Source organism: Mytilus trossulus, chromosome 1 (assembly GCF_036588685.1).
Source record: "Mytilus trossulus isolate FHL-02 chromosome 1, PNRI_Mtr1.1.1.hap1, whole genome shotgun sequence".
Classification (NCBI taxonomy): Eukaryota; Metazoa; Mollusca; class Bivalvia; order Mytilida; family Mytilidae; genus Mytilus; species Mytilus trossulus.
The window spans coordinates 91,133,815-91,205,903 of NC_086373.1; the positions used below are offsets into that span (position 1 = coordinate 91,133,815).

The 72,089-nt window shown below is 32.8% G+C and overlaps 4 protein-coding genes across 8 annotated transcripts; 1 reads left to right on the top strand and 3 right to left on the bottom strand.

Moving 5' to 3' along the window:
• Positions 1-1,292: 1,292 nt before the first annotated feature.
• On the bottom strand, positions 1,293-29,414 carry LOC134690429 (uncharacterized). Of its 5 annotated transcripts, none has more exons than XM_063550400.1 (4): positions 24,314-24,409; positions 21,483-21,542; positions 15,456-15,514; positions 1,293-12,267 (listed from the first exon to the last, which is right to left on the bottom strand). In XM_063550400.1, the coding sequence occupies exon 4, from the start codon at positions 11,754-11,756 to the stop codon at positions 3,201-3,203; it is 8,556 nt and encodes a 2,851-aa protein (XP_063406470.1). In that variant the 5' UTR covers positions 11,757-12,267; positions 15,456-15,514; positions 21,483-21,542; positions 24,314-24,409; the 3' UTR covers positions 1,293-3,200. The 5 variants fall into 5 exon arrangements, with proteins under 5 accessions (XP_063406470.1, XP_063406485.1, XP_063406492.1 ...); XM_063550415.1 differs by having other exon boundaries at positions 24,236-24,389; XM_063550422.1 differs by lacking the exons at positions 15,456-15,514; positions 24,314-24,409 and adding an exon at positions 29,317-29,414.
• LOC134704633 (3-[(3aS,4S,7aS)-7a-methyl-1,5-dioxo-octahydro-1H-inden-4-yl]propanoyl:CoA ligase-like) lies at positions 25,825-27,549 on the bottom strand. Its single transcript, XM_063563573.1, has one exon. It carries the CDS (start codon positions 27,547-27,549, stop codon positions 25,825-25,827), a length of 1,725 nt encoding a protein of 574 aa, XP_063419643.1.
• A 10,845-nt stretch (positions 29,415-40,259) lies between the features above and the next one.
• LOC134690476 (formylglycine-generating enzyme-like) lies at positions 40,260-55,257 on the bottom strand. The gene is made up of 8 exons (XM_063550450.1): positions 54,830-55,257; positions 53,798-53,872; positions 50,584-50,666; positions 49,305-49,427; positions 45,365-45,479; positions 44,179-44,295; positions 41,742-41,801; positions 40,260-40,614 (listed from the first exon to the last, which is right to left on the bottom strand). The coding sequence occupies exons 1-8, from the start codon at positions 55,250-55,252 to the stop codon at positions 40,498-40,500; spliced, it is 1,113 nt and encodes a 370-aa protein (XP_063406520.1). The 5' UTR covers positions 55,253-55,257; the 3' UTR covers positions 40,260-40,497.
• Positions 55,258-63,217: 7,960 nt separating this feature from the next.
• On the top strand, positions 63,218-65,280 carry LOC134711124 (potassium voltage-gated channel protein Shaker-like). Its single transcript, XM_063571570.1, has one exon. It carries the CDS (start codon positions 63,445-63,447, stop codon positions 64,783-64,785), a length of 1,341 nt encoding a protein of 446 aa, XP_063427640.1. The 5' UTR covers positions 63,218-63,444; the 3' UTR covers positions 64,786-65,280.
• Positions 65,281-72,089: the final 6,809 nt, after the last annotated feature.

Consider the following 72,089-nt stretch of genomic DNA (forward strand, 5'->3'; position numbering starts at 1 on the left):
TTTATTTTTGGGCCAAAAAGGGGTCTTACTGAACCTACTCCTTTATGTCAAAAGACAAGAACTATCGTTCTCTATTGTAAAGTTTCCTCTTTTTTTTTTGGACCGTAGGATCATTTAAGCCCTTGTTATGGTGTATACATTTTCCAACTCGTCGTGTATATCTTTGTTTGGGACCGTAGGATAATTTTCGTCCTTCTTATGATGTATCATGAAATTTTCTAACTCACCTGAATATACAAATAAATATATGTTACGAATCCATAAGGTAAATTCGACCAAAAAATATCCATTCTTTTATTGTTGATAAAAAAGACTCAGGCTGTTTTCGAATTTCGGGTACGGTGCCGAATTTTATAGATCGTTAGCTTTTGAAAAGCAACAAGAGTCCACACACTGAAATGTCTCGCTTGCTTTACTGACCATTGTTTTTATGTTGAAAGTCTTGAAGAAAAAAAGCATTAAAAAGCATCATATAAACTCAGGTTAGACATATGCTGTCAGAAAGACATTTTATATTCCTTACAATTTGTTATGCACAAAATATATTTGACCTTTTGCTTATAATTGAAAAACAGACCAAAACCGAAAAATAATACAGTGACATATGAAACATAAAAATGAGATGAAGGTCAGATGATAAATGCTAGAAACATTACAACAATTAATTTTCATACATCAAATATAGTTTACCTACTGCTTATAGTACATGTACTTTAAAAACAGACCAAATACAAAAACTTGAACGACCAATGAACCATAAAAATGAGGTCAAGGTCAGCTGAATCCTGCCCGACTGACATATACCCTTTATAGTTATTCCCACACCACATATACTTCATTTGAAAAACGGACCTATAATCACGAACTTAATCCTTGATCACTGATCCATAAAATGAGGTTGAGGTCAAGTGAATCCTGTATGATGGACATGCAGACGTTTCAAGGATACTTTTATATGACTATTTTTTTATCTCACAATAAGAGAAAAATTCATAAGACAAAAAATTTTTTTTTTTCAAAAGTCGTTGAATCATACAAAAATGAGGTCAAGGACATCGTACTTATAACGACGGATTTTTCAGTAAACTTATATAGATATAAAACTGCACATTGCTTATTTGCTAGAAACAAAGAAATGTTGTTGTTAACGTTAAAACATTAATAATGTTAATATACACAACGGACATTAGTATTATATTGATCGTTTGTGTTCTATGGTTTGGTCTCTGTTTCTGAATGCGCTAGTCAACTTAATTAGTCAATATCTGGCGTTCATCAAACAAGACATGATGTGTTAGTTATTTTCATAATTTATTACAAAAAACAAAAGCAATTAATAACTGATCATAATTATGACACCCAGGCACTTATATGCTGAAATTCAAGGTTTATTTAAATCAACCCTCTTCTTATAAATCATTATAATACTCTTTTAATTTTTTATTTTATATTTGAAATCAACATATGTACGACAAACTATCAGATATTAAGCTTTTCTGATCGTTTGAAAATTGACCTAAATTAAATGTTTGATGTTTAGGTTCAAGTTAAACAAAATCTTTAATTGAAATTGGAATTTAAAAACAAAACACGTCGTCTCTAGGCCAAATGTTCTTGATTGTTTTTAAATGTTTTATCGACCTTTTAAGTAACAAATGCATTCCTTGCGTTTTATTAATCGTGGACACATATTTTTAAGATTGCTGTAACTTATTTCTTTCATTCAACTGTTCGTGGTACAATTATAAAAATGTTAAAATTGTCAAATACAAAATTCACAGGTAGGAACAACCAAATTTCCGCACAAAAACTCCTGAATAAAAAATATCTATTAGCTAACTACACTGAATTTTGTGATAACAATTTTATTGTTCATACGAATTTTCAATATTAGTTTATTTACCCTAGAACTCTTAAACATTCAATGTTTATCGTATTTTTCATTATATTATCCACGTGAGAAAAACATCAAATAAAATAGTAAACAATCATGGTATTATGTAGGAAATGTTTTGAACACAATTTAATCATACGAAAAGCATCAGACAGAAATCAAAATTAAGATGGAAAAAGCAATTCAAAACGATAGCGACAGACAAGAAGTCAAATAAAAAACAAAAAGGAAAAGTTTAAGACAAATATAAAATAGAAAAATCGGAAAAAATATTTAGGACAAAAAGCAAATTCGAACATGAAATAGAATCCACTCAATTACCCACTTCTTCAAAGTGATTTCAAGTAACCGGTGTTTTTAAAAAAACCCAGAAATTTCCCAATTACCAAATGTGGTAAAATTTAGTTGCATCAGACTCCTATCCGTAAAACCCTCAAAATGATTGAGCAAGTATATGGTGACATTCCCCATGAATTCGTTTCACAAAATAAAAAAAATCAAATAGTCTTTCAATATTTACTTAAATTGACAATATCGCAGCTTTATGTCTGTACTTTGCAGTTTTAAACAGCAGGGAGTATTTCCGAACAGTTTTGACTAAATCAGACAGGTGGGAAAAGACTGAAGTCAAAGTCACACAATGTACTTAAAAATAAATAATAATAATATAATAATATTTGGGTTTTTTTCCAAAATCGGAAGATCTGCTGCATGTGTTCTGTGTTGCAAATTCAATTTCAAATTCATTTTGGTTTATATTGTTGTCTTTGAAATGCCGAAATTTACGCAAAAGACATTCCCTTAAGATTTGCATATTTTGTTTCAAAATTGTCTTTAATATGATAAACTTGTTTAAAAAGACTTTGTAATTTATTTCGTCCAACGTTAGAATTCAAAATTCCAAAACGTTCAAGATACTTTTCGCTTTTAACCCGGCAGTTAGAGAAAAATGAATACAGGGGAAATTCGCCATGCCTCTTATGCAAACTTATACCTTCCCACGAATTTCGAAAATGACAATATAAAGCATTTTACCACACTGCGTAAATAGCAATTTTTCGGGATGAATATCTTTGCGCTAAAAACAAACCTCATAAAGACACAAAATCATGAATGTAAATTTCACAGAAGACACTTTCTACAACAGTGCCCAAAAAATACCAGATGTCACATTTTATATAGAACTCTGGTTACAATAATTATGTCATAACTCTCCTCTGCTGTTGAAATACGTTTACTGATTTTGATCTCTGAAAATACCACACAGACAGAGTTTGCACAATAACAGTTAATACACAAATTAGTATCATCCTCCATACCCACCATGTATATTACGAAGGTGAGCATAACAATCCCCACTAGAACTAAAATGTGCTAGACATACCCAGCAAAAATGTCTACGACACTTGGTACATTCCATATGGTCGCATCCAAATGACCTTTCAATTGGTAAACCGCAGCCGGGACAAAGTTTACGATTTTTGGGATCTTTTCTTAGCCATATTGCTATTCCAGAAGTATCCTCCTTTAATTCTTTCATATTGTCACATGATAGACCATCATGGGACTGGGCGTGGCAAGCTGTACAAATCCTCACCCCGCACTCACCACAACTGAATTCATTGATCATTTTTGTCACGCGATAAACACTAGGACATTCTGGCGAAGTACAATATTTATATTTCTTTGAATTTCTTGCAATATAAGAACTAGTGGCTCGATTGACTACGTTGTTAATTGTCATTCCTGATTGCAATGATAATTTTGTAATGTCTTTCCATGACCATAATTCACCACAACTCTCTTTGCAGCATTCCAAGGGAAAGTCACTGTTTCCAACTGCTGATTCAAGTTGTGGAACAATGCAAGTCTTACAGAAAGGGTGACCGCAAGATTCTAAACGGTACATTTCCCCATCTTCTATTTCCATGAAGCAGATAGCACATTGGTGTTCTTCGTTCTCAATGTGCTCACAGTTTTGCATTTCTCTCAAATGATCAATCACACCATTTATTTCGACCACTGTCTTTTCAACAGCTTCAGACGTGCCGTTTATATCTATACTATGATGACGTAAATTAATCTGTAAACGGTTAAGACCTCTGATATCACGTTTCATTTTTCCTAGATCTATACCAAATCGTAAAAACATTTCTTTTATAACACCGAATGGCTTACCTGCACCTTTCAGAGATAAATTTCGGTTAATGCCTTGACTCAATTTATACAAGTACTCTTTTAAAAATGTAAACGTGTCGTTTTGCTGCTCCTTTTCGCCGTAAATCGATATTTCAAGTATGCGATAATCGTCTATTATCAACGAGCTTGTCCGTGACATGATATTCCGTATTTCATTCTTCCCGGCTCTCGTGAAAAGTTCCTGTATATTTGGAAAGTCTTGTTTTGTCATTCTTTTGCCCTGAACAATTTTGTCAAGTTTTCGTCTGACCCTTCGTAATGTGTCAACATGATCGCAATTCATATCAAGTTTACAGTTTCCGTTTCTTAATATTTTATGGCGAATTTCGATCCCTTCTTGTTGATTCAAAGTAGTAATAGCTTTAAATAGTACGTCGTTACATTTTTCAAATATGGCTCTGTACACAAGAATTGAGGCTTGAAGCGTTATAGATGTATTTATAATTTCCTCATTTGGTCTAAAATTTTCCTGCACATACGCACTTGCATTTTGTCCTTCTTCTATCTTTGAAAAAGAGGCAAAGGCAAGAAAGGTGAAATCTTGATCTTTGGGTGGTTTTACAAAAAGATCATATTTTCCTTCCTTAACATGCATTTGTAGATGGGCACGGAGTCGTTGTTGGATTAAGTCTAGTTCTGCTCTTGACGTCTGGACTCTCTCGCGAATGAATGAAACTGCAACAATATGATCATCATCAATATCAAAGTTCGTAACAATGCTATGTCTCAATACCGCTTCATTCACAAATCTGTTTAAATTGTTGATAAATATCTGACTTCCTCCTCTTTTACTGTGATTAAGTTTTGCTTTGGTTCCTCCTATCATCAATGCTCTGCAGTCTTGGAGTATATGATAAGCAATTCTTTGTTCGCTGAATTCTACAAAGGCAGACCCTTTAGATTTACGACGACACCATTCGAATTTCACACGAAAACGATGTTCATTTTGGAGTCTTGCATTTCTAGTTGGTAGAGCACGAATCTCTTCTTCTTTTGTTTCTTCTACTGCATATTCAGCTTCTGCAGTAGTCGTAAAGGTAATTTTTCCCCAATTTCTCTTGTTCTTGGTAAAATAAAACTTCTCAATGTATTCAATGTGGCCATATAACTCAAACTCATTTCTTATATCTTCTTCAGTAAGCCACTGCGTGTTGAGAGGATCACCGACTATTATGACTGTTTTAAACTCGTCTGGCATGAGAACATCTGCTACATTACAACCGGCTGATATAACGATACGAGTTCCTTGATTTGAAGAACTCAAATACTGTTCACTTTTTTCATTCTGGAATTTTCTTCTCAATGCGTTCAATGCGTTGTCGACGTGCTGAATCAATACTGGCGTTACATATTTTGTAGAATACAGACAAATTTCGCCCGTTTTACCATCTGTATCAAGTATTACAAAACTTCCATCCGCAATCTCCTTAAGCTGTGTCTCGAAGTCCTTTAGTTTTGCATAGCGAGGTCCAACAAAATCTCTGAAAGTTTGTTCTCCCATTCCGTACGCACCAAGACACATTACCTTTTGTTTTTCAACTCGTTCCATATCAAACGGTTTCAGCCAACCTTCCTCTAATCCTTCCTCAATCCACTCAACTGGTACTGGTGTAGCATTGACACCATAGTCTCGATTTATATGTAAAACTTGTTCAATGACTAACCATTCTGGCTTCAGTCCCAGAGAAGGCAAGGATGAAGATGGAAATAGACAAACATCGTGTGCTTTATGTATGACATGATAACCAGCTCGCTCGTGTCCTAAATAGTGACATATATTGTGCTTGAAAGTTTTGAAAATCATTTTTTGTAACATGAGGTCGACTTTTTCTGGATCACTTAACTTAAATTCCAACTTGATTTGTAATTCCTTGCGAAGAATTGAAAGCACTTCGGTAGCAGTTTCTCTCACGGCTTTTATTGTTTTCCCATTTACATAGTTCTTTGCACACCATTTACCCTTAGAATTCTCCGGTTGGATATGCCATTCTCTATATGCATTTAACATTGTCATGACATCGCCACCTAAATGAGAAAATCTAATTTTCATTTTATCCGCATTTGTTTTCTCTTCTAGATTACCAGATCGGTAAAAGAGCGACCCTCCAGAGCCACAACAAGCCGTCAAGATTAGAGCTTCGATACCAACATGACATTCAATTGCATCGTGTATAAATGCTCCAAATATAGGATCAAAAGGTAACTTTGCAATCCATTTTCCAACGTCTGTCAGTATCCCATCTGCTACTGCACCAATTGACACAAGCGTTTCCATAGCATTTGTCAGTTGATCCCTTGGAGGTGATTCTACGAAATCAAATGAAATAGGATCAACACCCAATTCCATTAGCTTTAGAATTGCCTGTCCTAAATTAACACGTAATATTTCTGGAGTAGAACATACATTCATTTCTTTATATTCGCTCTCTGAATAAAGCCTAAAACATTTTCCAGGAGCGGTTCTTCCAGCTCTACCACTTCTTTGATTTGCAGAGCTTTGTGTCACCAATGTAACAACCAATGAACTTATGTTCTTTTTAGGATCAAATTGCATTTCCTTTATTCGACCGGAATCTACAACGTACTTGATTCCTGGTATCGTAATGGAAGTTTCAGCACTGTTAGTGGCAAATACAATTTTTCGTTTTCCATGTGGTGCAGGGGTAAACACTCGTTGTTGTTCGTTTGCTTGTAATTTTCCATGTAAAGGAAGGCATATAAAATCATGATAGTTTCGAAGTTTTTCTTCAAATTGTTTGCAACTTTTTTCTACTTCTAATGGAGACGTTAGGAAAACTAATATATCTCCTTTGTCTTCTCTTAGGTGGACATCGATAGCTTTCTCTAATGTCCTTTTTTCATAATTATCATCAAATGCTTCTTCTGACCACTCCACGTCGACAGGAAAAGTTCTACCGGAAACAGACAATACCGGACATTCACCGAAAAAACGAACAAAAACATCTGGGTCGATGGTAGCAGATGTTACTACAACACGCAAGTCTGGCCTAGACGGCAGACATTTCTTTATCATTCCTAGTAAAAGATCAGTGAATATGCTTCTTTCATGAGCTTCATCGATAATTATGCAAGAAAACAATGTTAGATTGGGATCTCTCAGGCATTCATTTAGAAGTACATGGTCTGTGACGTATAGGATTTTGGTATCTTTTGATTTTTTGGAGTTCATACCGACTTGATATCCTACCAAGTTACCTACGTTTGAAGACATCTCCTTTGCCACTCTAGTTGCCAGACTAATTGCAGCTACTTTTCTGGGTTGGGTGCAAATAATAATTCCTTCTGAATACAAGCCTGTTTGATAAAGATACTGAACGACTTGTGTACTTTTTCCTGATCCTGTCTCACCTAAAATAACGGATGTTTGATCTTTATTAATCGTTGTACAAATTCCTGTTCTGCATGCATATATGGGAAGTGCAGCGGCAAATCTGTTACACTCAGATTTAAAACAGGTTTCGAGCTCCAACAATTCCTGTTCATCAAAGGAAGAGTTTTGAAGTTTTTCTAACTTGCAGAGGAATGACTTTATAAAAAATAGAAATTCAGATTTTTGACTTTCCATTTCTTTCTTTTTTGAAGTTAATGTTTCCTTCTCTTTCTTCTTTTTATTAAAGTTGTCTATTGATTGAAATTTGGGTTTCTTATCCGTAAACTTGCCTAAACATTCTGTCAATTCTTTAAGTTGTGTATCGTGATTGTCAATATATTGTTTTGCAACGTCTGCGTGTTGGCTTGCCATATCCGATAGCCTTTTGTTTCGCAACTTTTGTTGAATCTCCTGTTTTCTTTTCTGATCGATATGACATTTAATGTTGGTTCCAGTCAGTGTGTTACTCTTCTCGAGTAAAACCATAGCTTTCCTTGAAGAATTTGTGCTGGGGAATTCCACAGACAGAAAAATAACATTTTGCAATTCTTCCGTACTCTTGATGCTAAATTCGAATTTCCTTTGAAGTCGAAAATTCAAAAAATGTTCTAAATTCGATTCTCTCTTTGAAAGGTTATAGATTTCGATTTCTATACATTGTGGTTTGCATTTGTTATTGCCTTGACCTAGGGCAATCACTTTCTTTTCTGCCACAGCATTAACCGAAGGGTATTGATTCTTAATTTTATTTTTGTCAGCGAGTTTAACAGTCAAGGGCGTGTTAAGTGTAGTTTCACTATGTGCCTCACTTATATCCATGTTTTGTTTAACTTTTATTTCATCAGATGGACATTTCGTGTGTAAGGTTGCTCCTGTGTCAACATGTCCGGATTTCGACTTTGCCTCAGTCAGGTTCATGGAATTTTTAATTCCAACATTATTTTCATTATCTGTTTTTTCTTTTAATTGTTTTCCTCTTTTGGTTGTGACAGTTTGATTAATGGATATACATTTTTGTTTTTGCACATTTGTTGTGCTTGACTTTTCGAAAATCTGAGTTTTGATTTTAGGTTCTATTTTGGTATTCTTTTGGACGCTTTGTTCGTCAACTAAATCGTAAAACATATCACACTTTCCACCATTAGATGTTTTTATGTTTGCATGATTACCGCTTGCTGCGCTTTCGAAATTGGTATCGGTTCTCTGTTTGTCAATTTTGATAGCAGTTGATTTTGTTGCTGACAAGGGTTTCGTTTGATTCCGACTCTGATCTGTTGGCTTTTTCTGCTTTTCTGGTGTTGTTCCCCTAGTGACATATTTTTCACAACTATTTTTGCGTGATGCTTCTGTTTTCACCTTTCTCTGCATTTTGTTTGTTGTACTTTTTTCTTCGTAAACATAACACATAACCATAGTCTTGCACTTACGGTTACTCAAATGCAATATTTCAGTGACTTTTCTGCTCGATGTTTTACTTGGAAATTTGACAATAAGATTTATACTATTTTGTTTCTTAATAATGTCTTCAATAGTAAATTCAACCGGAATTCCTATTCTATCTTCTAAAAACCTTTGATAGTCAAACTTATCACAATTGAAAATTTCAAGAATTAATTTTTGGGGCTTCCTAACATTTTCAGTAGTTGTTTCTTTCTTTATTGGTTCGTCCTTTTCAGAATTCTTTTTCTTTTCATTTTTTTTAACTATATTTACACTTTCTGAAGTGATAGTAACTGTAGATGCAGGCTCCTTCTGAACAGTCGATTCTGCTGTTGATGGCTTTGTTTTCAGTCTTTTATACTCCAGACAGCTACCTTTTGGTTTTTGTACAACAGACGTTTGTACAGTACTGTCATGATCACAAGACGCAATAACATTCTTCCGTTCATCGGTAGATATTTTAAATTCAGATACGTGTTTAGACACCTGACCACTTGACATGTTCGTTAAGTCCTCAACCCATAACTTCTGATTGGATACATCATATGGTTTCGAATTCGATAAACTATTGCATTCATGATTTTGATAGATTATACCATCAATGTTCACTCGAAAACCTTTTTCACTTATATTAGATGATCTTGATATCTCTTGACACCCGACAGAAGGTGTTTCAATACAACTGCTGGCATCATGTTTAGGTTTTGCGACGTTCTCAGTTGTCAAATAGCGATTTGTTTTATTCACCACTTCTTTACACGGTTGTAGTACAGTTCGGTGTATTTCATCTCTCATGGAAAATGGTTTTTGTCTAGTTTTACAGGAAATTTGATCCAGTGGGCTGATATTAGTTTGAGTGTCTTGAGCGGAAATATTCTTTTTAGGTTGTTGATCCTGTTTAGATTTATTTACGGATTCGTTTCGCAGATCAAATTTCTCCATTTGCTTTTTCATTTCTATGTCAACAGACATTGCATTCAAGTGTGGTTTTGTATAAGCTTTATTCAAGCTTGACTGTTCCTTGACACGAGGGCCAGCATGAACATCACTTTCCGCAGTCAAAACCTCTTCAATTGACTTTTGCTTTCTACATGCACTATTCAACATGCCAGATACATCGCTTTGTTGGTCATTGCCTTTAAATGGTGTTATTTCTTGCTTAACCTGTGAGCTTTTACTTTCACTTTCAGAACTGGCTACAATACTTAGATAGTTCGTTTTGGTAGTATTAGATTGTTGTGCCAACGTGTTTTGCTTTGGATTTTTAGAACTTTCTTCTTTAAAAATTTTGTGTTCTGGTTCTTTCATTTCAATGGTGCTGCTTATTTCGAAACCATTTTTGTATAATGCATTTTCAGTAGATATTTCCCTTTCTATTAAATTGTCTTTGACGCTTTTTACCATTTTATCCGCACCGCTTTTTATATTTCCTCTACCTAAAGTAACTGCACCATGTTCATTTAAATCTAATTCTTCTTTTAAAGTGCTATGACCAGTATCCCTCTCATGATCAAAATCAAGCTGTGAATGTTCAGTAGGCGGCTGAATGTTAGCATTAAGATCACTAGTAGCAACAACGTCCCTTATGGCGAGTTTAGAAAATTCTAAATCCATTACTTCATTACAAGTCTTGCCTAGTGACATTTGCGATCTTTTTTCAAGACGATCTGTGGTAGTAGAATCACGCATGTTTACTTTCGGTTTAACACAATATTCTTCCTTTTGAGATATTTTTCTGCCATTAATCATTCCAACTCCAACTTCTCTCGTGTTTACTCCTGACATATCAACAATTGTTTCTTGATACTGAACAGCATTGTTTTCGATACAACTATTAGCGTCACATGAAGTCTTTGTAACATCCTCTACTTCTGTCGTTTCAAAACGACAATCTAACTTTTTAAACATATCTACGCATGTGTTAAGTTTTATTTCAGTCTCCAATGAATGATCATCCTGTGAGCTGATACAACTATTGGTGTCTTGGGCGGAAATGTAATGACTTGAATGTTCAACATTGGTTGTAGTGAAATCGTCTTCTTCCGTTTTCAGTTGGCTGACGAGTTCATTTTGTGAATACATCTTCCTGACGTGTTTGTTCCTTTCTGTATTATCGGATTTTATATTCAAATCAGATATTTCATTAGCTTTCTTCACATTTGATTGCTTCCTTCCATAAGATAAATCCATGTCATTTTTCAACCTTCCAATGCCTGCAATAATTTCTTTCTCTTTGCATGTACTAGTCCGTTCATCAGATACATTCTGTTTTGAAGTGGAATACCAGAGTTGATCATAGAATGTGTTAGGTAAATTGTCATTGCTAGAGAACACTTCATGTTCTCCTCTGCAGTTCAACCTTGATTCTAATTCAACATTTTCCTTCGATCTAGAAGATTTTAAGTTCAAAGGATATTTCATTCCTGTTTCTTCAGTTTCTTTCAACAGCTTGACATTTGTTGAACTTGTAACTTTATCATTATTCACAAGTGGAACATTCTTTAAAGGGATTTCGTCACCACGATCTGTTTCTGTTGGTAAATGATACGTCACCTCATTCGGTCTTTCTGTCAATTTATGAGTTTTTCTTTCTGTCTGAAATGTCCAGTTGATGTCATTTGATATTCTACTACCAGTTGATATATATGACTTTGTTTCCCCTGGTATTTCGTCTATTTGGTTTTCTTGGGGAACTGATCTTTTGAAACGATCATGAAAACTTTCGACATTCGTTTTCGTAGACGTTGATGCATTTAACAGTTTAACAAATTTATCGCGCTCTTTGTTATCAACTGCATCTTTTATAGTTGTTAATTGTTTTTGGTGTGTCATTTTGGGACGAAGTAAGTATTGACTCTGAATGCCTAAGATCTTCTATGTTAGTTTTGTCATTTTCAAATGCTCCATATCCCATGTCATAACTATTATCCACATTACTTGAAACATAATTTGTGCGTCCAGATGCAGTGCTTTTACCATTTTTTAGTGTATCTTCATTGGAGTTTTCTTTAATGAGAATTTGAGACCAATCGAGATCATATAAATCAGACGTACCGGTACGGGATGTAGTTTTGGGTGAATCTGCAACTTTTAAAGTGTGATCTAGGGATATCCCATGAACATCATTATCACCCGGGACGCAAGACACCCTACGTGCATTAATTAAAGCCTCCTCTGAAGTATTTCTTGACCTCCTGTAGTACTGTGTTGTGATTGGAGGAGTACAAGGGTCGTTATATCGAGTGTCATCAATTTCTTGTGTTGCATTTTCCTCACCCTTTATGTGCTTCACGATTCTTCTGAAGAAATTCATGGAGTCGTCTTTTCAATCAATGTCTTCTTCCTAAAAAAATAATTATAATGTTTGTCATGTTATTTTTACTTTATACAGTTTCTATCTATCGATTAAAGTTTTTAAAATGTTGAGGCCCAAAATATATAGTAAATATTGTCTTTTAAGAACTAACTTCTTGACCAACGATTTCACTAATATCATTATTGACTTGCTATTTAAAGATTCTCTAGCCATTATCGTTAAAAAAGTAAGAAATTTTCATTCCTGGGCAACGACTCTTCTATTTTATTTTATTTTATTTTTTAATCGAGCGTCAATGAACGGTCTTTCGTAGGCGATGTGCGCGTCTGATGTACAAAATACCAATCCTCATATCTATGATATACTATAGCGATTTCGGCCAAGTTCACTTATTTTAAAGGCAGTAGTTGAGTTATAAAAAGGAAAAAACTCCTATAAGGGGTCAACTGATGATTTCAGCAATAGTCTTTTAAAAAGTAAAAGGTAAATCAAAGAGCTGAAAGCTCAGAGGAAAAATGACGCCTCTGTCTCTAATATTGGGATATTTTTTTATGTAAGTCTTGATTTTCACATACCATAATTAGTTTAACATGTCTCGTAAGCATATAATGTATATTCGCATATGTGTGTGTGTGAAGCGAAGATGACAACTGGCTGTTTTTTTTAAGACAAATGAATAGGTCAAGACTACATTTGAAGATATTTCTTGCTATTGCGCAATACTGTGCAATTAAAAATAGTTGCTATTGCACAATACTGTGCAATTGAAGATTTCTTGCTATTGCGCAATACTGTGCAATTGAGGATTTCTTGCTATTGTTGAATACTGTGCAATTAAAAATTTCTTGCTATTAATAATTTTGGATCCTGATTTGGACCAACTTGAAAACTGGGACCATAATAAAAAATCTAAGTACATTTTTAGATTCAGCATATCAAAGAAGCCTAATAAATCAATTTTTGTTAAAATCAAACTTAGTTTAATTTTGGACCCTTTGGACTTTAAGGTTGACCAATTTGAAAACGGGACCAAAAATTAAGTATCTGCATACACAGTTAGATTTGGCATATGATGAACCCCAATAATTCAATTTCGCCGCGATATACCATTTTTGTGCAAATGCGGCGTAAAGCAACCAAAAATAAATCAATCAATTATTCAATATTTGATGAAATCAAACAAAGTTTAATTTTGGACCCCGATTTGGACCAACTTGAAAACTGGGCCAATAATAAATAATCTAAGTACATTTTTAGATTCAGCATATCAAAGAACCCAAGGATTCTAGTTTTGTTAAAATCAACCTAAAGTTTAATTCTGGACCTTAATGTAGACCAATTTGGAAACTGGACAAAAAAATAAGAATCTACATACTAGTACTCAGTTAGATTCGGCATATCAAAGAATCCCAATTATACAACTTTTGATGAAATCAAACAAAGTTTAATTTTGGACCCTTTGGGCCCCTTTTTCCTAAACTGTTGGGATTAAAACTCCCAAAATCAATCCCAACCTTCCTTTTATGGTAATAATCCTTGTGTTTATATTTCATAGATTTCTATTTACTTAAACTAAAGTTAGAGTGCGAAAACCAAATGTCTTCGGACGACGACGACGACGACGACGCCAACGTGATACCAATATACGACTAAAGATTTTTCAATTTTTGCGGTCGTATAAAAAGAAGGAAGGAAGGGAATGTCCAAAAATATTAACTTTCACATTTTTGAGGGTTCATGTACATTTTTTATATATTTATTTTCCTCAACTAAATGTGTATTTTTAATCATATATATGAAGTATTGGACATTTTTTATGCATTTTTTTAACCAGTTCGGCATTTTACAGAATTGTTGGTTTAATGCTGTTTAAACTTTCCTAAAAAAAAACACTTAAATTTTCTAACTATTTGGCATGAAAGCTTGATTTATTGAAAGGGACTAATAGTTTTCCATTTTATTTCTAAGGGCTTCGTTGTTTACCTTTATACACAACAACATATAAACTATGTACTTGGTAAAAGTTATTAATTAATTGAATAGAAAATATTATAACAAATAAAATTGGAGTCCGCATTGACTTCAAATAGGTGCCGATTTAACCAGGTGCCGACTTGAATTGTACATTTCAAATCCTCTGCGATCGTTTGCGGTATTTTTTTTAGAAAACCTGTTTCCAATCATCAAACAGAAGTAGAAACTGCTTGAAAATGATTCTAGAACGCTTCATGATTTTTAAAATAAGTTTAGTTCACTTGAAAAAACAATTTTGAAACTTGCGATGTTTAAACAGGAAGTTTAAAAAGCACATGTCAAAGAAGAAATTAACCGGTGAGAGTCGAAATCCGTACATGAAAGATATCACAATAACACGACTTTGAAAGTAAACAGTTCCATCCTTAATGTTTGATGGGTCTTAAGCTTATACAAACCATATAAGTCGGTATGAAACACCAAAACGAAATGAACAATAACCGATTACGTTTTGTAGTTTACAAATTCTAAGCTGGTTTACGGTAGATACCAGTTTATTTTAATGCATTGAAAAGAAACGAGAAATTTGTAATAAAAGGTTTGGTTTTTATATTTATCAGTTTTAATTTGATATTAAATAGAAATAACTTATTTATATTGATGAGTTAAAATTATTAGTTTGAAAAATGATGAGAGCGCCCTCTACAATATCAATAACAAAGATGGCGGAATGTAAACAAACCACCTCGCCGCGATATTGAACTTGTTCTCTTATTTCTTGCTTATTGTACTCTATAGTCCGCACCTCCTCTGGAATTCCAATTTTGGAGAATAAAAAGCGAACTATACAAGCCTTTCTGTGGACAGGTCAACATTTGTGTTGTAAATAAAATAAAGTATGTAAACTGGTTACCGTCTGACTACAACACTTTGTTCGAGTGTAGCGGAATACAAGCAGATACCAGTTAGTTTGTAAAATAGGAAATATGAAACCGAGTGCGGTAGGCGGACGCAATAATCAACTCCCTGTTGGTCTGGTCAATGGTATTGGAACAATGCCGCTGACGCGTCATTTTCCAAAAACGCAAACGATTTGGGAAAATCTATTAATAGGACATTATCTTTAATAAGGAGTTGAATGACGATTATTTGCAAGTATGTGTTATCGATTTTTTAAACCACCTGACAGATCTTGTCTACCTGTAGTGGTGTGAAGATAAAAGACAAAACTTGAATTTTACCTCTATGTTCTGTTTTAGCCATATCAGCAATGATGGGTGAATCTTTTGGACCAGGTGAGCTAAAAAAAAAAGGATGAGGATGTTAAACCCAACCGCTTGTAATTCATTTTTTTCTGTGGGTCTACAGATTGAAGTTTCTCTCCGCTGTATGAAAAACATCTCTTAAAAGGGGAATTGCTAGTAGATAAACAAAATATATATGATTTATTTTGTCCAATCATTAATGGTAGTGAAAAGTGAAGTTCAAATTCGCTTTAAGCAATCAGTTTAGTTCAACTTGGTCAAACTAGGCAAAGAAACATTGCTGATGAATATTAATTAACTACAAGTAAACCGTTTGACTTCATGGTGATCTTCAATTTAGCCCCTGGGCTAAAGATGGGTTACGCATAAAACTATGCATGTTCAGCCATTAAGATGAAAGAATGTCAACATTGATAGTGAAACAAAGGTAAACCATTTGATTGACTCTGTCCAAAAAAAATCATGCTTATACAGGTAATCAAAGATCAGATTGCTCTGAGGGATACGATTGCCATCAAAAACCAATGGTGCATATATATATATTGTATATAAATGTAGTGATGGATATTATCGACATTGTTGTGGTGATGGATATTATTGACATTATTGTGATGACGGATTACTGTTGTCTGTAGATATTGAAGAAAGAAAATTCTACTCAATTGAGGTTGTACCAACGAGGACGGAAAAAGAATACAAGAAGAAGAAGGTTGCCATTGTTTTCATTGACACATGTATACATGTAGATTGATAACTTTATTTTCAAAACTAATTCAACTGCACGTGTAAAATTACGTAATCTGAAGTTGCAAAATACTCAATCCCGGATACAAGTGTATGAACAATGTACTCGTTGTGTTTTATTTTCGTACTATCAATTTCAAGTTTACTTTCCACAACAGTCACACCAGAGACTCAGAGTGAGAGAAGGTATTTCACTTCGTATCTTATTACCGATTTTCCTACAATTACTCTAGGAGGAACCCCATTCCTAACTCTTTTAAAAATACTTAATTTCCTTTGGGTCAGTGGTCATGACTCCTTTCGATATACACATTTCTCGGTTAAAATTGCGATCATATTTAATATAAAACAACGTTTATTTACAGAACGAGTTAATTTTTTGGGACATGTTTTGTTTTCAGAATTTACGGAAGTTAAACTCCACTTCAGTTCTTATATGACAGAAATAGATTTATCGGAATTCAGAGAACTCTCGCATGTTTATCAAAACTGGGGAATTCCCTCTGACGTGTTTCTGAAATTATAAAAACACTAAATATAAATTACTGCAGCGCCTAATTCTGATTTTCCGTGTTGTTAAAAACACGCATATAAGTCGAGAGAAATATCAAACATGAATATTATAAAAAGAAGATCATCTTACAGTTGTTTAAGTTCAATCCCTTTGTTTGTTTTGACCTTTTAAAGCAAGACAATCATAAGAATCTGAGATGTTCCTTAATGTTTAGAATAAAACGATTGACGTGAGGGCAATGCCCTGAGCCACTGGTATAAGTCTACAGATTGCTTGTAAGCAATCGTATCCCAAAAATTATGATTAACATTTGTTTACCTACAGTGTGAAATCAAACAAACCCGGAAAGATATAATTGCATGTGTTCCCCATCTACGGTCAAATTCACAGGTCACCTCGGTAATTAATCAAATGACGTCTAGACTAAATACAGAAGAAATACTGATACATATTATCGAGTCCATGCATCGTAAATTGCTTATCTTATAATTTGGACGTTTTAGTATATTTCAACTTTGTACTTGTTTTGCTTTCTAAATATTTCGATCTACTGACGAGTCTTGTGAAGACGAAACGCGCATCTGGCGTATTAAATTATAAGCCTGGTACCTTTAAAAACTAATTGAATTATGAGAATTTGAGTAAAATCGATGACAATGATTTTGACAGCCTTTTAACAAAACCAAAAACATATAATAGGAACTGGTATAGTAAACCTAAATATAGAAGATCTAAAAGGGAAATTATTGAAGGATTATTAGCATCATCAAACACTCTCTCAAAAAGAGATAATTTGTTGATATAAGAGAAAAAGAGGTATTCCCTTAACAGAGTGAACAAACACAATTCATATGTTGGTAATAATACTGAATCATTTACATTTTAAATAAATTGTTTTTCATCGACTATCGATAACAATGATTTGACGACCTCAGTCTATCAGAGGCCTTCTAGTGGGTATTAAAATAGAATACAAGAGTAAAGTTCATGCATGCCCATGAGAAGATAAAGAAAAATGTTCATTCATGTCCAGTGTTGAAAGTAGCACCGATATTGTCGACATCTCAAAGTAGACAATGTCGACACATTATTGTACAACTTTGTCGACATATTTTCAAACTCTTGTCTACATCGTTGACATTGACGATATCGTGAAGAAAATAATGTCGACACAATATTGTACAACTTTGTCGACATCGTTTCATACGCTTGTCTACATCGTTGACATTGACGATATCGCAAAGTAGACAATGACGACACAATATTGTACAACGATGTCGATATCTTTTCATACTGCTGCCTACATCGTTGACATTGACGATATCGTGAAGTAAACAATGACGACACAATATTGTACAACCTTGTCGATATCTTGTCATACTCCTGTCTACATCGTTGACATTGATGATATCGTGAAGTAGACAATGTCGAAACGATGTTGTACAAACTTGTCGATAACGTTTCATATTACTATCTACATCGTTGACATTGACGATATCGCAAAGTAGACAATGTCGAAACGATGTTGTACAAACTTGTCGATATCGTTTCATATTATTATCTACATCGTTGACATTGATAATATCGTGAAGTAGACAATGTCGAAACGATGTTGTATAAACTTGTCGATATCGTTTCATATTACTATCTACATCGTTGACATTGATGATATCGTGAAGTAGACAATGTCGACACGATGTTGTACAAACTTGTCGATATCGTTTCATATTACTATCTACATCATTGACATTGATGATATCGCAAAGTAGACAATGTCGACACGATGTTGTACAAACTTGTCGATATCGTTGCATATTCCTGTCTACATCGTTGACATTGACGACATCACGAAGTATACAATGTCAAACACGAAAGTGTACAACGTTGTCGATATCGTTTCATATTCTTGTTTACATTGTTAACATCGCCGATATTGCTACTCATTTCTCGTGTTTATGTTGTTAATTTTGAAAAAAAAGATTGGCATTGCCGACATTGAGAATAAGACAATGGTATAACAATATTTTACAACATAATCTAAAATGTAAACATCGCAAAGCTGACGATGAGGAGGAGGAATAAGATAAAGATTTGCAAACACTTAAAAACTGTAAAAAAAAATCTTCTTTATTGAGAACACTGTTACATGCGCAATATAAATACAGTATTGATAAACTAAAACCTTTTTGGTTTTAATACAAACAACTAAATGCTTTGACATATTATACATTTATTAGTTATGACATTATTCATGATGTGCTTTTATGAATAAATTACTTAAATCTGCAAAGGAAAAGGCACGAAAATGTCCGTACTCGGCCCCCCTATTTCCTCATTTTCTAAATTTTGTTTTGGAAAGCTACTTATCTCGTTAAAATAGTCCCTCAAGTTTGAAGTTTGTTTGATGAACTTCAAAACCATTAGTTTCTTAATATGGTTGAGGTGAGGGGGTAAAAGGGCACCAAAAACTTAAAAAGAAGGGAAAATTACGTTTTTTGGCCATTGTTTCTTAAAATTAAACAGCGTGCGCTTACGTTACCCGGATACAAAAAATACAAAAACAGTTCTCATGGCATTGAAATAAAAACAAATCCTGGGTCACGTTGGCGCAGGCACTAAAAAAAAATAAAAAATTGTTGTAAAATCACTTACAAAATGAATGATAATTACAATACTTGAATAACTACATAAAGTTAACCCCGTCAACTCATCCAGTTGTTAAAATTATTGGTTTTGAAATTAATATCGAAATAGTTTTGTATATAATAAGTTAATTTATCAATTCTATTAGGACGATGTGGACAGCAAGAAAACGATGAAAATAATGTCGTCACGATGTATGTTAACATCACGACGTTGGTGATGTGAACGATTCACACAGGAAAGGAGGACGATATAGACAATGTAGTCACAATGTTGTCAACATCACGTTGTCGGCGATGTAGACAATGTCGTAACGATGTTGTCAACATCGCAATGTCGGCGATATCAACGATGTAGACAGGGAGTAGGGACGATGAAGACGACGTCGTCACGATGTCGGCGATGTCAACGATGAAGACAGTAAAATGGGACGATGTAGAAGATGTCGTCATTATGTTGTCAACATCACGATATCGGCGATATTGACGATGAAGACAGGAAAGAGTGACGATGTAGACGATGTCGTCATGATGTTATCAACATCATGATGTCGTCGATATTAATGATGTGGACTGGAAAGGGGGACAGGGAAGAGGGATGATGTAGACGAGGTCGTCACGGTGTTGTCAACATCACGATGGCGGCAATGTCAACGATGAAGACAAGAAAGGGGGCCATGTAGACGATGGTGTTACGAAGTTGTCAACATCACGATGTCGGCGATATCAACGAATAAAACAGGAGAGGGTACAAGAAAGATGGACGATATCGTCACGATGTTGGCGATGTCAATGATGTAGTCAGGAAAGCGGGACGATGTAGACGATGTCGTCAAGATGTTATCAACATCACGATGTTGTCGATATCAATGATGAAGGCAGGAAAGGGGACAGGAAAGAGGGAGGTGTAGATGATATCGCCTCGATCTTGGCGATTTCAACGATATAGACAGTTAAGGGGTACGATGTAGACGATGTTGGCGATATAAACGATATAGATAGGAAAGAGGGACGATGTAGAAAATATTGTGAACATCACGATTTTGGCGATGCCAACGATGTAGACAAGAAAGGGGGACTATGTAGACAATGTCGTTACGATGTCATCGGTATAGACAGGAAAGGTGACGATATAGACAATGTTGATAGCAGGTATAAAATCATGGACGAAGTTGACAATATCGGCGATATCGTCACTACATCGTGCACTGGACATTCAAAATTAAAATACACACAAGGTTTAGTCCTCTGCTAGTGTTATTGTATTATTTGATTCAGGCGTTTATAATTTTAGGCGAGCACACAATTTAAATACCTCTATAACAAGTACGATATGATTATTGGGTGTTGCAAACGAACCTAGGCGCCCAGAGAAATGGTGCCGTCCGCACTGTAATGAAAATGATGATATGTGTTTAAGTTTTCAAAATTCCAAATTTTAAAAACTTACCCTTTAGTTAAGAAATGTGAGGTAATTAATAAGTTCCTCGAGCAATTGATTTTCTTTTATCAATAACACCAAGCAGAAATTAAGGCCTCCTCTTAAAGACTTTATAAAAAAAAGTCTTGTATGTACACCATAGTTTAGCTCGTTTTAAGTTTTGGTGAAAAATCTTCTTACATTAATGAATTTTTAGAAAATTATTATTTTAAACCTAGTAACTTCGGAAAAATTAATCATTGACGGCTATAAATTGTGTTCCTATCGAGTCATTTTTTTTATTAATTGGTTATACATCTATTCATGCTATAGCTATCAGTACGCGTATATTTGGATAATTACATTAGATGTGTGTTTCCTTGTAATACATTATTTTGATTGGCTAACAGCAATCTTACGTCATTTTGAAATTAACCTTCATTTGAAAATATATTGTAACGTCATTGATGATAACACACGTTTCCACAAAAAAGTGCCCTGGTTGATAAAATAAAAAACTTGATAGTAATCATGTTTCCATGATCATAGCGAAAAAATATTATTATTAGTATTGAATGCTTCTTTTATTAATTTCATAGGGTTGTAAAAGTGTTGACCGTGCACACAAAATTATTGGGTCAACGCTTTTACACCCTGTTGACAATTAAAACTACTATACATACCATAAATTCACATGTCTATACAAACTGTAGTGTCATTTAATAACACGCTTAAAGTTAAAGCTGAAACAAAAAATATATAAAATTTAAATGCATTTTAAGTTTCAGAATATCAAAAAAACTACTGGATTTTGCTATTCATTTTTTTTCCATATTCCTGAAGAAGGTGTTAAAATAAACTCTTGCCCTTATAATGGTGGGTTGAGGTCTCACAAAATATGTAAACCCCGCCGCATATTTGTGCCTGTCCAAAGTCAGGAGCCGCTGGCCTTTGTTAGTCTTGTATGTTTTTTAACTTTAGTTTATTTATAAATATGATTTGGAGTTTAGTATGACGTCCATTTTCACTAAACTAGTACACATTTTTATCTAGGGACCAGCTAAGGATCACCCACGGGTTCGGGATTTTCTCGCTGCGTTGAAGACCCATTGGTGCAGGGTCCCCGGTTATAATCTGCTCTTTGGTCGAGTTGTTGTCTCGTTGACATATTCCTCATTTCCATTCTCAATTAATTCTCAATTAATAAGTTGGGAGAGATTTTTTAGAAGACCCCCTTTACTTGTAAAATAATAGACACCTGCAAACAGTAGGTGATTAAACTGTGTAACTGAGTGGACCGTATACCAAATGAAAATCGGGTGTTAGTTTATTTTCCTGTCCTCTGCAAAATGGAAAGAAAAACACAGCAAAACTCAGGTAAGTTTTTGATTTGTGGAACATAAAACTACCTACAACTTTTAATTATTTAGGCCCTGCCATGCCTTCAAACTTTCCTAGATGCACCAGTTTGACTGAACTCAGAGAAGAGTTTGTGGCAATATTTTTCAATTCATTTTGGCGAACCTTAGTATAAAAGATAAAACTATTAAAAGGTATTCCTCCTCGTGCAACTGGCTTTGTCTCTTCGGACAGTCAAGGTTATTGACATGAGGGTCTGGAAATGGGTTTTCTATTTCATTTTAGGCAATTTTCTTCATTCCAGTTTTTGTCACTTATTCTCTAGTATTTATATCATAGCACGGCACATTATTTATTCTGTTAGAGCAAATCTGACATGGGGTAAAATTATTCAATTGATAGATATCTATCAGACCATAAATTTTCAGACGAATGGAACAACCCATTGTTGGGTTGCTGCCACTAAATTGGTAGTTTTCAGGAAATTTTGCATTTTTTTGTTATTATTTTGAATATTATTATAGGTAGATATAAACTGTAATTAGCAATAATGTTCAGCAAAGGAAGATCTACAAAAAAAGTTACATTACCAAAATTGTCAATTGACCCCTTTATGATTTTTTGCCATGTAAAGACAATTTTACACAAATTCATTTGATCAACAAAGTTTGCTTACATTTAAAAATCTCCTCTGAAAGACGGGTGAGCCATTCATATGGCAAGCCGTTTTGCTATTTATTCTTACTTCAACATATCTCATAAACTTTATAAGATATCTTATATAGTTTATAAGATATCTTATATAGTTTATAAGATATCTCATATAGTTTATAAGATATCTCATATAGTTTATAAGATATCTTATATAGTTTATAAGATATCTCATATAATTTATCAGATATCTTATATAATTGTCTTTATAAGATATCTTATAAACTATATAAGATAGCTTATAAACTTTATGAGATATCTTATAAACTATATAAGATATATTATAAATTATATAAGATATCTTATATAAAAATTGTTTATAAGATATCTCATATACTTTAGAAGATACCTTATATAATATATAAGATATCTCATAAAAATGAAATTATATAAGATATCTTATATATAATAGGAGATATCTTATATATCATAGGATATATCTTATTTAGTTTATAAGATATCTCCTATAATATATAAGATATCTTATATAGTTTATAAGATATCTTATATAGTTTATAAGATATCTTATATAGTTTATCAGATATCTTATATAATTGTCTTTATAAGCTATCTCATAAACTATATGAGATATCTTATAAACTAAATAAGATATCTCCTATGATATATAAGATATCTCCTATTATATATAAGATATCTTATATAATTTCATTTTTATGAGATATCTTATATATTATATAAGGTATCTTATATACTTTATAAGATATCTTCTAAAGTTTATAAGATATCTTATAAAGTATATAAGATATCTTATAAAGTATATAAGATATCTTATAAAGTATATAAAATATCTTATAAACTATAGAAGATATCTTATAAACTTTAGGAGATATCTTATAAACTTTAGGAGATATCTTATATAATATATGAGATATCTTATAAAAATGAAATTATATAAGATATCTTATATATTAAAGGAGATATCTTATATATTATAGGAAATATCTTGAAATTCGAATAAATAGTAAAACGGCTTGCCATAGATTCAGGCTCTTGAGAGCCTCTTGCTTTTATGCCTATTATTCTCTATTATGTAAACCCCATCCAGATAATCGTGCATATATCTCACGTGATCTTAATCACCACTAATCAATATGTTGAACATCTTAGTTTGAAATCTCCATGTCCTCTTATCATAATAATTATTTACAGTTATTTCCTTTTCTTTGTTTTTGTTTGATTAACGTTTGATCATGTTAATTGACTTCCTCTCTAGCTGTCTCGTGAGTTAGGAATAAAGATATGTGTGCCACAGTGTATTGCAACTGTATATTTGCACTTGCGTCCTTTGACCTTTTTATATAGGCATACTAGTATATCAAATATCATATTTATTTATGATGTAAACCTTTATATCTGACGAACTGAGTTATTTTCATTTTATCTCCCTGTTCCAATTGGCATTTTTAAAATTATGATATCTTACCGAAAACTTCGTCTAGACCTATCTCCTTGGTCAGTATTATTGTTATCAACAGCTGATTTCCCAGAAGTCAATTTCTACTTTCGGTATACCTTGTTTTTAAATTGAAAGATGACGTCACATGCATATGTTTCATACATACTATGGGACGCCAAAACAGTCTTGTGCATAAAATGCATTTCAAATAAACTCAGGTTTTGCAATAGGAAATGTTTATTTTTTTTTATTTTTTGTACTAAACACACTTTAAATTTAAATTGATTATGATAATCAATTGATGTTAAAAAATGCAATGGGTATTTTTGCTATTCCTTTGTACTCATTTAATCTCTCAGTGCGATTTTCCATCATTTTAATTACAATTTTTAACTAGCGTCGGTAATTCAGAATATTTTATCGATAAAACTGAGAAGGTATATGTCTAAGCATTATTACCCATTTTTCATGTACCTTGAAAACTCAAAATACTAGTAAATATAACCCACTGTTTATACAAAACATTCAAGTTCATGGGATATATAGTTCATTGTATTTGTTAATGTACTTCTATGTTAAAACTCAAGGCTACAGAAAATATCCATCAAATGATGTGTCATTGCCCTATGCACTACTTCAAGCTGCTATATGTTGACTCAAGAATGCCGCACTGAGATTTATATAAAAATAAGTGTGTCTTGTATTCACAATAGTTTGTAGGATCTAGACAAATAAAATCAAACTAGAATTAAAAAAAAGTTCTGCATGTAAAACAAAATCATCCAAATAAAAAAAAACATGATATGATATTCGAAAACTGCTGGAGAAAGTTTCTTGACTTGGGACAGAACTTCAAAAGATTTCAACCAATCGAAAACTGGTGATTCAGCATTTTTTTAAAACTTCGAGTAACTTCATAACGGCAATTCATATTTTAGGGACAACTTCTCAATTAAGTAAAATTTGTAAAATCTGCATTACCTCAATATATAATATGAGGCTACGAGAAAACTGCAGTAGAAATCAAGGTGATATAGGGACACATTTGACCACATACAAAGACTGAAAAAGAGCGATAAACTATGGTGTTGATAAACTATGGTGATGATATACTATGGTGAGACATTTTTTAACTTTCATCGAATGTATGGAAAAAGCTTTGTAATGTATGTGTATGTAAGACAAATGCAAAATTCTCAGCATTGCTGTAAATGAATGGTTCAAACAGCCACCAAATATTTTCAACCATTACGCACATCTATACGTGACGTGTTACATTTCTAATCATCTTTTGAATTCAAGTTATTTTTTGTTGAAAATTGTAAGAGATAGAAAAACAAACAGTAACCCGAGCAAGACATGTAATGCGCTGTAGACGACCAGGGAGAACCGAAAAGGATGATTAAAGTTAAACAAACTAAATGTTTCATTTTAAAATAAAAATCAAAGCATATTCAGAAGTAAGGGGTATTTAATGATTATTACTAACTACTTAAATATAATGATAAAAGCAAAAATGATGACTATAATTAACCAAGTCAGTTTGAAGTGCTCCCTTCAGCTTTAGTTGACAATTCTATCATCAAAGCAGTAGTTTTTCGGTCTAACTTTCCGTTGTGGGTGTGTGGTAATTCTTTGTAAAAGAAGAAGTGTTCTGGAATATAACGTTTTTCCAGAAATGAATCTAGGTTTCCAGATTGCTGTTGCACAATATAATTTCTTATAGCTTCATCACTTAGTGTCCCTTCTGGTTGAACAACAACGGCTGCATATATACGTTGGAACATTTTGTCATCATGGACTGGATAGACATAAGCGTCAATGACATTAGGGTGCTTTTTAATGATGTTTTCAACACACAAAGGGGTTACTAGAAGCCCACCAATAATCATCATATCGGATTTGCGCCCGTTGACAATAAAGATACCATTTTCTCTCATTACTCCAATGTCATCAGTTTTATACCACCCGGCTTTATCCAAACATAAGGCACTTTTTTCCTTATTATTCAAGTAACCTTGAAAACGATCTCTGCTGCGGAAGTATATTTCTCCGGAAGTTCCCTTTGGTACGATGTTTCCATCATCATCTACTATTTTCAGTTCAACCCCTGGAGTTGGATATCCAATTGCGTAATCTTCAAAATCGTTTGGATTAGAAACTTGCATGGCGGAGCCAAGTCCAAATTCAGTTGTTCCATACATCACAACAACCTTGTCAGCAATAACTCCTGCTGCCTTTGTACATGATGATTCAACTGGCAAACCTCCTGTAGCAATCACTTTTAACGGCCATTGCTTACATGGTGGTAATTTGGTATGCATCATATCATGTAAACAAGGGGTAATAATTAGCGCCGCTGTGCAATTTTCTGCTTCAAGCGCTTTTGCAGTGAATCTGTTAATATCGTCAATCGTTTTTAAGGCCATTACATCACTTGCAGTAATTCGCGTGGTCTTGTGAACTATGTTTACGCCAGGATAGCCACCTGTCCAGCTAAAGGGGCGATCGTTGTAATATCTTGCGCCAGGGTCAAGCTCCATGTGTTTTCCAAAACCATACAAACTTCGTACCAATGAAAGATGTGTTTGAGGAACTGCCTTTGGGATTCCAGTACTACCAGAAGTAAGAAAAATTGCTGCAATGTCATCTGGTGATATCAAAGGAAGAGTGATCAATGCAATTCTCCCCTTTTCTATTATGTTTGCAACAGAAGGACATGTTATTCCGTTGTGAGAAGGTTGCAGCAGCAAGACCTGGTATAAATCCACCAAAACCTTACTTGATATGGAACTGCTTACTTCTGGTTGGAAATTACATGCAAATTTTCTGCATATGTCAACATTTTTGTCCTGATCACCTGGGTCGATAATTAATGTCGTACATTTTTGAATTCCATGAAGTGTCTCCAGTAAATCAGATCCGTCCAGACGCTTAAAAAAGAAATGTAATGGCATGCCACCTGCCATTTGTACTCCAAGTGAACTGATAACCCATTCTACACAGTTTTTGTTCGAAATTGCGACAACATCGTTTCTTTTTATTCCCGTCTCCAAAAGTCCTTTGGCAAAGAATTTAGCTTGATCATAAAGTTCTTGATATTTAATGGAAGTTCTTTCACCGGTTGTTGATAGGAAAACAACAGCCTCACGATCTGGAAATATTTTGGCATTATCTCTCAGAATATTAGGAAGAGCTTGATATTGAAAATCACAAGTTTCTGGTGTGAATGCATAACTCTGCTTTTCGTTGCTCTGCTCCATTCTCTTAAAACATCCGAAGCTTAAAATGACACATATAAGTGAATTCGTCTTCTTCATGTGCTTCAACTAATTATAGAGTATCGAATGCATGCACATGCATGGAATCTTGTTATTCTTCAAGGTCTTTCACCCCATGACTGACATGCAATATGTGTATGGCTTTGCACTAATAACAATGAATAATAACTGCGACATCTTATTAATACCACACTTACGATGCAAAAGGTTAAACTGAGGCCGAACAAGCAGGAAAGTGCGTATCCAACATGTGTTTTGATCGAGTTTTTGTTACTTAAATAACATTATTATAATGATACACAAGTAATTTATAGTTAAGCTACATTTTTAAAATGAATAGACAAACCATTATTTTTGTTTTATCAGAAAGAAACAATATATATTTCACACTATCAAGAAGGTACAATTGAAAAGTCACTTAGTGACCACAGATATACATCAACATCGGCAAGGATTTATTTGTGTATTTTGATTGCCGGTAAAAAAAACAGCATTCCGAATCGTTACCATTTTACATGTAATCAGATCAATTAAGGACGATTTGTGAAATTAAGCATTGCCTTTCTTTCATCTGATGGGAACAATTAAAATGACTAAAAAAGGTAAAAATCATATTTCAAATCGTGAGTCAACTAAAAGATGTCAGCCATGACGATCTTGTCTTGTTGATCATTTTAGCCTTTTAAAGTTTTCTGGTCTATTACAGATTTTCAGATATTAGGCAAAAACACAAAAATTGTGGGTTGCACTAATGACAGGATGATTGCCCGGATAGTGACAGGACGGTTGACCGGACGACATATAAAGAGTCAGAACTTTTTTGTTATCGGATATATTTGTTTAATATTTGTAAACCTGAAAGATATTAAATTATATTTTATGAAAATAAAAAAAGAGGAAAAATGATTATTTTTGAGCAAAAAAAGTTGACCGGACGGTATTCACACTCGCCAATATACGCTATATATATATTCAACTGGTCGACGACAAATGTTAATATCTCTTTTGTTTTACAATATTTGTCCATGAAAGTGCGTATTTGACATCCAACATGTGTTTTGATTTGAGTTTTTGTTACTTAAATAACATTATTAGAAGAAGAAAAAAATCATTTATACCCAGGAGCCCCCTTAATAGACAAAACATTTTTGTTTTATCAGAAAGAAACAATATATATTTCACACTATCAAGAAGGTACAATTGAAGAGTCACTTAGTGACCACAGATAATATACATCAACATCGGGAAGGATTTATTTGTGTATTTTGTATTGCCGGAAAAAACAGCATTCCGAATCGTTACAATTTTACATGTAATCAGGCTGCCGTTTCATAAAACGATCGTTAGCGTACGTTTGAACGTTAACCAAACGTAACGCTAAAATTCCGTTTCATAAAACAGTCGTACTTTGCGATAGTCGTACATTGCGTGACAATCACGAACGCTATAAACCTGTCGCAAAGCGATCGTTAAATAAAAGATGGCCGTCGCCTTGCATACTTTGGGGTACAACAGACGCCGAATTTTTAGCCAACAAGGGGTTTTCAGGAAAGGATTGAAATCAGTGATAATTTAAATGACACATATATCATATCTCGCTACCGTCGTGGTAGACAGGGCATATTTAAGTTTGCAGATACGCTTTTACAACACCTTGAAAAAACGACTTTGGTAAATTTCTTCAAATTTGACCTCCTTTCACACTGACTTTCGAGTAAAATAAAAGAAAATTGCGTGCTATGTACTTACAGTTCATATGTACAACAAGTTATTTCAACAGAACAATCAGACATATCTGGACCAAACCATCTGTTGGTGATTTATGAACAAAAACATCTAGACAATAAATTGTATACCAGCAATGTTTACTGTTGACGCTACTATTTAAAAAAGGTGTCTTCTGTCACGTCCGCGTTTTTGGCAGGGAGTGCTTGTTTGTCCAATTATAATAACTCCGGTTGAAATATTATATTTTTCTTTTTTTTATTTCGAGGCCACTTAAAACTTTCTAAATCTATCAGAAGCTCTTAATTAAAAAAAACCAGCACTCTTTCATGAAGATATGGGAAAGGTAATTTTATTTAAAAAAAAACTTGTCAGATAATTTGATATTGTGCGGGATTCAATATTTTTAAGTTCCGACGTTGGATAACAACCAATAATTCTTATATCATTTGCATATCTATAAATACTTGAATTGGATTGGTCAAGTAGACGTTTTCTATTGGTTTACACTTCGATAAACCATGTTTCCGAAACTACTTTTGTAATCTATTCATGCGCGATACACATTTTGGCAGGGATACTGAGATTTTCAGCAAGTTGAGATTTTAAAACAATTGCATAACAGTTGTTTCTATTCTAATGCATATATAACCAAAAAAAAAGAAATAAAATAATGCACTAAAGCTTCGAAAATGTATAAAATATAATTTAAATAAATTTCCGGGAAATTTCACGAATGATTTTGCGAATTTACGTCATGGCAAAACACAACGTCATACGATTGAAAACTTTCAGACGGAAGATTATTTCGTTACTTGTGCGCTTCCAATTCGCATAGTATCTAATTAAAATGATTTTTTTGAGGTAGGTGCTAGTTCATTTTAGATTCTGTTGCATTTATCGAACATTTGAGTTTTTTTAGAAAGTCAAGATGGCGGCGCACTCCTTAGTTACAACATGCCGTTGTGCTTTTGATGGTACATATAGTAGCCATCAAAGTAATAATGTAAATTAATAATCCTGTATGTTTGGCTGAAGAATTATAAGGATTAAACACATTTTTTCTAGAGGTTATTGATGTGTAAACCGGGTCTCTAACTCACAAACTTGACATAAAAGTCCTTCGGACTTTTATTCAGTTTGTGAGTTAACCGCCCCGGTTTACACATCAATAACCTCTAGAAAAAATGTGTTTAATCCTATAATATTTTAAGTCTACGAATAATTTTTTTCTATAGGCTTTGGATGCCTAAATTGTCAAAACCTCGAAATCAACAGATGAAAAATAAACATAAAATTGGAACTTGAACAATCAAATTTCGGGTATGCAACAACACAGAACGGTTCTAAATCCCATTAGAATTGTTTCCAATAGTTACTAGTATATAGAATAGAAATAGCTTTTGCAAATGTTATTATTACTATGAAAATGAGTATGATACGATAGTCAAAAAAGGAACAATTACCGAACATAACCTAAATAGTGGTGCCTTACAGTTTTAAACAATGAGAAAAGAACGATATAAACAATTAAAGAAAGCCATTTAGTTTAAAAACATATTTATATCTGCAAAATAGCAAAATGGATATAGATATGAACACAGATTTTTTTTTTATAATGACGATAACCGAAAAGGAATACATGTTACTAGTATAATAAAAAACGGAACCCTTTCTCTCTCAAATGTTATGCCGCTGCTGTCAGCGTTAAAGTGTAGTGTTAACTAAAAATATAAAGCATTTATCAGTAAACTACAGAATAAAAAAAATCTTATACGTTATTTCTTGGTTTTTAAGATGAGCTTCTATCTAATTTCCATAACAATCCATGAAGGTTAACTTTGTTATGTCAACAAATATAATCCAATACTTTCTGTAAATGTGAACCGGTTATATTCAAAGTCCATTCATCAGAAATATACTATTTTGTATAAATGAAGCAAAATATATATTTTCAAACATTTGCTTCAGACATTTTTTAAAAAAGCCGTTCAAAAACTTCAGCAAAACTTTAACCCGAGACTGAATCTATTTGTTAATTGTAAAAAAAAAATGTTATTTACTAATAAACAAACGGACTGAAATGAAAAAAAAATATTTTCAAACATTCACTCTGGATATTGTCTTTTGGTCATAAACAACTTCTTTCCAATTTCATGAAATTATATGAAGGGCTGACAAAGGTACTGATGTCTCAAACAAACCGTAACAAAAGTCTGTATCTAAATGTTGAACCCGACGCCGTCATCTATTATCAGTATGTCTCGCTTTATTAATAAATTTCGCAGGCTCGACAAAAAAAGGTGGAAATGCAATGTACATGTATGATGATGAGACTGGTCTGGATTGGCATGAGAGAATTTAAAAATTCTTCATTTTTTTTTTAATTTGAATGTTTTGGTTCGTTGTGTTAATGTAATTCTGACATAAGAGTGCAGGGACCCAAAATGTATAGTATACATATTTACAAGAGAGTTGTCTCATTGGCACTTAGACCACAACTTCTTACATCTATTTTCCTGAAATGTAAGGTCACCGTCAACAGCCAAGTAAAGCTCAAATGTTTCACGCCATTATTCCGACAGCTCATTAGTCCCACAGCCCATTTTTCCGACAACCCGTTAGTCCGAAAACCCAATAGTCCGACAACCCAATATTCCAACACTTTTTTTTAAAAGGGCGGTATAATAATTAGGTCAACATTGAGACATTACAATACAAGTATAATATAATTATCATTATAATATATCACCATTGGTCTCAGTCAGAATCGGAGCTAAAACAAAATAGAAAAAAAACCTAACGGTTTTGTCTCAGTCAGAATCGGAGCTAAAACAAAATAGAAAAAAAAACCTAACGGTTTTGAAATCAAATAACAGTATCAAGACCTGTTCTACACAAGTCAAAAGAACTTACAATAAAATCATCATTTTCCCCATAATAGTAAATATAAAAAAGAAGATGTGGTATGATTGCCAATGAGACAACTATCCACAAAAGACCAAAATGATACAAACATTAACAAGTTTTCTTTTGTTAAAACATTGGAACAAATTTCGAAGATTTATCATGTTTATCTAACTTTTTAAAGTTCTGACAAGTGCAATCGTTATTGGAAGTGCTGTTTACTTTCTCCATATTTCGTGGACTCATATTCCCGAACATGATATTCATAAAATCGCACGGTTGGCGTATTTGTAAAAGCTGGAATTGCTAATCCTTTTGGAACACATATTTCGTCATATGTGTCATCTTATTTTCTTTGGACCTGGATTGTATGAAAGAACGATATAACTATCTTGTGGTAACGACATATAAAGTCTACAGTCTGTGATGCACTGGTTGTCGTTTTTCCTGTATATCATATCTATTGTTTGCTTATTTGTTGAAGGCCGTACGGTGACCTTTCATTTACAACATTTCCGTAAAAATTAGGATGTGCTATCCCGTTTGAAATAAGTTTTCTACAGGTACAACCAAACTTCAAAACCAAATCTTTATATCTATGAAAAAATTTTGTAAAGGTTTCAAGTAATTAATGGTAACGATATCACTGGTTTAAAAATTTACCAGTAATACATAGGTTGCATTCGTTAAAATCAAAAACGTCACAACAGACACGGGCATAGCGAACAAGTTGTGAAATATAAACACAGTAAGATGGTGCCAAAGGAACATCACCATCTAAAAATGGAAAATTAACAATAGGGAACGAAAAATCGTCTCTTTTGTCGTAAATGTTAGGGTGTAGTTTCCCCGTTTAAAACCGAAATATCTAAATCCAGGAAAGGACAGTTATTACCGAATACATTAGATTGACTTATCTGTAGATCTTGTCTTGATGGTGACTTTTTCTAATTAATAAGTGTTTCTATGTATTATAGTTTTTCAAAATAATCAGCAAAAGCGGAAAAAAAGAATACATGAGCACCTAAGATTTTAGGGTTTGGTGGGGTTCATGTCGCTCATTCTTTAGTTTTCTATGTTGTGTTGTCAGTTTTTTTTCCCCTCTTCTATTATAGCCATGGCATGTCAGTTTATTTTCGACTTATGAGTGAACTTTGAATGTCTTTTTTTAAAAGTATCTTTCTCCTCTCTTTTAAAGCCAATAACTCCTTTAAGAATTCATCTAAAAGTTTTGACATAAATAGATAGTTTGCAGGTAAGTTTGAACATTCTCAATATCCCTGCCACTGCCAGATTTTCCTTATTTAAAACTACTTTCAAGATGATAGCCAAAATGTGCAATTTATTCTCCTATGTTCATGTTTTTCCATATCATTCATGTCTATTTACAGACACAGCCATTGCACAAATTTGAAAATCTATACAGTATACAATTATAATGATTGTGGCTAACTTTAAATAAATTTTGAGCAGTACTTTTAGAGGAGAAGATTTTTGTAAAAATTAACAAGGCCAGACATTAAACGGTTCTCACATAGCTATAGTTAGCAATTGAATCTAAATCAAACACTTGTCTTGTATTTTTATTTTCTTAAGACATTTTAATCATGATACAATTAAACCTATGAAAAATATATGTTATATCTTGAAATAAAATCATATTGCAAATCAGCCCATCAAAGCATATATGTCTATCTAAAGCTGCATCATAACCTGAGACTCCCTATAAGGTTACACTAGGTCCTAAAACCAGGTGCTCTGCAGGGCACAGTTTTATTTGACCACAGAAGTCAAACCATGAACAGTTGGGGCAAGTATGGACACAACATTCAAGCTTGATACAGCTCTGAATTTGGATTGTGATCAAATTTTTGATATAATATGAGTTTCTGACACAAAACAAATGTCAAGATCTCAAAAATCTATTGCGCAATATTGTGCAATTAAAGATTTCTTCTCGTAACTTTTCAAAAATTTGGAATGTGATTAATTTGAAAGAAAAACAAGAGGCTGTCACAACGACAGCAAACCGGATTTACTAACATTTATTTGTGTCCTGGCAATATCACAAGAACCATTACTGATGAATGGTGAAAGTGAAAATCGTCAATATCAAATTTGACCTCTATTTTGTCATCAGTATCAACATATTAAAATCTGAAAAGCTTAGATTGAATGGTTCATAAGTAAATGCAACAACGTGAATGGAAACGCCATTTTACGATCTTTCAAGAACCATAACTCCTGAACGGTAAAAGTCAAAATCGTCATTATTGTACTTGACCTCTATTTCGTCATCAGTAACAACATATAAAAATTTCAAAAGCTTTGGTTGAATGGTTCATGAGAAAATGCACGGACACGACTGGAAACACCATTTTTCAATCTTTCAAGAACCATAACTCCTGAACGGTAATTGTCAAAATGGTCATTATTGAACTTGACCTCCATTTTGTCATCAGTAACAACATATTTTGGGAGCTTTGGTAGAACAGTTCATGCGTAAATGCACGGACACGACTGGAAACTCCATTTTTCAATCTTTTAAGAACCATAACACCTGAACACTAAAAGTCAAAATCGCCATTATTGAACTTGACCTTCACTTAGTTGTCAGTAACAACATATTAAAATTTTAAAAGCTTTGGTTGAACAGTTCATGAGTTAATGCACGGACAACTTTTGATTGCCGCCCGCCCGACCGACTAACCGCCTGCCTGCCGTACATCCCCATATCAATAACCAACATTTTTGTCACAAAAATCTGGTTCAAAATGAAAACAACTCCCACCCATTTTTTTTGCTATGTGTCCAAAACCTGACATTTCTTTATACATAATATAAAAGTAGTATAAGGGAGGTAAATCCGAACAAAACCAACATTGTATCATAAATGTCTTGAATTACCTCCCTTACACTGCTTTTAAATTGTCTTAATTGTCCATGTACCAAAAATACCTAGTTTTCTCCTTTTTGCCCCTAATTCCAAACCATAACCCCCAAAGTCAATACTTGCTATCCCTTCATGGTATGGAAACTTGTGGTAAAATTTCAGAGAGATTCATACACTTAAACATAAGTTATTGTTTAAAAACTACAAAAATGATTATTTTGGACCCTCCTCTTTGCCCCTATTTCTTAATTAAACTATTGGGACCCTAACCCACAAAATAGAACCCTACCTTATTTAAGTGGTATTGAATCTTGTTGTAAAAATTTATAGAGTTTCATACACTTAAGGGGGATCGCGGGTCTAAATCATTTTTTTTATTCAATATAGGATATACCTATATTTTTCTATAAACGAACTTTAACTTATTATTAATAGAAAAATTAAATAAAAAAATGGGGTCACCGTTCATTTACGCTCACTATCTGCCTTCGAAAGAAACATACATTTTTGTTAATTTCCTTTTTTTCTGTTGAACTAATAGGAGAAATATCGGTAATATCAAAATAAAAAAAGTACTAAATTACAGAAATCGCTTAAATTTTACAATTATTAAGTTTATGTACAGCTTATTTGAAAACAACAATAAAAAATATAAGTCACCGATGAGTTAACAAAGATATTTCAATTTTGATGCCAAAAAATGACATTTTTGCACCAAAGGGAGATAATTTGGAGCTTTTTCAGTGATATCAACATTTTAAAAGTCACCTGGGGCCAACACGAATTGATTTTTCGGAATAAATTTTGGATCATATGATAAAGTAACAACTACTTAAGGTAGGAAATAAAATTTGTAATGAAAAATTAAAGTTTTTTTTATTCGGAAAATCTTATACCCGCGAGCCTCCTTAAACACAAGTTAATGTCTGTAAACTAGAAAATGGCTTCTTTTTGGCCCTTTATTCCTACATATTCTGAAAATTAACCACAAACTGAATCTCAGCCTTCCCTGTGTTATATGGAAACTTGTGGTACAATGTCAGAGAGATCCATACAGTAACACACAAGTTATTGTCTTAAAAATAGAAAAATTTGTAAGGGTTCCGCGGAACCCAGTGTCTCGCCTACTTTTGCTGAAAATCACAGGCTCAACAATGAGAAAAAAAATCAATGAAAATATTCCTCTCGATACTATCTTTTGATTGTACGAAGCTTTTGTCCAAATTTTGTAAAAATCCAAAATAGTTTATGAATCTAATTAATGTTTTAAAAACTTTAACTGCAGACAGTATGTAATGTTAACTGGAAGAAAAACTAAGTCCATTTATAAGTAAAATACAGATACACGGGTACAAAATATTAACAAAATTTCCTTCTAGATACTAGCTTTTGATCATAAACAAACTTCTGTCCAAGTTTGATACAAATTAAAAATAGTATAAGAAAGTTATTATTTTTTTTTATTATTTAACCACAGAGTGAATGTGTTGTTTCCTGGCAGAAAATCTAAGTCCATTTAAAAGAAATTTACGGAAAAAATGGATTAATTTTTTTACAAAATTTACTTCTGTATACTATCTTTTGATCATAAACAAGCTTCTGTCGTAGTTTGGTACAAACCCAGGATAGTTTAAGAAAGTTATCAAAGTTTTAAAAACTTTAACCACAGAGTGAATGTAATGTTTCAGGCAGAAAAACTAAGTCCATTTATAAGTAAAATACGGAAAAAATGGAATTTTATTTTTACAAAATTTACTTCTGGATACTATCTTATGATCATAAACAAGCTTCTGTCCATGTTTGGTAGTAATCCAGTACAGTTTAAGAAAGTTATTAAAATTTCAAAAACTTTAACCACAGAGTGAATATTTGTGGACGCCGCCGCCGCTGACAGAATGTAGGATCGCTTAGTCTCGCTTTTTTGACAAAAGTCGAAGGCTCGACAAAATTGCTTGAGTTTGACCCTTAATTCCTACTGTTTTTCCCAATAACCCCACAAAATAAATCCCAACCTTCTACTTGTGGTATTAAACATTTTGGTACAATTTCAGAACAATTGAAATACTAATACACAACTGTTTGTCCTGAAACTAAATAAATGCTGTTTTTGGCCCATTTGGGCCCCTAATTCCTAAACCTTTGGGATCATAACTCCCAAAATCAATCCCAAGCTTCCTTTTGAGGTTATAAACATTGTGTTAACATTTTATTGATTTCTTTTTACTTATTCAAATGCTATTATCCAGAAACAATCAGTCTTCGGACGATGCTGATGACGACGTGATACCAATATATGACCAAAATGTTTGAATTTTTTGGTATAAAAACCCATAACATATCATACAAATTCAAATAAAACATATAACAAAAGACAAGATGTTACAGGTATAATCAACACAATAATGACATAGAAATCAAACACAGTCATATTTCATCAATTGAAAGTTGTTTAAAATGACCACTGAATATAGGGAAATTACTTGTGTCACACTGAATGGATTTTGATATGAATAAGTAATACCACAAATCCCCTAATTTGGTTGTCCTATCCTGCAATATGATATGAAATTCTGACATTGCCATTAGTAATTTTAGCATTTAGGTCAATGATGACCAGCAGAAATCACAGAAACTACTTTTTTTCTGATTAGCTATGGCTTATATACATGTTGTACTTCTAGTTTCCATGATGTTTTCTGCATTATAAATAACTTGATAAAACGGACAAGGAAATGAGAATGTAACCTGAGGCACTTTTGCAACAACACAATGGAAGTCAAATTTAGCAAAACTTCTAATTCACAGAGCAGAAGTCTCCTATCAAGTTTGCTCTTCTGTTGATGTAGATAAACAGAATGAACCAAACAAAAGAAATATTTATCATACATGAAAAAGGTTAAAAAGTTTTGAGGACCAAATTTTGCTAGATATCTTTCTTGGTTAAAAGAAAACCTCATCATATTTGTTAGTTTACTTAGTATTACATTGAAATTGAAAAACTCAAATTGATATCAAGCAATTATGAGAATGATATATGGCTTGAAATCAAATTAAATTACTCTGGTCATTTAATTTCAAAACATGTGGACTCCCCCCAATTTTTTTTCAAAGAAACTCAATTCTTTCACTCAAGATTTGGTCAAAATCTAAAATTTCCAATGAAGTTTGCATCCACTATTACCCAGTTCAAAGTTTAAAAGCAGTGTGAAGGAGGTAATCAAACTTTTACATTTAACTAAAAGTTTTAAAGAAATTGTCCATTTACCAGAACACCCTTGTTTTTCCCCCTTTTTTGCCCTCAATTCCTAAACGATTTGAGCCAAAACCACTCCCCCCCCCCCCCCCCCACACAACAAAGCCAATCCTAACCATCCCTTTCTGGTATGGAAACTTGTGGTATAATTTCAAAGATCCATACACTGTTCCACAAGATATTGTCTGGAAACTAGAAAAATGCTTATTTGGGCCCCATTTTGGCCCCTAATTCCTAAACTATTAGGACCACAACCCCAAAATCAATCCCAACCTTCCTTTTGAGGTAATAAACCATGTAATTAAATTTCATAGATTTCTATTCACTTATACTAAAGTTATTGTCCACAGGCCAAGTGCCTTCGAACGACACAGACAACAATGTGATACCAATATACAACTGGTCATAAAAAAATATTACACATTTATTGTCAACAAATAAAAAATATTCCTAAAACAATTTTGCTAAGGCACCTTAAACAAAACCTGATAAATGGTACTTTTGCAATTTATATAAAAAATACTTTACTTTTTAACATCTAAAATAGATTCAAATTGTAAAGTTGCTCAAAAGAGTTAATATAATATATATAGAAATATATAACAAATCAAGCACTCCAGCACAATTAATGATGGTTAAAAAAACTTGCTAGACTAAATTCCAGCATAGTCTAGATATAGAAAATGATAACAAACAGTTGAATGGTTTACTGTGTTAAAAGTAACAAAATTGAAAATGGTATTCGCTTAACAACAATTATGCTTTCAATAAATTCATAGCTGTTCTCTAAAGTTTATATGCATATTTTCCTAATGGCGAATTTTAGGGGAATTTTAGCAACATTCTTAATGGAGGGTAGATTCTGCATTATTGTTAGCAATAACGGATTAACAATAACATATTTTTCTGAATTTACAGAAGCAAAAATAGGTTTCATCAACTTAAGCATGAGAACAGTTATTTTTTTAGCTCATTTCTTTGAGACAAAAAAAATCTAATAAAGAACAGACGAACAGATGTACAGACCAGAAAACATAATGCCCCTCTCCTATCGTAGGTGGGGCAAAAAAATATAGCACCTACTTTTCAGGACAAATTATATAGAAAAGTCTATCAGCTCTAACTCTTGATATGGACTATTTTATTGTTAAGTGGGTCTATAATTCAGTTTGACAGCTTCAGGCATAATTATTTTTTACCCTTTCAAACTGTACCAAATCACAACTTTTCCTTAAAACTCAGTAATAAAAATTAACTTAACATTCTTAAGAACATTTCTGCATGGCTTGTTTTAATTTTCTTTCTAAATTTCAAATCAAATCTTATCTCCTGAAGTGTTTCAGTATAGAATGCACTTTCACCGTTAATGGTTTTAAAAATAACCACTGACCTCTGTTGGGGTCATAAGAGGAACATAACTATCTAGCTTTTTTTTAAATTGTTCATGGTTCTGCCTATTAAAGAGATACATACAATTTTTGCATGAAGTTTTGAAGATAAAGCTATTTACATGAATAAAAGAAAACAAAGGATATGGGGTATCCATCCATGACACAAATTCAGTAAATGCACAGCATGTACATAATAGGCCCTGTAGTTATATAATTCAACAATGGAAGACATATTGGATTGGTTATCAGCACCAAAAACAAAAACATAAGTAAAGATCAATCCAAGGATTACTTATAAGACATAACAACCCAATAGGATCTGTTCTTTGTGGTCAGAGCTTTGAACAATTTGCCTTTTCAGAATCTAAAGGACTATGGGTAATCTCGATCGTTGTTCCTAAACTAATATGAAAGTAACGTTATGTCATTGGTTGGATTTCTATTGTTTTTCACATTTTGGTGTACGCTTTTCGAAATATTACCCAGAATGCATTAGATTGTGAAACAGCCAATTGAGACAATACAATAAAAAATATTTTACTTGTACTTAAAAATGGATATAAATGAAAATCATAATTCAGAATATCATCAGATATAAATTTGAAAACAAACACCCTACATATTCAGGCTAACATGATCAGTCTAAAATGTATCAGTGATTTTGGGAATATTTGCAAAACTGTATTGACAATAAATAAGAGATACCTATAGATGGTAAAAGTTCATAGTGTTCATGTGAACTAGTTGAGAAAATTATGACTTTAATTTTTTAAATATTTTGGTAATTTATTAGCTGCACATCTGAATCCCAGATTTGATGCTGAACTATCTGGAGTATTCTGACTTCTTGCTTCACATCTATATCGGTAACAGTAGGACTGAAACAAAATGTTTATAGTATCACAAATTTATGCAAAAATTATACAACCGAACACACTTTAGTCTTAAATATTTTAAAATGAATACAATTAACTATTTCTAATTCTAATGGAGGTATTAGATTTCACTGATTCAGGCTAAAAGATCTGTTGTAATTGTTGAGTTAAATAATAAAAAAAAAATCCAGAAATTGGCAGAAAAAATCATTAAACTCCCTCTGATAAGTGGACTAACAATTTTAGAAATGTTTGATTTCATTTTATTACATAAATAAGGCTGCTAGTTTTCTCCTTTGAATTGTTTTAAATTGTCTTATCTGGGCCTTTTATAGCTGACTATGCCATATGGGCTTTGCTCATTGTTGAATGGCGTACAGTGACCTATAGTTGTTAATGTCTGTGTCATTTTGGTCTTTTTGTGGATAGTTGTCTCATTGGCAATCATACCACATCTTCTTTTTTTGTATTATATATATATATGAATAGATCTTATTTGGCTAATCATTTTTCCTGTTTGAGGTTACTCTATATCTCCAATAGTTTCCATAAAGAAACAAAAAAAAGGGCAATTATTCTTATAATAAGTCAACTGGTAATTCCAGCTATATAATATTGATATATATTTGTAAATCTTGCATTTATATAATTTTGTTATATTTTGGTACATATGTGACCTATAAACAAGATTGAATGCTTGAAACTCTTAAACCCCTAAAAACAAATTAATAATATGAATTATTAAGAGATACTGTTGATCTGTCATGAATGATCATTGTACAGATGAAATTATTCCGAGAACTTCACCACTGCATTATGATTTTGATGTCACAGCCATCTGACAAATGTCAAATGGACATACATTACTATAAATCTTGACACATTTAGATCTTACACTCCCGTGGCAACTACATGTTTTGAGCTTTCATGATGAGGATAAATCAAAAAAAGTGCTTTAGATGCACACAAAAAATAGCACACTTTTTCATTTACTATTACTAAGTTGATACCAGTGCTGGTGAACTATTGACCTTCAATGTATTGTAAATGAAGTACAGACTTGACCATGAGAAAATGAGCTCAAAAAATATTCAGAAAATATACTGATTAGATAATTCAATCATTCATACTTTATGGCACATATAAGATCCTCCTTTCTTTACTTTATCTGTACCTTTTGATGGTCCTTTCTGTAAATATATATCAGACATATTTGTTATAATAAAAAGGTTTCTATGAATTATTATTAATCAATGAATTATAGACAAGAATAACAAGTGTAACATACAAATTATTAATACCTGTTATGACAAGAACATAATGAGAGATTCACATAGGATTAATCTGAATTTAACTTCTAAAAGAAGGTCTCACATGGATGTGATTTATTTTAGGAAAAAATGCTAAATGCTTCTTTTAAGCTCATAGAAAGTGAGCTAAAACAATTCGAGACAGTTTGGATAAAATGTTCACAGTATATAACAATAGTATTCACTTAAAAAAATGAAATCTACAAAAACATCCCCATGCAAGGTACGTCCAAAAAAGTCATCTTTCAAAATGAATAAATAAAATATGTTAAGAGAATGGTAAGTATGGACTAATGTATAAATGTTGTAAATAATAAAAAAAACAAAAAAACATCTGTAATTTGATTTTGAAGGATGTGAATTTAAGCATGATTGATGTACTTTGGGACTTTTGGGTAAAGTAACTACTCATTGCAGAATAACGAATCATTTAGAGGTCAGTTGAAACCCATTTTTCTATGTTTCAATATGGTTTCAAAATTAAATTGGTGGAGCTATGTAGTAAATGATATAAGTTATCTACGTTCATATCCGTAGATATGGGTATTTTAACACCCTGAAGTATGCAGTACAGCCTGAGGTATAGCCAAAGGGTGTACAGGGTACTGAAGGGTGTTAAAATACCTATTGGATACCATATCTACGCATATCAACGTAGAAAACAAATTTGTCGCTGGTCTAAGTCCGAATTGAGGGAGTTTTATGGAAATTGGGGTACAAAGTGTTATGTGAAAACAATGTTTTTTCATTATCTAAACAAGTTTTATCAAAATCTGGAAATTTTACATATTTTTTATGGGGTGTAGGGAGAACCCTACAGGTAGTCAAATATGAGACGTTTTTAATACGGAGACGGAGAAACTGGATTGAGTAAAATTTGGCACTCAATGTTGTGAGAGTTACGTCATAGATGGTGTGACATCAACGTGGGTCAAATGCATAGCTAGGCTAGTAGTCCCAATCTTTGAAAATGTGGAAGTGAAACTGAATTGAATGAAATGAGTGTAAATGATCGGCAAAATAGGACAAAATCGTTGATGAATTAAATATTTAATTACAAACATCATGGTAAATCTACAGAATTTAATATTTCACAAGGAGCAACCATGGAACTAAAGAAAACTTGTGTGAAGTTCCCAGGGACAATGGTTAGCAACATCCCAGGATATGGCTTAGCAAACACCCAGGGGCTATGTGTTTTGTAACGACTTGTGTTAACCAATCAAAATTCTAGATATATACTAAGCCAGGGATAAGGTTTCATCTACAAAATAAACACAGAATAACTTTTGTTTGTATCAATAATAAACGTAGGGGGAAAAAAATGTCAAAATAGGAGCAATTTGGGTACCCTCCTGTTAAATTAATTATTCAATGGAAATCCAAGTATAAATCAATAAAACTATCCCATGGTTGCATCTTCAGTGTAATATTTAATTTAATGGAAATGAAATATGTAAATCAAGTATGTAAATCAAATATGTAAATCAAGTAGAGTTTACATATAATGTCCCACCTGCTACAACATCATTATTAATTCAAAGATCTAAAAACAACTACTAAGGTCAAATAAAACATGTCAGCTGGAAATTGTCTTATTCATATTATAAACTCTGAATTAATATATTTTTCTTATCTATTGCTAACTTAAATACGAGATACAAACCTGATCCAAAAACTAAAATAAGGTTTTGCTTATTGTTGAAGGCCATACCTATAGTTGTTAATTTCTGTGCCATTTGGTCTCCTGAGGAGAGGTGTCTCATAGGCAATCATACCACATCTTCTTTTTTTTTAAACCCACACCCAACTTAAAATATTGTTTACCTGAAGTAACTGATTGATTGTGGTTTGCCTAACCTCTAGAGGCAAGTATTTCATACATATCTAGGACAAGAACACACTAACAACAATTAGATAGGTTGTGTAAAGCTGGTCAACTGGTATGAAGTTGAGAAAACATTAGAAAACTAGGTTGTGTTGGATAGGGACAGCAACATTGCATTGCAGCATTTCATCTACAGACTCTTCAAACACATGTTTCTGGCTCTTGAATTTGCTGAGAGCATGGCAACCTCTTACAGAATCGACCAGTTTCAACCCCTATATCAACAGGACATGACTGCATATTTATGCATCTTAAATTTACAAGTTTCACCCTTGACAACTTTCATCCTATATACTATTAAAGGCAGTAAAAAAAGTGAAGGATCGAAAAAAAATAATAACTGTAAACTTAAAATCTTATTTAACATACAGGATTATCTTTAAACTCTGGTGTATGCTGTGTTTCCCACCAATCACTTGTCCATTCCCACACATTCCCTATAATATTTTTTAAGCCAAATTTATTCTGGTCTGGAAACATAGTTACCTGAAATAACGAAAACAAATGTTGCTGTGTTGTATAGCAATTACATGACAATAATATACCGGTACCTTTTGATACAAACAAATGTTTTCTTACCAAGGTTAGGTTCCTTAACATTGGCTTTTTTCTGCAGTTTCACATAGAATATATTATTATACTGTATTGTACTCATTAAAACCATGGGTTTACTCTATGTTGGTTAAAATCTCAATTATCATCAACTGGACCCCATCATCATTGTGATAAAAACTTATGATATAGTATAGGTTGGATTTTATCATTCATTGTGTAAAGCAGTTTTCCAAATGCATTTTTTTGCCTTTAAATTTGAATACATTCCTTGTAACTGATTTTTCATAAAGCCAAAAACATAAAAAAACATATATTGTTTTACATTGTCTGATCCGGGCCTTTTATAGCTGACTATGCGGTATGGGATTTGCTCATTGTTGAAGGCCGTACGGTGACCTATAGTTGTTAATGTCTGTGTCATTTTAGTCTTTTGTGGATAGTTGTCTCATTGGCAATCATACCACATCTCCTTTTTTATATCACATTTATATTTTGTTTATTTTATTTAATAGTTTAATTATGCATTTCAATATATTGTTTCTCCAGCTATTAAGAAATACTGTTACTTCTGTAGTTCTTATAGTATTTCTATTATTTTGTCACCTCAATTCATTTGCTTTAGTTTTGTCATCAATTTGTTTGTTTCTCTAATATCAATTTTAATTCAGAACTTATTGCAATATTTGAAGAACAGAGAAAATGTAAGATTAATGATTGCATTTTCAGGGAAAGCTGCATGTATCACATATTAGAATGAGAGTTATCATTATTTTGATACTCACTCAGTCACATCATTTGCATTTACAACAACTCCCAGTAATTCCCATTTACAAAAACTCCCAGTAATTCCCAATTTTCACCACTGTGCATTCATTATTATTTATTTGAAACAAATTTTCATGGATTTTGTGGGTTCCGGAGGATATATTAAAATATGAAAATATGAAATATGGGGGGTCACAAATGCAAATATGCAAATGAATGTTACAGACACACTTACTGGACAGGTTGAATCATAACCATCTTCAACAGTATTTTCCTTTGGAAATTCTCCATGCCATATGTTCATCCAATGTTCTTTCTTGGGATTTTCACTATTCCCCCATGGATATAATCTGAAAGGATAAAAAAACAAGAAAACATCAAAAGAAAGTGAATGATTTATAGGATGTGGCATTAATGTCCTTTAATGTGCCAATTATTGAACCTTAAAATCTCCCCCATTTTGGACATAAAAAAAATCCAAACTGACATTTGAGAATTATCAACATCATATTGGAGTTACTATTTTATAATCATTCAAATCAAATTTGAGTAATCATGGATGTTGTTGATGGATGGACAGAAGTTTTTTTATAATATAGACCCATAAATCCTGAGCAACAAATCAAAAATCATCAGGAAAATGAAAATGGAGGTTGTTGAAAATTTCTGATAAAGTCCTCAAAAGTTTTGTAAATCTTTTTTTGAATCATCACACATGTGAAAAATTACCACCTAAGCCAAATCCTACATTCAATCATTCAAATCCTAAAAATGAATTCCAATTCAAAATATCAATCTTTCTGTTTGAAAACTAGTTAAAGCAAACTAGAGTGTCATGTACCACCAACTGATAGATAGTAGCTTACAATAATAGCACCAGTTTAATTATAAGGTATAAAGCCAACAATATATGATCAATAATTACTGTATTTAACATCCCTTTTTTTGTTTTGGTGACTTTTTTAGCTTAATTTTTTTAATTTATGAACCAGATGCTCCGCAGGGCGTAGCTTTATACGACCGCAGAGGTTGAACCCTGAACAGTTGGGGCAAGTATGGACATAACATTCAAGCTGGATTCAGCTCTAAATTTGGATTGTGATTAAATAGTTGACACAGCATAGGTTTCTGACACAGAATGAATGTGTTCTAATGAAATTAAAATTTTTGTTTTCTCTTAGAGCAATTCACTATGCTGTTGAATATTATTCCTCTCAAAAAAATGTTTGAAGAAATTTTCTTTTTATTTATGAAATTTCAAATGAGAAAATTGAACCCATTTTTTTTAATCACATCCCCCTTTCCCTTATTCCAAAACTAATCTCAATTAAAATTTCTAATGGAGTTTGCAACAATTACTACTCATTTAAATACATCATAAAATATTAAGATGTAAAAAAACTGCTTGTTATCACTGAATGGTAAAGATTATTTTAATTTATCAGTTGGAAGTAAAAAGTGAATATACATTGTATATTGTATATATAACAAAGATTTAAGTTGATTCTGGACAAAGAAAGATAACTCCAAATTAAAAAAATTCTTACAATTAGATATTTCTTGCTTACTATTCTGGACAAAGAAAGATAACTCTAATTAAAAACAAAATTGCTATTTCACAATATTTTGCAATAAGATATTTCTTGCCATTGCGCAATACTGTGCAATTGAAAAGACTTGCTATTGCACAAAACTTAATATAATAATTTTAGATCCTGATTTGGACCAACTTGAAAACTGGGCCCATAATCAAAAATCTAAGTACATGTTTGGATTCAGCATATCAAAGAACCCCAAGATTTCAATTTTTGTTAAAATCGAACTAAGTTTAATTTTGGACTCTATGGACTTTAATGTAGACCAATTTGAAAACAAGACCAAAAATGAGGAATCTTCATACACAGTTAGATTTGGCATATCAAAGAACCCCATTTATTCAATTTTTGATGAAATCAAACAAAGTTTAATTTTGGACCCCGATTTGGACCAACTTGAAAACTGGGCCGATAATCAAGAATCTAAGTGCATTTTTAGATTCAGCATATCAAAGAACCCAACCAATTAATTTTTTGTCAAAATCAAACGAAGTTTAATTTTGGACCCTTTGGACCTTAATGTAGACGGGACCAAAAGTTAAAAATCTACATACACAGTTAGATTCGGCATATCAAAGAACCCCAATTATTCAATTTTGATGAAATCAAACAAAGTTTAATTTTGGACCTTTTGGGCCCCTTATTCCTAAACTGTTGGGACCAAAACTCCCAAAATCATTACCAACCTTCCTTTTATGGTCATAAACCTTGTGTTTAAATTTCATAGATTTCTATTTACTTATACAAAGTTATGGTGCGAAAACCAAGAAAATGTTTATTTGGGTCCCTTTTTGGCCCCTAATTCCTAAACTGTTGGGACCTAAACTCCAAAAATCAATACCAACCTTCCTTTTGTGGTCATAAACATTGTGTTTAAATTTCATTATTTTCTATTTACTTAAAATAAAGTTATTGTGCGAACACCAAGAATAATGCTTATTTGGGCCCTTTTTTGGCCCCTAATTCCTACACTGTTGAAACCAAAACTCCCGAAATCAATCCCAACCTTTCTTTTGTGGTCATAAACCTTGTGTCAAAATTTCATAGATTTCTATTAACTTAAACTAAAGTTATAGTGCGAAAACCAAGAAAATGCTTATTTGGGCCCTTTTTGGCCCCTAATTCCTAAAATGTTGGGACCAAAACTCCCAAAATCAATACCAACCTTCCTTTTGTGGTCATAAACCTTGTGATAAAATTTTATAGATTTATATTCACTTTTACTAAAGTTAGAGTGCGAAAACTAAAAGTATTCGGACGACGACGACGACGACGACGCAGACGACGACGCCAACGTGATAGCAATATACGACGAAAATTTTTTCAAAATTTGCGGTCGTATAAAAAATAGGACTGGATGAACTTTTGCATGTAGCACTGAAAATACAGATCCTTGTAATAAATATATAAATTGTAACAGATGGCAACAGTTTACTTTTGATACAAGATAGATGTAACAAGGACAAATCAAATAATAAATGTATTTGACATGAATTATAACAATATATGGGGACATTGCACAAAGGGGGTATTTTTCAGTGTTTTAACAGCAACAAGCAATCCTTATTCAAAAATGTAAATTTATGATTTTATTTCAAAAACACATGTATTTAATGTTTAAAAATAAAAAACACTTTCATGAAGGAATAAGCTAAATCTACATAATTTAAAACAATGACAAAATTTATGAATAATTCAAAGGCAAACAAAAAGTTGTCTAAGCAAGATTAAGGGTTAAAAATTCCTAATTTAGCATTAACAAAAAATAACCTCCTGTTTGTATATTCCTTTCTTATAAAAAGCTCTACTGTATTAATATGTTGAAAAAAATAAACACATATGTTCGTCTTTCCCAAATCAGGAGTCTTGTATGATTTTTTAATTTTGGTTCATTTATATGTTTTGGAGTTATGCTAGTATGACGTCCATTTCCACTGAATTAGTGAATACTTTTGGTAAAGGGCCAGCTGAAACCACCCTCTGGGTAGTAGATTTTCTTGCTGTATTGAAGACCTATTGTTGGCCTTTGGCTGTTTTCTGCTCTCTGGTAGGGTTGTTGTCTCTTTGGCACAATCCCCAGTTCCATTCTCATTGTTAATCTTACCAGAACAGTGTATGCGTTTCCTTTCATATTTTGAAAACCTTACCTGAGGTCTCCCAAAAATGTTAAGTAGGAACTTCATAATTAAATACACACACAAAGCATGTTCATGATGTTGGTGTTGTTCAATCTTCAGTTTGTTTTCTATATTGTGTTTTGGTAATGGTTGTTTATCTTGCTGCTTTTTTCAGCTTTGGAATTGTCTGTCCTTCCCTTTTTCCTGAATTTAATTTGCTCATGGTACCTCATTTATTTTGGCCTTAATTAGCTTCTAGGGTTGAGGTTTGGTTTACAGATATGGGTAGTTTATGCTTAGCTTTATGGTTTGCAGCTAGTATAAAGTAATCACTAAAAGTAAATGAAGGGAAATTTTTTGGACCATAGCCTTTGGATTTTTTTCTCTCGATAGTTAACACAGACCCAGGTCATTGCTTTGGTATGCTTTCAATACTACAATGCACAATGTCATAGATATTAACCTGTTGTTTTTACCACCTCTACATGCATACTCAAACTCTGCCTCTGTTGGAAGTCTTTTCTCTGCCCATTTACAATATTCAACAGCATCATTCCATGAAATATGAATAGCTGGATGATCCATCCTGAAAAAAGTAATGTAATCCTTTTCCTTCTTTTTTTTTTACATTTGTGTCACTGCTATTTTGTACTTGGGCCACATTTAAAAGAATGTCTGTTTCCCCTCCCCCTGGTCTACCCTTTGTAAACAGACCAGGAAGGCAGGTTCTTTTTTTTTTTTTTTTTTAACTGGATGTGATTGTCATGTTCACATGAATAGTTTGACTTGTCCAGTCCAGGCCACTTATCAATTGTTTGTGCTCAATTTGAGTGTATTTATTTAGAATATCAAACCTTCTGCTTTCAAGCACTTTCCAAAAATGGAAACAAATTATTTTAAGAAAAAAAATAATTTCGATTTTTTTGTGGAAAATAATTTTTTGACCTGGGGGCTTATTTTTGACCCGGGTAGGGTGGGGTGGGGGAGGGGGGAACCAAACATTTTTTTAATTTTGGCCTTGTAAACTCAAATATCTTGTATATTCAGTTATCACTATAGTATTTTGTGCATTTTTCCTTTGATCTTTTTTTGTGATAATTTTTCATATCATGCTCCTCGCTTGAGATGGAAAATTATTGCTAGAAACAAAGCAGGCATGTGGCGTTGCTAATGAAATTGACATGAAATTGACAACGCTGTGATAGATATACATTGTATATGGATTAGATATCAGAAAGCAAGTTGTTAGTTCATGCATTGGTCTGATACTCAATCAGTCACAATATTCACATTAATGAAAACCACACAATTATTTCTGATTTTGCAGTACCTTTATAAAATTGTTTTTAATAAGTAAAATGAACTTTGAGATAAGTCACTAATAAGATTAATCTTGTTATCTTTTTTTCAATATTTTTATCAGATAAGAACACTTAGACATGCAAAATACATTCATATCTAGTGATATGGATTGTTTTCCATTAGTCATACTTTGGCCTTTTATAGCATACTTTATATATGGTACAGATTTTGCTGAATGTTGAGTCTTAGATTGACCTGTAATGGTTCATATCTTGATACTTTCATCTATGGAGAGTTATTTCATTGGCAATTATATCAAACCTTATTATTTTATAATGCCAACACCAAGATATCCTCTAGTTTTGCAATTTTTGAAGTAAGCTGAAGAATATTCCTATATTTGGATAGAGAAAAAAACCCAACATTTGTCTATCTTTTACCTATTTTTGATAGAAGAGTCTGGTCCTTCAGGATGTTTCCAGTCTGCCCCATCTACAGGTATCCACCATGGGGCTGCTTCAACCTAAAGGTACATGTACAGATTTATTTACATGTAAAATGAATGAAAGTTGATTTCCATTAAAATCAAATGTTTATGTTGCGTTTACATCATGTATATTGATGAGTTTTAGTAAAAAGAACATGATTTTCAGATTTCTTCTTCTGAATTATAAACTAGAGGCTCTAAAGAGCCTGTGTCGCTCACCTTGGTCTTTGTGAATATTAAACAAAGGAAGCAGATGGATTCATGACAAAATTGTGTTTTGGTGATGGTGATGTGTTTGTACATCTTACTTTACTGAACATTCTTGCTGCTTACAATTATCACTATCTATAATGAACTTGGCCCAGTAGTTTCTGTGAAAAATTTTACCGGTAGTAAAAATTTACAAATTTTATGAAAATTGTTTAAAATTGACTTTAAAGGACAACAACTCCTTAGGGGGTCAATTGACCATTTTGGTCATGTTGACTTATTTGTAAATCTTACTTTGCTGAACATAATGGCTGTTTACAGTTTATCTCTATCTATGATAATATTCAAGATCATAACCAGAAACAGCAAAGTTTCCTTAAATTACCAAACAGGTTCTCTGATTCATCTGAAAATTTCAGGGCAGATAGATTTTGACCTGAATAACAATTTTACCCAGATTTGCTGTAAATGCTTTGGTTTTTGAGTTATAAGCCAAAAGCTGCATTTCACCCCTATGTTCTATTTTTAGCCATGGCGGCCATCTTGGTTGGTTTGGCGGGTCATGCCACACATTTTTTAAACTAAATACTCCAAAGTTTGGATTAATTTGGCCCAGCAGTTTCAGAGGAGAAGATTTTTGTAAAAGATATATAAAATTCACGAAAAATGGTTAAAAATTGACTTTAAAGGGCAATAACTCCTAAAGAGGTCAACTGACCATTTTGGTCATGTTGACTTATTTGTAAATCTTATTTTGCTGAACATTATTGCTGTTTACAGTTTATCTCTATCTATAATAATATTCAAGATAAAAACCAAAAACAGCAAAACTTCCCTAAAATTACCAATTCAGGGGCAGCAACCCAACAACGGGTTGTCCGATTCATCTGAAAATTTTAGGGCAGATACCTCTTGACCTGATAAACAATTTTACTCATGTCAGATTTGCTCTAAATGCTTTGGTTTTTGAGTTAAAAGCCAAAAACTGCATTTTATCCCTATGTCCTATTATTAGCCATGGCGGCCATATTGGTTGGTTTGGCAGGTCACGCCACACATTTTTTAAACTAGGTACCCCAATGATGATTTTGGACAAGTTTGGTTTAATTTGGCCCAGTAGTTTCAGAGGAGAAGATTTTTGTAAAAGTTAACGACGACGGACGCCAAGTGATGAGAAAAGCTCACGCTATAAACAGCAAAATTTCCTTAAAATTACCAATTCAGGGACAGCAACCCAACAACAGGTTCTCTGATTCATCTGAATATTTCAAGGCAAATAGATCTTGACCTGATAAACAATTTTACCCCATGTCAGATTTGCTCGAAATGCTTTGGTTTTTGAGTTATAAGCCCAAAACTGCATTTTACCCCTATGTTCTATTTTTAGCCATGGCAGCCTTCTTGGTTGGTTTGGCGAGTCATGCAACACATTTTTAAAACTAAATACCCCAGAGATGATTGTGGTCAAGTTTGGATTAATTTGGCCCAGCAGTTTCAGAGGAGAAGATTTTTGTAAAAGATATATAAAATTTATGAAAAATGGTTAAAAATTGACTTTAAAGGACAATTACTCCTAAAGGGGTCAATTGACCATTTTGATCATGTTGACTTATTTGTAAATCTTACTTTGCTGAGCATTATTGCTGTTTACAGTATATCTCTATCTATAATAATATTCAATATAATAACCAAAAACAGCAAAATTTCCTTAAAATTACCAATTCAGGGGCAGCAACCCAACAACGGGTTCTTTGATTCGTCTGAAAATTTCAGGGCAGATAGATTTTGACCTGACAAACAATTTTACCTAAATCAGATTTGCTCTAAATGCTTTGGTTTTTGAGTTATAAGCCAAAAACTGCATTTTACCCCTATGTTCTATTTTTAGCCATGGCACCATCTTGGTTGGTTTTGCGGGTCACGCCACACACTTTTTAAACTAGATACCCCAAAGATGATTGTGGCCAAGTTTGGATTAATTTGGCCCAGCAGTTTCAGAGGAGAAGATTTTTGTAAAAGATATATAAAATTTACGAAAATGGTTAAAAATTTACTTTAAAGGGCAATAACTCCTAAAGGGGTCAACTGACCATTTTGGTTTTGTTGACTTATTTGTAAATCTTACTTTGCTGATCATTATTGCTGTTTACAGTAATTCTCTATCTATAATAATATTCAATATAATAACCAAAAACAGCTAAATGCTTTGGTTTTTGAGTTATAAGCCAAAAACTGCATTTTACCACTATGTTCTATTTTTAGCCATGGAGGTCATCTTGGTTAGTTTGGCAGGTCCCACCACACAATTTTTTTAAACTAGATACCCCAATGATGATTGTGCCTAAGTTTGGTTTAATTTGGCCCAGTAGTTTCAGAGGAAAAGATTTTTGTAAAAGTTAACGACGACGCCGGACGCCAAGTGGTGAGAAAAGCAAGGGCCAAGTGAGCTAAAAATGTACATAATTAATTTGTTGCAATTTCTCTCATTCTACTGATAGGTTTAACAAAAAAACTTATTTTATATATAAGAAGATGAATTTGTGTTTAATGTCCAGTGGTAAATATTATAATACCGTGCATACATGGACAAAAATATGATAAAGTAAAATATATATGGATTCTATTTTGTGCTAAACTGGAACTACAGATTTTTAATCAGCTAGTTAGTTCACAAGTTCAGTCTGCTGGAAGACATATTATGTAACCCTACCCTTTACCTTATATCATGTATATATATTCTATTCTGTCTTCTAGAAAAATCTACTGTTGACTTTATTCTTAATGCTACATGCTTTATATCATAGTAGCAACCAATTGCTATTTTCAAGTCTAATGTTTGATCTGGCTAAGGATCAAACCCACAAACTCCCTTCATTGAAGCAAGAATGGGACTACCATAGAAGACATTTGCTGATTGATTAATAACTAATGTAACAAATTTTCATCTTGATGCTTACCTGTTGATTTACCTTCTTTAATGTTTCTTCACTCACATATTTATCCATTATAAAGGAATTTCCAAACTTTTCAGCCTAAAAAAAGAAAAAAAACTTTTACTGTAATAATTGAATTTCCTTTTGTTCTTCAGGATCATATCTACAAAATGCATCCACTTGAAGGACAAAACAGCCATTGGACGTCACAGTAATATGGGACTACTTTCAACACACACCATTTTTTAATTTCTTTTTAAAAATAATAAAATGTACCATTTGACCAGAGGTCATTTGATTAAATAACATCAATGTACAATGTACAATCATCAATGATAACATGTAAGCATTAATTTTGTGGCATTTAATATTTATGTACAGTAATGCATGTATTTGAAAGTTTTCTATTAGTAGTGGGGCTGCTTTCCCTCCTTAGTACAGGTAGAACATACCTGTATAAAGCCAGTCTTAATCATCTGAGCTAGGGAATCGATTCTTTAACTCAGTGGTTTTAATCATCTGAGCTAGGGAATCTATTCTTTAACTCAGTGGGACTGAGTTGAAGAATCGATTTAAGGGTTAACACACTGACTGTCAGTGTCAAGCAGGCAAACAGGGTTCGAATCCCGGTGGTGACGATATAAATTGTTGAGTAGATACATGCTCCCTGGTTACATTTGGTGTCCCATTAAAAAATCCATGATGGATATCTGGAGTATAGTCAGTTTTTGTGTTGTTAAGAGTATATATATAGATATGATGACTCTTGTGGTGAGGGAATAGTGTAGTGGGGTTGCTTCCCCATCTAAGTGCAGGTAGAACATATAAAGCCAGTCTCAATCAACTGAGCTAGGGAATCAATTCTTTGGCTCAGTGGGTTAATGCACTGACTGTCACACAGGCTACCAGGGTTTGAATCCTGGTGGTGACGATATAAATTTTAGGGTAGATACATGCTCTCCGGTTACAAATGGAACATAATTGGCCATATAAGATAAGTCATGATTCCTTTTGACTTGTTATTCACAATACAACAGTAAGATTTTTCTACATTACCTCTGTTTTGTAATTTGTCTTAGTCACAAATATTTCAAACTCCCCATTGCTAACTTCATATTTGTCCAGGTAGAAAGGGTCAACTTTAACCAATCTTTCGGGACCTTCTCCATCTACCATAAAAATTGGTTTATTTGTGCCCATAGTAAATGTTCCACCTTCAATAAAAACCATTTCATTAGTCCTTGGGTACTTAAAATCATCTTTTTGCAAAAGTTCATTTTGTAGACCTTCGTCTTCACTGTCCACGTTTTTGTTTATTTTTTCGTCATATTTAGATTTATCACGACTAATTGAACAGCCACACGATTTTTCCTTCGCACTGTTACAACTATCATCTTTGACATCGCATTGTTCTTCCAGATAGCACGCACAAAAACATGCAAAAAACACAACAGTTCTCAAATGCGTCTGCTTCATCATACTTGCCGCTTACATCATTTACTTATTGCACCTCCAGATAAAAGAAGTTTACTCTTCTACTCCTGTGAATAATTTTCCAGTTACGGGACACCTTTTCTATTCATAGGTGAATCGATGGCAGTGTGATTTCAAAATAATAATATTGCAAATCTATTCAGAATATAAAAAAAAGAAAACCTGTTAAATTTAATAAGCTTTAATATGTTGAACTGTTTCAAGTTGTACAGTCTTAGATGTTTTAGGTTAATGTTTCACCAAGGATTTCACGGTATAGTCTAACTATACAAATCCTTGATTTCACCTATTTCAATTTTAATTCCCCTATTATTTCATGGGCCCCCAATTTCATATAAAACCATGTTAAAAAAATCATTCGTCAAAACTGGGAACAGTATATCAGGCTATATTAATATATATGTTACTGGTCAAAATCAGAGTTCGATTTTGATTAATTTTTTTTAATGTCAAGCTCATTAATGTGTACAGTATTTTTGATGCCAACCTGTCATAACTGAAGAATCATTGCCGTTTGCAGGGGCAGATCCAGCCAATTTCAAGAAAAGCGGGGGGGTCCAACTATTTATCACCATTCAAATGCATTCATCGTCCAAAAAAAGGTGGTTTTAACCCCTGGAACTCACCTGGATCCACCGTTACATATGGCCATTTTGCTTTTATAGTCATATGATTAATTTTTTCACACAGTGTCAAATTCATATAGTCTCTGTGCAACGATAATAAAGATAACACGTCGGACGGTTAATTAAGGAATATACTGAGGGGGCTGGGATGGGATGGAGAGAGAAAGAGAGACAACAGCTGTATAGTATAAGAAGCTGTAATATTTCTGTACAGTATTGAATAAAGAAAAATCCTTCCAATAGGATAAGAAATATCGCCAGTAGAATTGTTATGAAAAATAAACTTATTAGCAATCATATATCACATCTCCGTATTATATATCTAATGGCAAACATTGCTAAGTTCCACAATTGAGAAATCACGAATAACAAGAATGTGTCCCAAGTACACGGATGCCCCACTCGCACTATCATTTTCCGAGTATGTTCAGCGGATTGTGAAATTGGGGTTAAATCTCTAATTTGGCATAAAAATTAGAAAGATCATAGGGAACATATGTACTAAGTTTCAAGTTGATTAGACTTCATCTTCATCAAAAACTACATTGACCAAAAACTTTCAGAACCTGAAGCGGGACGAACATACGGACGAACGGTACGACGGACAAACAGACCCACAGACGACCAGAAAACATAATACCCCGCCCCTCTACTATCGTAGGTGGGGCATAAAAAGTAATTAAAAGTGTCTAAAATAGGAGGCGCAAATGAGTTTTTTGTCCAAATACAAAGTTATAATAGCATTGAAGAAAAACTGTTGCAGTAACTGATGACACTGGTGACAGAATAAACCAATTTCTAGACATGCCATATCGTGACGCCGGTAAAAATCTTAAAACTCAAGTGTAACTCCCCTTAACCCCCCCCCTTTTCCCCCCAAAAAAACCCAACTCCGGTCTAATCGGTAATCAAATGCGACAAAGAAACACAATTACAAGCTTTAAGAATACGAATCAGTATAAGAATTTTATTAGTCTAAACTCCAAGCAATGGGATTACTAAAATACAAAACAAAAACAAACAAACAGACAGACAGGCACATCAATTCAAAAACGATAGACGATAAACACTACACACATGTAGCATTGAAAGAAAAAAAATATAGATTATTGATATTCATTACAATACTATTTTTGACAGCATGCCGCTCCTCTTTAAAATTATCAATTCAAATAGTACCCTTATATACATGTATAACATTATAAGTTGAACCATCAACTACACTGTTCATATATATATATATATTGACATTATAATAATATTGTTTCTCTCATTATACATTTCACTTATATAGTTAACAATGATAAGTAAAATATCACATTCTTTGCAGGAAAATATAAAATCAAATTAGTTTTCTTCACTCATTGAATTAAAACTTGGGACAATGCTAGAAATTTCATTAAACATTTTGATCCTAGTTTTATTAATTTCTGAACATGTTATAATAAAATGAAATTCCTTTTCCACCTCTTTATGGCATAACGAACATATTTTATTTTCTAAAGCTGTTGTGTTATATCTACCGCGTTCAACAGCCAGCATGCTATATGTAAAAGCGTAGGATTTTAACGAGAAGTTCCCTGAACAATGGTATGACGTTATAATAAAATCTCTATAGCTACATATAAGCAGAAGACGTTTGACCACGTTAGCGCAATGAAGAAACTACAGTTTGCAAAAGTCGCACCGCTTGGAGTGAAACCGTCTGAAGATTATGATAAGAAAGGGTTATCGATTCAATCTGAGTGTCCCAAGGATTTATTTCTAGCTAAAAAGGGATACCAACAAACCAAACTCTCGTAAGTTAAATCTATCAGTATTATGGTGGCGCGTTTTTTCCTTTCATATTTCTCAAAGTAAAAATTCAAATTTGGATGAAACTGAGGTATGAAAACGATAAAACAGAAAAAAAGACGCTTTCTTCTTTAAAGATGCTATCAATATAAATAAAATTTGAACACGTGGTATGATTGCCAATAAGACAATTATCTAAAAACGGTTCCAATTTACAAAATACTATACCATTTTTCGTTAAAAGAAAGTTCTTTTGATATTTTACTCGTTCTACCACTATATCTGCGTGACAGAGGAAGAAAAGGTGTGGTTTTACTTTGTCAAAACCATTTAGCAGGAATGTTGTGACCTTCTTCATTGGTTATAAATAAATAAATGCAAGGTTTTTTTTAGCGGCGTCTAAGATCACCAAAAATCACTCATATAGTTTGAAAGGATCATTTGTGCTGTAAATACAACTGGGTCGACACCTTTGTTGGTGGACTGGTTATTTCCATTACTTTGGTACTGGCATATATAGCTCCGATTCCTTATCAAAAATATGTTATCCATAGTTTGCATCACTAAATAGACATTAATAGTCGCAATGCGCATCTTAGGTCTCGCTAATGTTATTGTGTATCTACACTAATGAACAGGATGCATTTCCCTTGTACCTCTGTGTTGGTTAATGCATGTACGTTTCAAATAGGTGTCTAAGAAGAAGACAGAAATTCAATATAGTAATTAGAAAGAAATTATTTATCAAAACAAACTTTTTGTTATAAAATGATTAGAAAAAAACAACAGAAAACACTGATATTCTGTTTTTCGAGGAATGTTATAAAAAGGACATCCTTTGTAAATGTCAAAGTAACAAAAAGAAAATAATAAGCATTTATTTGATAAAATGTGCCTTTCGAATGTATACGGATGGCCATGTTCCATTTAATTTTATAGTATGGTAAAGATATTTAAATATTTCAACATTAATAAGATTTTAAAAACAATAACCTTTTACTAACCTCTATTTGAAAAAAGGCTTGGGGGGGGGGGGGCGTGTCAACATGGCTGCAAGTTTTGTTAATCCAAAATCGATTTTACAGTTATCCCTATTGGTCAATCAATTTCCCCCAAATTAAGTTAAGAAAGGGGGGGGGGGGGTCATTGAAAAAACTATGCGAATTAAGATTTTTATCCTACATTGAACTTTTGATGTCGTCCATAAGACTTGAATAGACGCGAATAAATGTTTTCACAACTTACGAATCAGGTAACTGTACATTTCCATGAAAACTACATATGTTTTATCCAGTATATTATAATCTGTTTTAAAGAAAGTCTAATGTTTAAATCTCGTTTAACCGAGGCCTTTAGCTAAATGTTTATTTGTTTATTTAGGTTTCTTACTACTGTACCACCTACGTTATCAGGTGAAAGTCCGAAGTTCCTGAGGAAAATAGCAGATCATCGTAAAACTTACCCGAATATATATAAAACATTGACAAGGACAAGGTAGGTACATGTTCATTAAGACTGAATTACAGGTTAATATGTTAATTATTAAAGAAATGCACAAATCAAGTAAACTTTTAGGTATACGACGTTCACAAAACTTACTCTGATATGGTCAAACTCAACAACATGTTCAACCTAGAATCCATTTTGTGCAACAAAAGCGACAGTCGCATTCAAATATTATCAATGCCATGTGAGTAAACATGAAGTTGGATTTCATCTTTCACCTGCTTATACAGTTGAGACACGATTACTTTAAAATTTCGCCATTATTCGTAATTATCATGAGTATCAAATCAACAAAGTGGAGGGTGGATATGTATAAGATAGTATTTGTTTCTTTCTTTCTTTATCATACTAAGTAAATCTGAAAGTGTCGAAGCAAATAGTAAAAACAAAAAAATAAAATAAAAGACATGACACACATTTAAAATTCAGCGGTCCCTTTAAATTGCCTAAATAGCTTATATGGTTCTAAGTGGTGTTTGTATATATGCTCTTATTCACACACAAAATACATAGAACTAAATAATTCTATAAAACATTGTTAATATGTTAGAAAGGTGTATTCAAAATCTAAATGTATTTATCAGCTTTCATAAAGATTTTCTTTTCTGTTTTATAGGGTAGAAGATGTAGAAAAGGAGTTTTGTTCTGGGGATTTTAATGCGAGTTGTTTTGAGAAAAATGAACAAGCCAGCTGTTGTAACATAGCAGAAAATGCTACTACCTGTAACGACAGAATAGAAAAATTAGTTGTTAATAACCGAATTCTTAAATTTAGACTCATGTATTTACGTACAAAGCTTCGTAAACAATTGCGAAAGAATCGAGTATATCCAGCCTAAAACACGTTTCAATCAAATCAATGTGAAGGTTTATTTTTAAAATAAATTATGATTTTATATACACATCGTATTGGTTTTTTTTTATGACGATAAGAATTTATGTTAGTTTCCACTATAAAATATGAAAATTTAAGCGTCTAGTATGTTCAACTGAAAACAAGAATTTTTAAAGATTTAACTATTTAATGTCATATTTTCCTTCAGTCACAGTCCCTTATCTCAAGTTCTGTGACCTTCAGAACGGAAAATATTTCCTTTACGTTTTGGGAATGTTTTAAACTTGTTTCTTTTTTTTCTTTCTTTACTAGTATATATGTCTCCGTTTAACCCTACAATTAAAGTACACCTTCTCATACACATCAAATTGCACGGCCGCTCCTTGTGAATGAAACACAAAAGTGTTAATATCCCAACATAACATTTCTCCCTAAAACATTCGTACCTTTATCAAACTAATATAATAGTAATTGTCTGCTTTACCCTTTATTTATACCAGACATGAGATTTTTTTTAATATGATAATGATTCACCTTCCATGTTAATTACTCAACATTATGTTCGCAGTTTAATAAAACAACATGTTGGCTACTATATGTATTATCCTATATGAATTAAGTATACAATAGGGATGCTTTGTCTTTGAAATTGTGAAAGTTTAATGACGTACTCGTCTAATACGGATCCAACATAAAACACCGGCACACACGGCTAATAAAAAATACTTAATTATTCATAAAGTCTTAGAGGATGGTGTAAATTACATTAAGGCGAAAAAAGTTATATCATATAATAGTTATATTCGATTAACATGACTGTTCCACTTACTATGTGACTAAATGATTCTGTTTTTTCCCGAACAAATGTTAACGAACATTGTGCCAATTTTCACAAAACACCGTTCAAAGTTTCGTCTTTTGAACTACAATATATGTAAATACTGGATGGTATTTCTTGGTAGGCACATCACAAAAGAATTATTTACATAAAAATGATCAGAAATTTTTCTTGATATTTACTTTTTTTTTTTAAAGAATACTATAGAAAATAAACTCCTTTCAGAAAAATAAATTATATTTACATGACGCAGAATCTATGCAATTACAAATCTGTAATAACTAATAAGTTTCCTAACAAATATTTTTCATATTCAGGAGGCAAATAATTTTCTAATTATAAACCCCATTTAAATTATCACTCATCAAACAAATTGTCAACATTTTATTATTATGATCTTGAGAATGGAAATGGGGAATGTGTCAAAGAGACAACAACCCGACCAAATAAAAAACAACAGCAGAAGGTCACCAACAGGTCTTCAATGTAGCGAGAAATTCCCGCACCCCGAGGCGTCCTTCAGCTGGCCCCCAAACAAATATATACTAGTCCAGTGATAATGAACGCCAAACTAATTTCCAAATTGTACACAAGAAACTAAAATTAAAATAATACAAGACTAACAAAGGCCAGAGGCTCCTGACTTGGGACAGGCGCAAAAATGCGGCGGGGTTAAACATGTTTGTGAGATCTCAACCCTCCCCCTATACCTCTAACCAATGTAGAAAAGTAAACGCATAACAATACGCACATTAAAATTCAGTTCAAGAGAAGTCCAAGTCTGATGTCAGAAGATGTAACCAAAGAAAATAAACAAAATGTATAGTAAATACTGAATCAAAACAAAACAATACGTATTTACTCCTATTTTTTTTTAAAATTTTGCACTGATATTTCAGTTGCATGATTGATTTAAGGAATGACTGTAATATTTTTTTCTGTCTATGAAGAAATAACATAAAAAATGTAACATAAAACATGTGGTGCACACTGAATAACGCGCGTAGCGGGTTATTTAACAGTGTTCATCACATTTTTTTTATGTTATTTCGAATAGACAGAAAAAATATTACAGTCATTTCTTATAATTTAATTCTAAATTCCATTTTAAACCGAAGAAAACCATAAAAAAAAAGATGATGACGTCACGGTCACATGACTAAATTATGTCTATGGACTCATAACAAAATAACGTCAGCCAATCAGAAGACGCGTTACATCCAAAATTTAATTATTCAAAAATGTATTCATAATTTACAAACCGTATATCTTCGATTTTATATTCGAGTTAATCATATTTGTGTTTCTTTATTTTTTTTAAAAAGAAAACGACTTGAATGTAATACTTTTTACTATCATCATTACTAAAATAATGTCCAGTGACGCATATTTCATGAATACTTATGATTAAAACAATCTAAATATTTCAATACAAGATAACCGAATAAAATGTGTTGATACATAAAAGCTTCTAGGATATTTATTCGGGAAATATTTAGAATACAAATTGATCATGTATGTAAATGCAGGTTTCGTACAGAATTGAGAAATATATAGATGTTGGTAGTATACGAATATTATATAATGCTTATATTTTGCCCTTAGTTGATTTTTGTTGCTCAATATAAAGAAGTAGTAATTCAGATGTAATTAAAAGATTTTTTAAGATGCGGGAAAGAACTGCCAGAATTATATTGGATGCACCAATACTAACACCTACCGTAAATGCATTTCATAAAAGAGCTAATATGGTCAAATTTCAAATCTAGGATTTCTTAACATAAATCGATTCGTGTTTATAAAATACTCAATAATAAAGCATCTAATTTCCTAAAAGGCTATTTTGAAAAATTATAAACTTACACAGCATTTGTGAGGTCTAATAAAAATTCGATGAAAAATCTTTCACAAATAGCTCCTAAATACTTTGGAATAACCTTTAAAATAAAATAAAACTGAGAAAATATTGGTACTGTCAATAAAAAAACCTTCTGAATTAAGTTTTTTTTAACCTACATTGAACTTTTGATGTCGTCCCTAAATAAATAAATCAAAAGTCAACTGTATACCGAACACATCTTTCATTTTGAGCATTTTAATCTTAAACTTTACTATACATATGATACAGTAATATGCGAGTTAACACTATGAATTGGCATGCGATTACATTACCAATATTGGAATTACAGTCTTATAGGTACATTTAATATGTTTATCTTTGTTAATAAATTGGTCCTTTGAGAGAAGCTATACCACAATATTATTCCCTTTTTATTATTTACCATATGACCTTTACTAAATAAATAATAATGTCTTGACGAAAGCAAGTTACGTGTTACAAAGTACACAAGTTAAATACATTAATAGGTTAAATGTGATAATCCAACTAGCCAAAAGTGAGGATATACATAGGGTTCACGAGATTGTCGAAGTTATAGAGTGTAAACTTTAATCGTAAATGTACTGCAGTTGGATTTGTTATGTGAAAGGATTAAGGCATTAATGAAAACTAAACCAGAATGTTGTCATAACCTAGGACGTTCATTCATTGGAACATTTCTATATATTTTTTGGAACTATGCATGTAATAACAGCACAAAATACAAATAATGACAAACGTTTCCTTTCTGGAAATCATTATACAAGTAACCATGTTGAAGACGGCAATAGCGGTAATGGATCGGACTCAGACGAAGCCTCACAAGACGACATCAACGATTTGACACATCATTTTTTGTTGGAATGTGACGAACACGTTTGTTCCAGAGATACTTGTAAACGGATCACCCTAAATGTTAGTGGCCTAAGATTTGAGACACAAGTCCGAACACTGAAACGACTGCCAGAAACATTACTTGGCAACGATGAAAAACGCAAAAAATTCTGGGATCCAAATAGAGGTGAATATTTTTTCGACAGACATCGACCTAGTTTCCCTGCTATCTTGTTCTTTTACCAGAGTGGCGGTAGGCTTGTTAGACCTATGGAGGTTCCTACAGACGTCTTTTTAGGGGAAATACAGTTTTTTGAAATGGGGAGAAGTGTAATAAATTCGTATATGAAAGCTGAAGGATTCATAACGGAGACTGAAAATCATGTTATGCCAAAAGGCAGTCTGAGTAAAAAAGTATGGGAATTTCTTGAGTATCCAGAAACATCTGTAGCTGCTAAAATCTTTGCAGGTGTTAGTGTAACATTTATTGTGCTATCTACCGTATCTTTTTGCGTTGAAACGTTACCAAAGTATAAAAATGTTGGTTGTATAAATGTTACAACGTTGGATGCCAATGGAGTAAAGGTGGAAAAGTTAGTTCCTAATTTTGGCCACCCACTTTCAGTCATCGAATCTGTAGTAATAGCTTGGTTTGTATTAGAACTGATACTCCGTTTCATCTTTTGTCCCTCACGTATTGCTTTTCTAAAGGATCTTATAAACTGGATTGATGTTGCAGCCATTTTTCCATACTTTGTATATCTATTTATGTATGCCGCTTCCGGGAAATGTAAAGTCGAACAAGATTCTATGGCGGTATTACGTGTTCTTCGTGTTACCAGAATTCTTAAACTGAGCAAACATTCGGAAGGACTTCGGATCCTTGGAAAAACTTTAAAAACAAGTATGAAAGAATTATTTATGTTTGTACTATTTTTAGGGATTGGAGTTATTATATTTTCCGGTGCGATGTTTTATGCAGAAGAATCTATTGAAAATACACAATTCACAAGCATTCCTGCTACATTTTGGTGGGCGGTCGTTTCTATGACAACTGTTGGTTATGGCGACATGTATCCAGAGGGCGTTCTAGGAAAGCTTGTCGGAAGTATGACTGTGCTGATGGGACTTCTAGCAATTGCACTTCCAGTACCTGTTATTGTTACAAATTTTAATAACTTTTACCGATCTGCTAAAAACAATTAGCGAGCTTATTCTTACAAATGGAGACACTATGATCCGGTAATTATTCTAGCCCTCGAATTCGTTTTAACAAAGTATTATAAGTCTTTCAAATATATTTCTGTCAAAATTCACAATCAGTCTTTCAAAAGTTAGTATTTTTTTATTTTTGATATTTATCTTAGGCCCACAAGATCTTAAAATTATTAACAATTGATATAAACAATCACCTTCCAAAAAAGACATTTTGCTTCAGGATATAGACTTTAAGCAAATATATATTCCATAAATGTGTCTTATTATATCCTTGTTTCAACGTTTTCAAAAGATTGATCAATTTTACTTTTTTTTCTCGCAATTTCAGGGGTCAAATGATGATGACTCTTACCTCCTTCCTAGAATTTTAAATGCATCTAAATTTCTATTTACATAATAGTTTATTAAAATCGCTCATTGCTCAACCAATGCTTATTTCATGAAGACTTTCTGTAGTTTCTTTACCAATAAAAATGTAATTTCTCCATGATTTTATATTTATGCATACATTTGTATCCTGTTACAATAGGATTTCACATTTACAATAAACATCTGCGTCATGAGCGCATGATACGCCCGGCGTCTTGTGTGGAAGTTTTATGCAATAATCATAAATAGTTTCTGAGAAAGTTTTAAGCATTTATTGAGTATTTTGTAAAACAGGGGAGGTTTTTTTTACATGTCCCGCCGTGTCTCAAAAACAAAGTACTAGTACTATTAACCATATATTGTTTTTGAGACACGGTGGGACATGTGAAATTCCCCACCCTGTTTTTTTTTTTTATAAAAAAACTTTTTACAAAAAACTGAATATCACTAAAATAAAATTTCGAATCAAAACCAAAAAGTATACAGATCTTTAGATTAATATAACAAAGAAGTGTGCCAAGTTTTAAGCAATAATCATAAATTATTTTTGAGATACGGCCGACATGTAAAAAAACCCTCCCCTATTTTACAAAATACTCAATAGCTCAAAAATAATTTTTTTAATCATCACCAAAAAGTATACAGATCTTTAGATCAATATAACGAAGAAGTGTGTAAAGTTTAAGCTATAATCATAAATTGTTAATGAGATACGGCACAACATGTATACCCCCCCCCCTTTTTTTTTTTTTTTACAAAATACTAATAACTCAAAAATGAAATTTTGAATCATCACCAAAAAGTATACAGATCTTTAGATTAATATAACAAAGACATGTGTAAAGTTTTAAGCAATAATCATAAATGGTTTTTGAGATATGGCGCGACATGTAAAAACCCCCTTCCCCTTCGTTTTACAAAATACTCAATAACTCAAAAATGAAATTTTGAATCACCACAAAAAAGTAAACAGATATTGAGATTAATATAACTAAGAAGTGTTTAAAGTTTTAAGCCATATTCAAGAATCGTTTTTGAGATACAGTGCGACATGTGAAAAAAAACACCCCCCTGTTTTAGTTACAAAGAGCCGTAACTCAAAAAGTTTAAATCTTATTTTTACCAAAAAGTATACAGATCATTTGACCATCATAAGAAACAACTATATTAAGTTTCATAAAATTTGGATAAGTCGTTTTCAAGTTACGGTGAGACATGTTTACGCCGGACAGACGGTACGACGGACAGACGGACGGACACCGGACATTTGTATACCATAATACGTCCCGTCAAAATTTTGACGGGCGTAACAAAACTCACGAAAGATTCATGAATACTTATTTATCCCTTTTCTTAATTATTGTGTATATTTGCAGTCTTATATCTTACAAGAAAAAAGACAATTTATAGAAATAAAATATTTTTCATCTTATATTGAAGTACATCGGAAGTGTCAATTCTTAAATTGAGACTGTAATGTAGTTATTTGTAGGACGTGTCGCTTGTTCTCCTAATGACTGTAATGTAGTTATTTGTAGGATGTGTCGCTTGAAAAATCTTCTAAAAGAAAATAATCCACAACGCTTTTTGACATAAAAATGGTAGCACACATTATATATTTATTACTTTGGGATACCATACGACATATTGTTTTAGTAGTGAACAAAAAGGTAAAAAATGCTACACGGAGAAACAGATGCTGGAGGTTCTTATTGACAACATATATGTTGAATTTTGAGGTAGACTTTTATATCAAATTGTCGGCATTCCTATGGGAACGAACTGTGCGCTTCTCCTTGCCGACTTCTTCTTATCATATGAATCGAAATCCTTAAGACAATTGTCAAAAACAAGAGCATCAAAGAAGCCAGGTCATGTAATTTCACATTCAGATTTATTGACATGTTCACCATTAACAGTCAAAACTTGTCTGATTGGGTTCCATTAATATATCCCCTCAGAACTAGAAATTAAAGAAACAACAGACACGGCTTTCTCCGCCTCATTTTTAGACTTATACGTCGAATTTGACATACACGGTCATCTCAGGACCAGAATCTATGACAAACGAGCCGATTTTAATTTTGAAATTATCAATTTCCCCCACCTTACAACTAATACCGATATACTCATTCCCACTGCATATGGGATAAACATTTTCCCCAACTTAATTATTCGATATTCAAGAACTTGCAGATCCTACTCAGAATTTGTAAAACGTCACCAGTGTCGGAGGAGAATAAAGTTGAACCAGAATTATACCAAAGAGGGTATCGTCCATTTTCTAAAACAGTTCATAGGAAGGTACCAAGACCTTGTTGATAAATATTCCGTATTAACTACCCAAATAATACATGATGCTCTAGAAGTATAGATTCTTGGTACTGACGTTGTTTATCATCTTAATGACGTGTTTATCTTATATTTGTCTTATTATATATGAATATGACTGTTTTGTCAGTTTTTGATGATATCAATTAGGCGTGGTTCTGTACTTATACATCCTCCCATAGTGTTATTGTTCTATGATAATTTTTTAATTTTTGTCTTTCATTTTTGCTAATGTGCTGTGTCTACTATATGCCTAGTTGTGGTTCTTTGGTGCATTTCACGTGGCTATATACTTTTACATCCCGTTATTGTGTTATCGTAAATTTTGAATTCTTGTTTTCATGTTTGACAATGTGCTTTGTCTATATGTATTTTTGAGCTTCTTTGTTACATATTTGTTTGTTGTTATAGTGATTAAGATTATAACACTCTTGACTGCTGTACACCTATTTGTGACATTTTAAATTATGATGTCTTTGTTTTGTTCACACATCGTTGTCAATATAATGACATTTGATGCGACTGTCATACAAGTGAGATGTTTAAGGTAACTTTAAAATCAAGTTATCTACATAAGAAAATGCCTGTATCAAATCAGACATTTTGATGTGTTTGAGCTTTTGATTTTGCCATTTGATTTGGGAATTTCCGTTTTGAAGTGTCCTCGGAGTTCAGTATTTTTGTGGATTTACCTTTTAATTGAGTATAAAAAATAAAAATAGAAAAAAAGTACAAAGAAGGGGGTTTAGGTTTGTCACCATAACCGACATAGATACATCTCAAGTGTTAAGTATACTACAATGATAAGACTTAGTAGATGAAAGAGCAAATGCACGCTTTGTTAAGTTGTATATAAGATCTCACCTTAACTACTCGCCTTCCAAAATCAAACCGCCCAGTCATAAAACATACTATGTACTCTCATACCAAATTTGACTACGAAGAACAGAAAAAAAAACATGTGCTTTTCTTGAAACCTGTAACAGCCTTTTACTCAGCATTGCGATGAGCGGCTCTTATCAAGTCTTTTAAAAAAAGCAGTCTCAACATAACTGTTAGGGGTGTTGCTAAACGGCGGAAACGGAAAACGGAATAAAGGGCTGCGCTTTGGCGCATGATACGCCCGTTGCTCTTTTAACTTGTCTTTTATGCTTTAAATGAATTTATATGATCAACTAGAAATAGTGTGAGCCCTGTCAAATACCCCCCCCCCCAAAAAAAAAAAAAAAAAAAAAAATGCACAAAAAAATTGGCACTTTTAAGGCTACCTCAAATTTAACTAAGTTTGTTGTCTTAATTTTTCATCCATACATTCTATCTTGTTCACAACACACTTTCTGAGTACAAAGTACCTTTTATATTTATTAAGGCATATACATTATATAAAAGTTATAGATGAGATAAAATAGACTAAGTTATTCTAAATATTGCTGAATCACAAACCATTTTATGCTGATAACAAAGATAGCCAGGTTAATTTATGATCAGAGAAGAAGACTTCATTAGTTCCACTATCAACACAGTCAATATTAGTAAAAATCAAAGTTCACTTATTGGCTTGTGTGGTGGCTTATAAACAGTAACTATGGTGATGTCTGAGTTATGATTTGTTCGAAAAACAGATAGTTCAATGCCATTGGAAGATTAATTTATCGGAAAACTTGGACAAAAAGGCTCCTTTGAATAAATAGCCAAACTATATGGAGGTCTCTTGTGTCCAGATGGTTTAGAATCTTGTCTATATTGGTGAAATGCATCAATTTGTGTTGCATCCACACTATCACGGTTATGAAATCTGGTTTTACAAAAACAAGCTATATCAGCATTTGTAATGTTTCTATCTAAGCGAACATCCTCTAAATGTCTATGTAAAGTAGAGGCATTCAAGAAACAAATTTTCAGTAATGAATTTTCTAGGTCATAAATATTTTTAAGTCTTCTTTCAATGGTAGTGGCCGGTAATCTTTCCATCTCTGTTTTTATATTTTTATCAACACCTATTTTGTCTTCTTGTAAATTTCTGATAAACAATCCATCTAGAGTCTGAACTCTACTAACAGCAACATAATGTATGTGATCAACACGTCTTTTAAGTCAACAACTACCTTACTCAAAGTATCACCCTGTGATCTATGCACTGTTTTTGCATGAGCAGGTCTAATAGGAAACTGCGAACGTTGAATTTGTGCCTCACCTTTATTGCCAGCAGCAAAACTCTTTGACACTGGTTCAAGTGGTGTCCATTCATTTAAATGACAACTCTTGTACAAAAGTCTGTTTTCCCTACGGTGTTGTTTACCAATATTTTGAACTCGAATTGAACCCACAAAATTCCACTAGCATATTCTGAAATTTGATTTATTTCCACTTTAATCATTTTACAGGATGCTCCATTAATAAGTCCATCAGTTGTATCTAAGTTGGCAGTGATTTCATAATAGGTGTTTTCAGCAACCTCCAGGCTATTTAGTAGCTGCTTAGAATTTTGTTTGTTGTTTCCAAAAGTTTCAAGAATTTTGGCTTTAACCCGGTGGGGCTGAACCAATAAATTTGTCCTGTGCTCTGATAACATATACCAAGTCATTTTTCCTGTGAATAATAGCTGAATTAAATGAATCAACTTTTTCATTTGTACAGAAGAGATGTGGTACATCCCATGGATAATCTTCAGTGTTCTCATTTATATTCCTTTCCTTCAAAACTGATATGTCCTGTTTTTTGTGGTTTCCTTCCCTTAAGCGGTTGAGCAACTCTGCAAATGGTTTATTTTCTGACGGACGCATTATCTTATGGAGTTCAAACATGGTAAAATTTTCTTTCCAGATGTTTGTTGCTAACGGCATGCATCCAGTAGTAGCAGATGTAAATAAGTAACTGTCCATAACCGGATTAAATAGGAATAAATCACCAACTGCAATCACTGAAATTCCCCCAAAGAGCTATTTTTTTTGTGTTACTTCCATTAAACGCTGGTGAATAAAGTTTAGCATGTTAAACCCAATCATTGAAATTTCATCAATGAAGATTAAATTAACTTCACCTATCTGATTTCGTAATGTATTCAATGCAGCTGAGGATAATTGTTTATATTGTAGCTTTTGATTAACAGGTACTTTTAGTGCACTGTGAATTGTATTGCCATGAATGTGGTAGGCAGCCTTGCCAGTTGGAGCTAACAGCATTACTTTGTTGAAAGAGAAATCTTCCCCTGCTTGTTTACTGTAGAATTTAACAGCCATTTAGTATAAAGCTTTTGTAACATAGCTTTTTCCCACACCAGCTCCTCCACTAAGAAACCAATAAATAGGTTCTTCACTTGTTTTGAGAATATGAAATGCATCATATACAAATTCTAGTTGTTCTTTATTGAGTTTTCGAAGGTGACATCTAAATTCCCGATCTGGCAATTCAAAATCTCTGTTCAGTTCTTGCTCTTGGTTTGAGGGCTGTAAACCTAGGTCAAATCCAATGTCATAATATTCAACTCCAGTGTCCTTTGAATCAGTTCTATTGTCTTTGTCCATAGCATTTTGCATCTCTGTTTGAGGTGCTATTTCATTCCATGAATCTTCAACACCCTGATTTATTATCTGCTGGGCATCCTTAACAATTTCCCTGAATGGTTCATAAAGTTCACGTTCTGTTTCTACTTCATCTTTGATTTCTAAATATCTCTCATAGAAAGAGTTGCAGGATTTTTTCAAATCATTTTCATTTCTCCAGTAAGAGTACAAAACCAACAATTCTGATAGTACTTCTCTGAATCTGTTTTAATATCAAAGTGCACCGAGCGTATAATTCTGGCTTTTTTCTTTTTCTATATTGTCTAGAATCCTTGGAAACATCAATTTCCCCATTCTCAACCTCATCATAATTTTTTTCAATGTTTGGTTCAGGCAAGACAGTTTTAGTTTTGCTTCCCTTTGTATTTCTCCGAAATTCAAGTCTACCTGGAGAATCATCATAATATGCTGCATATTCTGTTAGTGTCATATTTTCCATTGTTCTTGGCCTATCACAGTATCTGCTGAAAATATTACCACACTCTATATCATCATCTTCATCCTCCATTTTATCAAGTAAAGTTGACGGCTTAAATAGAGAAACACGTTCTTCTGCCGATCTTGTGTTCCAAAAAATTGTTTGTCGAGAAAATTTCTTCATAGGCAATTGAAGACATATGTATGCAGCCCCAATCTCAACTGCATTTAAGAAATGTTTGCCAACTGTTTTAATTTGTTCTGTTAGAGTCTGATTTCCTTTCCTTGCTTCATCTGAGGCCTTTCTTAAGAGTTCGCTCATTCCTCTCTGGGACTTTGTGATATATGATGCTACATAAGTTGCACATGCAAACACATCCAACACAAATTGATTATATAAGTTTGCTCTCCAACCTTTTAAGATATTAGTATTAAAGTTGTTGACACGAACCTCTTGAGGAGAACGGTTTAGAAACACTGTAGAAGATTTTATTGAAGCTCTTATGGCCAAGGTATATTTTTCATAGGTCAATTCTAATTTATCCAGAAGCAAGCAAATTGTAGTATTTTCATCATCTCCAATGTTATCTAGTTCTTTCTTAATTGAAATCC

What these genes read in the sequence shown, in the direction of transcription:
- LOC134690429 (XM_063550422.1), bottom strand. Translation starts at nt 11,756, where the DNA reads ATGACACACCAAAAACAATTAACAACTATAAAAGATGCAGTTGATAAC.
- LOC134711124 (XM_063571570.1), top strand. Translation starts at nt 63,445, where the DNA reads ATGCATGTAATAACAGCACAAAATACAAATAATGACAAACGTTTCCTT.
- LOC134704633 (XM_063563573.1), bottom strand. Translation starts at nt 27,549, where the DNA reads ATGGAGCAGAGCAACGAAAAGCAGAGTTATGCATTCACACCAGAAACT.
- LOC134690476 (XM_063550450.1), bottom strand. Translation starts at nt 55,252, where the DNA reads ATGATGAAGCAGACGCATTTGAGAACTGTTGTGTTTTTTGCATGTTTT. An exon ending in TAAAGAAGGTAAATCAACAG is followed by an intron (nt 50,667 to 53,797) that starts GTAAGCATCAAG and finishes ATGTACCTTTAG; the next exon opens with GTTGAAGCAGCCCCATGGTG. An exon ending in AGAGGTGGTAAAAACAACAG is followed by an intron (nt 45,480 to 49,304) that starts GTTAATATCTAT and finishes TTATCCTTTCAG; the next exon opens with ATTATATCCATGGGGGAATA.